This window comes from Arachis hypogaea, chromosome 16, assembly GCF_003086295.3.
Source record: "Arachis hypogaea cultivar Tifrunner chromosome 16, arahy.Tifrunner.gnm2.J5K5, whole genome shotgun sequence".
Classification (NCBI taxonomy): domain Eukaryota; kingdom Viridiplantae; phylum Streptophyta; class Magnoliopsida; order Fabales; family Fabaceae; genus Arachis; species Arachis hypogaea.
The window spans coordinates 53,109,567-53,181,655 of NC_092051.1; the positions used below are offsets into that span (position 1 = coordinate 53,109,567).

The window sequence follows — 72,089 nt, forward strand, 5'->3', positions numbered from 1 at the left end:
GGGTTTTGGTGTTTGGATATGGTGACATAAAATCCTCCCTCTACTTGGACCTATGATGATGTGTGGTATAATTAGGGACCAAGCATATCTCTCTTCATGAGTAATTAGACCAAGGAATTGGCTATTGATCAAGATCTGAGAGATTGAGTCACCAAGGGATTGGGGCTCAATCAATCATGATTGCCAAGAGGTCAATGAGTTGCATGATTGAAGAGGATATGAGCTGGATTTAATCCAAAGAGACAACATCTCCTGATCTCAATGAATTCCCATATTCTTATCTTCCACTTTCTTTATAGCTTTCTTTACATTTTGCAATTCCCATTCCCATTTACAATTAAGTCATTTAAGTTTCTGCTCTTTACTTTCTTGCCATTTCCAATTCTGCTATTTACTGCTTTCGTTTACTTTTGAGTCATTTATATTTCTGCACATTTAAAATTCTGCAATCACAATCTATTTTGCTTAGCTTGACTAATTCACCAATTGATTAAAATTGCTCAAATCTACCAATCTCTGTGGATATGATCCCACTCCATTATGGGTTATTACTTGACGATAATTTTGGTGCACTTGCCAAAAGAACGGATTCACCATTTTTATATGGGGAGTGAATTCTACTCATCAAAAACCCTAAGAGAGCTTTCTACTCTACACTACTCCTACTCTTAATACTATGAAAAACTATGTAAAACTATGCTCCAATGTGCCCCCACTTTGATAAGTGATGAAATCACCTTCATATAGCACTCCAAAACAGCATCCCAGCTATCCAAAATGGGCTAAGAGGCCTCAGAAATTGCAAAGCACGTGCATCATTAATAAAATCACGTGCTGGGACCTGTGCGGACGTACAGATGTGTGCGTCCGCACACGTCGCTGTGTGTGCTTTCCTTGTTTTATTCATGTTTTCTCCCTTGTACATGCTTTCTTTCACTTTTAGCCATCCATTCTTGCCTTCAAGGCCTGAAATCTCTCACAAACCATATCACGGCATCGAATGACATGAAAGTGGTATTAAAATTCACTAATCTAGGCATTAAAACGCATGTTTTCACCTTTAGAATCAAATTAGGGATCCAACACAAAAGTATGCTATTTGGTTGCTTAAGTGTGAGTTCATATGCTAGAATCCATTCAAATCAAGCCAAAAATACATCGAAAAATATGGACTTATCAACTCTTTATTTACCTCTTCCGGTTTACTAGTTCTACCTTCCTCTTCTTGTGATTCAAGCATTAGCTCCTCTTTCTTTCCTTGAGGATCCATGTTCTCCTCCTCTCTACACTCCTTACTTGATCCTCGACCTCCTTCAAGGGGGGTGTCTTGAGTGGTCGAGCATAGTGAAGCTAAGCGGTTCACCGCTTCGGCTATGGTAGCCATGAACTCACCTTGTGTCCTTCGGAAACCTTCTTGCTCTTGGAAGAATGCTTGAAGGTCTTGTTCTTCTTAGGGCAAGGGTTGAAAAACTTCATATTGAGGTGGAAAATGAGATTCAAAGATTAGGAGAAAGGTTGTGTAGTTGGAAGGTGTGTCATGAGGGTGGGGGTATTGAGGTGGTGTATAAGGGGTGATGGTTCATAATGTTGGTAGCAAGATGTGTAGACATTTTGATTCCATGGAGGTGTATGATATGGTACTTGAAGGGTTGGTGGTTGGAAGTTATGTATGGGGTATCCTTCATATCCTTGGGTTTGATATTCATATAGGGGAGGGCTTGGGGAAGGATTTAGCTCATTGTTGCATGGTGACGATTCCTCCTCCCTTCATCACTTCTCCCATTCCTTGATACAATCCCAACTTGAGTTTATCACACCCTACAATACAATCACAACCAAGCTCTAAGCAACAAGGGTGATATCTGATGCGCATAAACTTGTTATGCTACGATTTAGGAAATTACACGATCGGCAAAATTCCTTCCGGCAAGTGCACCGGTTATCGTCAAGTAAAAACTCACAATAGAGTGAGGTCGAATCCCACAAGGATTGGTTGAGTGAGCAATTCGGATTAGAAGTATGTTCTAGTTGAGCGGAATCAAGATTTAGATGAGAATTGCGGAATGTAAAATAGCATGAATTAAAGAGCGAGAAGCTAAATTGCTGAAATTAAAAGGGATGGGGTGATTGCATGAATTTAATTGCAGAATGTAAAGAGAAAGTGGTAAATCAGAAATGGGGAGTTCATTGGGTGTTAGGAGATATTGAGATCTCCGAATCAAAACAACTTTTATCCCTTCCTCAACCAATGCATTCATTGAATTTTGCTTGGCAATCTTATATGATTGGATCCCAATCCCTTGGCTCACCAATTCTCTCTAAAAACAAACAAATTCCTAATCCCTTGGTTTAAATGTTCATAAGAAGAGATGATGCTCGATCACTGATTATACCACACAGTTTCATGAACCACAATTTGGTAGGATTACATGTCACAATATCCATCCAAACCCCAATCCAATTCACTGTGAGAAAGCTTCTCTAGCATGAATCCTCCATTCCTTTCCCAAGGTTCCGAAGGATTCCAATTATGGGCAGTTTCTTTCCCAAGACAACTACCCAATGGAATTAGATCGAGAAGCTTTCTAACAAAATTCAAGAGAAAAGATTGAAGAAGAAGATAAAACTATTATTGATTCATTGAATTACAATAGAGCTCCCTAACCCAATGAAAGGGGTTTAGTGAGTCATAGCTCTGAATTCAATTACAAAACTAAAGGAAAATGATCCAAAGTTCTCTGTGTGTAAAAACTCCCCCTCAGGGGCTGGATTCCCCTTCAATCCCCCCCCTTCAAATGCAGAAACTAAGGCCTTTAAATAGGCTCCCTAAATTACAAAATGAAAATGAAATTCAAAGCAAATTACAATCAAATGAAAATAAACTATTCTAGATGATTCTTGTGGCCTTGATTTGGTGTTGTTGATGGGCCTTGCTTGCTTGAAGGGTAGAGTGACATAATTGATCCAAAAAGGATAATGATCCATTAAACTACACTCAAACGTTGCACCCCCCTTTCTTGAGTCGTCACTTTGTTCTCTTGTCAACCTTGCCAATTTGATGCTAAATATAGACTATTATACCTCGTTGGAAAGCTATGGATGTCAGCTTTCTAACGCAACTGGAAGCACCTCAATTGGATCTCTATAGCTCAAGTTATGCTTGATTGAAGGTGACAAGGTTGCTGGTTGGTTTGACAGCGTTTAAGCCAACGTTTAAGTCACATAAACGTGCTCGAAAATGCCAATTTTGGGAGCTCAGTTGCATTGTCCACCCCATACTTCTATACATCGTTGGAAAGCTCTGGATGTCTACTTTCCAATGCAACTGGAAGCGCATCATTTGGAGTTCTACAACTCGAGTTATACTCCATGGAAGGTGAGGAGGTCAGCTGGCTTGATTGCATGTTGGTACTATGCTCTTCTATGCACATTACGGGGCTGTTTTCTCCCTCAATTTTTAGTATCCACCATGCATGCCATATATGCTTGGAAAGCTCTAGATGTCTTCTTTCCAATGCATTTTGAATCACCTCATTTGGAGTTTTGTAGCTCAAGTTATTTATGTTTGAAGAAGGCATGGTCAAGCTGTTCCATATAACACGTTTAAGCTCCAGTTTAAGCTTAAACTGGAGCTTAAACGCTGGCACTCCCTGGAGGCACAAGCTCGAGCACGTTTAAGCTTCAGTTTAAGGTTAAACTGAAGCTTAAACGTGGAAATGGAAGAAGGCAACCCTGGAGTGTGGAACTGTCGAACACGTTTAAGCTTCAGTTTAAGGTTAAACTGAAGCTTAAACGTGGAAATGGAGGAAAGCCATCCTGGTTCATTTCTCAATTCTGGCGTTTAACTTCCAGTTTAAGGTTAAACTGGAAGTTAAACGCCACTTTCAGCTTTCATGATTTTGGTGTTTAAGCTCCAGTTTAAGCTTAAACTGGAGCTTAAACTCCACATGTGATATTCAAGCTTCCTTTATTGATTTTGTTGCTTCCTTGCCTAGCCTCTTCTTCCCTGAAATCATCCAAACAACTGCATCAAATTCTTGCTAAAATTCATGAGAATTCTTCCATTCATAGCATTCAAGGAATATAACTAAAAACTCATGGAATTTGCATCAAAATCTTCATGTTGAATGATTTAAGACAAGCATGACTATTTGGCCCAAATGATTACTTAAGGCTCAAGAAAATGCATAAAACAACTAAAAATATAAGAAAAAGGCTAGTGAAACTAGCCTAAGATGCCTTGGCATCACAACACCAAACTTAATCCTTGCTTGTCCCCAAGCAAGTTCTGAATTATTGAGAAGAAAAAATGAAACAGAAAGTAAATTCATTAGCCATATCAGTAAGTAATTGACATTGATTAATGGCGTGTTCATGCAGAAAGTTGTTGCAGCATCACTTTATTGTTTCTTAGGTAAGAATGTCACTTTTTATGTTTCCACTAAAACACTGCTATGGCCTCTTGTTATTCACATATCCTTGGCAAGTTTCTTTTCTTTGTTTTTCTTTTTCTTTGAGCTTATTTGCTCCTTGTTGCTCAGTGTCATGTGTTGCACAAGCCTTTGGCATTTTCTTTTTCTTATCAGTGCACTACACATATCCACTACAGGCATTTTAGTTCACATTTCTTCTTGAGACATTGGTACCCAGCACCTCTTTGTGTGACTAAATGTTTTGTATTTAGGTTGCTCTTGATAATGGACTTTTGGTTGATAATCCCGGGTTAGTTAACCCAAGTTACCAAGTGTTGAAACACTCCTCAGAACCTATTCATCCAAGCATATCCTTAATACATAAACACCACAGGCATTTGTCTCAGAAGTTCAAACCATTGGTGCCTAGCTTATTTTCTCAATTTTTTTGCTTTTTGGTTGCCCTTTTTCAGTGGCTTTTTCTTCTTCTTCTTCTTTCTTTTTCATGGCCAAAGACATTTATTCATCAAGATCCATAGACAGCATCCTAATTTCCACTAAAAGTGACAATTCTAACTTTATTTCTTAGTGAGCTGACTATTCAATCAAACATGCATACCACCACTTAATCTTATTTGATTTCTTACTAAATGGAATTGAGTTACTTTTGTTCAAACTTTTCTTTTATTTTTGGAAACAGAACAAGCATGGCAAGCATACATTTAAGCAAGTGAAGTTTATCCAGACACTTAGACTATCACTTATTTGGAAATTAAACAAACAGACAAACAAAAACTGCAATGACTCAAACTTAAAGCAGGGGTGCATGCAAACTTCCAATATCAGCAATTCAAAGTACAAGCAATTAAGTGACAATACAACCTTTTAGCATCTTCTTTGTTGTTCATCATCCTTCCTAGCCTTGGTGTTCTCTTTGATGATGATGTATATTCCTTCCATGAGATTGATTGTCTTCCTGCAAAGCTATTAGAAGTTGCTTGTTCCCCAAGCACTTTGAGAATTGGTTAGCATGCATGTATGTTTGTAGGCCTCTGAACTTAGATTGGTGTGTGAACACCAAACTTAGTTCCTTGCCATATGCAGCAATTTGGATCATATGCAGAAAACCTCATGTGCTTTTATTAAGAAAATAACTATGAACTAGAAATTAAACTATTGTTTAAGTAGTTTCCCTGATTGGTTGGAGCTAGTGACTAGTCATGCTGAGGTAGAAATGTGCTTTTAATGAAGTTTTTGGTGGAACACCAAACTTAGAATCTCACATTCACCCTTGAATTGTTTTGGTGTGCAACACCAAACTTAGCTCCTTGCAATACAGATAAATCTACTTAACTCTTTTATTGAAATAACTAGAAAAGAAAAACTACCTTTGGTTGGGTTGCCTCCCAACAAACGCTCGTTTACTGTCATTAGCTTGACATGCTGTTCCTGACTTTCTTCCTCTTCCTCCAGTTTGTTAAGAGGAATGACTTCAAGTGGATAAAGGAGCTAGTTAGTGCCCCTTGTTGTGAATGCCTCTTTCCAGCAAGCTTTCCCTTGTGATTGGCTTGAGTGAACTTGCTTGTTGGCTCAGGAGTTGGATTGTTCTTCGACCTTCTCTTCTTCATGGATATGGTCCTTTCTTTCTCGGTCACAATCCTCATTTTGGTGCTTGTTTCTACTGCCTTCACATCCTTGATCTCAGAACTTGGTTGTTGTTGGACAGTTGGAGTATCCTGTTCATCAAAAGCTTCCTGAATTTGTGGTTCAATGAACCCTTCCTCTTTGCAACTCTCTGTTTCATTGGAGTGTGATCTCCTTGATTGACTTTCTCCCTTTCTTGTTCTTCTGATTCCTCCCTTGGGTTTGCCATGGTATCACTAGAAGAATTGTGGGTAGGGATTTGCTTTGATAGATATCCAATTTGTGCTTCTAGCTTTTGAATGGCAGCACCTTGATTTTGTAAGTTGGATATCACTTCTTCCTTAAAGCTTTTCAAATCAGCCACATCTCTGCCCATAGTTGCAAGCATTCCTTCTATCCTGGTTAACTGATCATGAAGTGATTGGTTTGGATTGGGTTGATGAGGTTGATTATCTTGGCTGTGATATGGTGGCTGGGAGTATGTGTTTTGTGTGGGCTGATAGAGTCTTTGGTTGGAGTGTTGGTAGTGGTATGACTCTTGTGTGTAGTGGAATGAGTCTTGTGGATAGTGAAATGATTTGTATGAATTTGAGAAGGAATTTTGTGCTGAGAAATGCTCAAGTGATGAAGAATTTGGATATGTAAAACTAGGAGGTGAGGTTGGATAATTCAGAGGTGATGGCTCTTGATGAATGGGGTGTGAATAAGTGAAATCTCTTTGGTTTTGATCTTCCCAGCCACAACTTGAGTAGTGATCAAATTCACCAAAACATGGACCATTTTGTGGCTCTGGGAAGTACCCCGTTTCCTATTCCTGATACTCCCACCCACCATGAGCATAATAACATGAATCATTCTGTGGTGGTGGAGAGTTTCTCATGAATTTTGATTGACCAAAAGATGATGGATACTCCTTTCTTTTTTGCAATGTGCTCAGTCTCAAACAATACTCATCCAAAGATAGTGGAAATTCCATAGTGAGGCAATATCACAAACAGCTAGTGGTTAGTATGCTAACAAGTGAATAAGCAAAGAAAACAAATTAAAATTTGCAGAAATTAGCAGTAATAAACTGAAACAAAAACTATTAACAAAAGAAAAGAAAAATTGCTCAATCTAGTTAACTTCCAATTGGAGAATTGTCAATCGAAAACCAATCCCCGGCAACGGCGCCATAAACTTGATGCGCATAAACTTGTTATGCTACGATTTAGGAAATTGCACGATCGGCAAAATTCCTTCCGGCAAGTGCACCGGTTATCGTCAAGTAAAAACTCACAATAGAGTGAGGTCGAATCCCACAAGGATTGGTTGAGTGAGCAATTCGGATTAGAAGTATGTTCTAGTTGAGCGGAATCAAGATTTAGATGAGAATTGCGGAATGTAAAATAGCATGAATTAAAGAGCGAGAAGCTAAATTGCTGAAATTAAAAGGGATGGGGTGATTGCATGAATTTAATTGCAGAATGTAAAGAGAAAGTGGTAAATCAGAAATGGGGAGTTCATTGGGTGTTAGGAGATATTGAGATCTCCGAATCAAAACAACTTTTATCCCTTCCTCAACCAATGCATTCATTGAATTTTGCTTGGCAATCTTATATGATTGGATCCCAATCCCTTGGCTCACCAATTCTCTCTAAAAACAAACAAATTCCCAATCCCTTGGTTTAAATGTTCATAAGAAGAGATGATGCTCGATCACTGATTATACCACACAGTTTCATGAACCACAATTTGGTAGGATTACATGTCACAATATCCATCCAAACCCCAATCCAATTCACTGTGAGAAAGCTTCTCTAGCATGAATCCTCCATTCCTTTCCCAAGGTTCCGAAGGATTCCAATTATGGGCAGTTTCTTTCCCAAGACAACTACCCAATAGAATTAGATCGAGAAGCTTTCTAACAAAATTCAAGAGAAAAGATTGAAGAAGAAGATAAAACTATTATTGATTCATTGAATTACAATAGAGCTCCCTAACCCAATGAAAGGGGTCTAGTGAGTCATAGCTCTGAATTCAATTACAAAACTAAAGGAAAATGATCCAAAGTTCTCCGTGTGTCCAAACTTCCCCCTCAGGGGCTGGATTCCCCCTCAATCTCCCGTGTCTCAAATGCAGAAACTAAGGCCTTTAAATAGGCTCCCTAAATTACAAAATGAAAATGAAATTCAAAGCAAATTACAATCAAATGAAAATAAACTATTCTAGATGATTCTTGTGGCCTTGATTTGGTGTTGTTGATGGGCCTTGCTTGCTTGAAGGGTAGAGTGACATAATTGATCCAAAAAGGATAATGATCCATTAAACTACACTCAAACGTTGCACCCCCCTTTCTTGAGTCGTCACTTTGTTCTCTTGTCAACCTTGCCAATTTGATGCCAAATATAGACTATTATACCTCGTTGGAAAGCTATGGATGTCAGCTTTCTAACGCAACTGGAAGCACCTCAATTTGATCTCTATAGCTCAAGTTATGCTTGATTGAAGGTGACAAGGTTGCTGGTTGGTTTGACAGCGTTTAAGCCAACGTTTAAGTCACTTAAACGTGCTCGAAAATGCCAATTTTGGGAGCTTAGTTGCATTGTCCACCCCATACTTCTATACATCGTTGGAAAGCTCTGGATGTCTACTTTCCAATGCAACTGGAAGCGCATCATTTGGAGTTCTACAACTCGAGTTATACTCCATGGAAGGTGAGGAGGTCAGCTGGCTTGATTGCATGTTGGTACTATGCTCTTCTATGCACATTACGGGGCTGTTTTCTCCCTCAATTTTTAGTATCCACCATGCATGCCTTATATGCTTGGAAAGCTCTAGATGTCTTCTTTCCAATGCATTTTGAATCATCTCATTTGGAGTTTCGTAGCTCAAGTTATTTATGTTTGAAGAAGGCATGGTCAAGCTGTTCCATATAACACGTTTAAGCTCCAGTTTAAGCTTAAACTGGAGCTTAAACGCTGGCACTCCCTGGAGGCACAAGCTCGAGCACGTTTAAGCTTCAGTTTAAGGTTAAACTGAAGCTTAAACGTGGAAATGGAAGAAGGCAACCCTGGAGTGTGGAATTGTCGAACACGTTTAAGCTTCAGTTTAAGGTTAAACTGAAGCTTAAACGTGGAAATGGAGGAAAGCCATCCTGGTTCATTTCTCAATTCTGGCGTTTAACTTCCAGTTTAAGGTTAAACTGGAAGTTAAACGCCACTTTCAGCTTTCATGATTTTGGTGTTTAAGCTCCAGTTTAAGCTTAAACTGGAGCTTAAACTCCACATGTGATATTCAAGCTTCCTTTATTGATTTTGTTGCTTCCTTGCCTAGCCTCTTCTTCCCTGAAATCATCCAAACAACTGCATCAAATTCTTGCTAAAATTCATGAGAATTCTTCCATTCATAGCATTCAAGGAATATAACTAAAAACTCATGGAATTTGCATCAAAATCTTCATGTTGAATGATTTAAGACAAGCATGACTATTTGGCCCAAATGATTACTTAAGGCTCAAGAAAATGCATAAAACAACTAAAAATAAAAGAAAAAGGCTAGTGAAACTAGCCTAAGATGCCTTGGCATCAATATCTCATAAAAAAAGTAGAAAATAGAAGCCAAAGACATCAACAAACAAGAAAAACAAACACCTAGATATTAACAAAAATAACCAAATACCCAAAACAAAGTAAGATATTTACACTATCAACATATTTACAACAACCAAAAGATAGCACTCAATTGCATCCCCGGCAACGGCGCCAAATTTGATGAGAAGAGACTTATACCGTCGATCTAGATTTTCACAAAATAGAATTTTGTCGTTGAAAGTATAGTCTAGACCAACAAGTAATCCCTAAATCAAATATTAAATTCAAAACATATAAACCGAGAGTCTTTCAACCTCGGGTCATTCTCCCTAGGATGCAATTGAAAATGTCACGCTTTCGGTTGTGAGGAAAAGGGGGTTTTGAATTAAAGAACGAAAGATTAAAGAAACTAAGTAATCAAGGAACTAAGAAATGAGCAAAATTGTAAATTAATGTAAGTAAAGAGAAAGCAAGACCAAAACTAGTGAAAATGTTATAAATGCATGCAAAGCCTTGACATGGGAGTGAGGATCCAAGGAGTCCTATCATCGCCATAACCACAACTATGGTAATTATGATGAGTCAATCTCGCTTAGTCAACCCCAACCATCGAGGAGTAAGTCAAGAAAGCATAATTGACCGTAATCCATAAGTCTAAGCTAACTTACCAAACTAGTTGATAAAAAGCTAGCGTCAATGGAAACAAGAGTCAACTAACTACCTAAGAATTACCACTAAATGTTGGACATTATGACTCCAATATCCTAGGAACTCAAACCACAAGCCAAGGTGGGATAATCTACTAAAAACATAAAGTTGGCATTTTCACAAACACCTTGTGTGCATAAAAGTAAAATATGGAAATTTTCAAGGGAAAATAGAAAGCTATAACCAACTATGTACAAAAATCAACAATAAACATCCAAACAAACATAAAGAAAGCATGAAACATTAAATTCATCAATCAAAACTTCAAGAACACAAAATTGGAAATATAAACAAAGCACTTGAACCAAGAGGAAAGGAAAATAAAGACAATGTGATTAAAGAGGAATTAAAGAGTACTTACAAATAAAGAAGCAAAATACAAGATCAAACTTGCTATAAAATGCTACATGAAAATGAAATTGAAATCCTAAGAGAGCAATGCTACACTACTCCTCTCCTGCTCCTATGGAAGCTTCCTAATACTAATTCTACCTAATGAAAACCTAAAACTAAGACCTAATAATAACTTGTGTCTTCATATGTGTTGATTCTCCCCTCATATAGCACTTCAAATCAACATCCAAGCCTTCCAAAATGGGCCAAAAGCCTCCAAAATTCGAGAGACACGTGCTTCATTAATGAAATCACGTGCAGGGACCCGTGTGGACGCACATATGTGTGCGTCCGCACACTTGGCTGAATGTTGACCTATGCGTATGCACAGGTGCTTGTGCGCACGCACACATGGAAATTCTTTCTTGTGCGCATGCACGCTTACTTGTGCGCACGCACACTTTATTGTGTGTGCTTTTCCTTGCTTTCTTCATGTTTTCTCCCTTGTACATGCTTTCTTCCACTTTTGGCTATCCATTCTTGTCTCTAAGGCCTGAAATCACTCAGAAAACATGTCATGGTATCAAATGGAATAAAAGTGGAATTAAATTGCTTATTTAGGATCAAATTGGGGACAAAACACAAAAGTATGCTATTTCGGTGCTTAAGTGTGAGTTCATGTCCTAGAATTCATCCAAATTGAGTCAAAATATATCATCAAATATGGACTCATTAAGTATGGGACCCCAAACCTTATGATAATGTTTCTGTACAGAAACTTCCAACTTCTTTGGGTGGTGAGAGTGGCTAAAGGTTTAGCTTCGATCGATTTTGTGAAATAGTCTATTCCTACAATGAGGAACTTGACTTGCCCTGATCCCTGAGGGAAAGGTCCGAGGAAGTCGAGCCCCCACTTTGCAAATGGCCAGGGTGAAGTGATACAAATGAGTTCTTCGGGTGGTGCGGTGTGAAAGTTGGGGTGCTTCTGACATGGGGGCATGTTTTGACGAACTCTGTTGCTTCCTTTTGCAAGGTCGGCCACTAAAAACCAGCTCGAAGTACCTTTTTGGAAAGAGCTCATGCCCCGAGGTGGTTGCCACAGATGCCACTGTGGACTTCCTTAAGAACTTCCCTCGTAGCAGAGGTCGAGACTTCTAAGTTGTGGAATGCAGGGATAATCTTCCCAATATCTGACAGCCCATGGGTAAGCCCGGTTCAAGTTGTACCAAAGAAAGGAGGAATGACGGTCATCACTAATGAGAAGAATGAGTTGATCCCTACTAGAACAGTGACTGGGTGGAGGATATGCATAGACTATAGAAGATTGAATGATGCCACCAGGAAGGACCATTTCCCTCTCCCATTCATTGATCAGATGCTGGAAAGGTTGGCTGGCCATGCCTATTATTGCTTTTTGGACGGATATTCTGGGTATAATCAAATCGTGGTGGACCCCAAGGACCAAGAGAAAACTGCCTTTACATGTCCATTTGGAGTCTTTGCATATCGGAGGATGCCCTTTGGGCTCTGCAATGCCCCTGCCACATTCCAAAGGTGTAAGCTCTCCATTTTCTCTGATATGGTCAAAAAGTTTTTAGAAGTCTTCATGGATGACTTCTCTGTTTTTGGTGATAATTTCAATGCTTGCCTAAACCATTTAACCCTTGTTTTGAATCGGTGCCAAGAAACTAATTTAGTTTTGAACTGGGAGAAATGCCACTTCATGGTACCCGAAGGGATTGTTCTTGGCCATAAAGTTTCAAGAAAAGGGATAGAGGTTGATAAGGCAAAGGTTGAAATCATAGAAAAACTCCCTCCACCAATTAATGTGAAATCTGTTAGAAGTTTCTTGGGGCATGCCGGATTCTACAGAAGGTTTATCAAAGATTTTTCAAAAATAGCTAAACCTTTGAGTAATCTATTAATGCTTGATAACCCTTTTGTTTTTGATGAAAACTGCCAGCAAGCCTTTGAAACTTTAAAAAACAGACTCACAACAGCACCAATCATCACACCTCCAGATTGGGAGTTACCCTTTGAACTCATGTGTGATGCAAGTGACCTTGCAATTGGTGCTGTACTTGGGCAAAAGAAGGGAAACTTACATCATGTCATATATTATGCAAGTAAAGTGTTGAATGAGGCCCAAAGAAATTACACCACAATGGAGAAGGAGTTGCTAGCTGTAGTTTATGCTTTTGATAAGTTTAGATCATACTTGATAGGATCCAAAGTTGTGGTTTATACTGACCATGCTGCACTTAAGTATTTGATGTCAAAACAGGATGCTAAACCAAGACTTATGAGGTGGATATTACTCTTACACGAGTTTGACATTGAGGTAAGAGACAGGAAGGGCACTGAAAATCGGGTTGCTGACCATTTGTCGAGACTACCACATGAAACAATTCGACAAGCATCTCAGCCCATGAACGAAAGCTTCCCAGATGAGCACCTTTTGCAGATCCAGCAAGCACCTTGGTTTGCTGACATAGCAAACTACAAAGTGGGAAGAAAGATACCTCAAGACTTTTCTAAGCAACAAGTGAAGAAGTTAATCAATGAGGGAAAGAAATTCTTATGGGATGAACCCTTCCTGTTCAAGAAATTTTCTGATGGAGTAATTAGAAGGTGTGTCCCTGAGAGTGAAATGAGGGATATCCTGTGGCACTGCCATGGTTCAGCCTATGATGGACACTTTGGCCCAAAGAAAACAGCTGCAAAGATATTGCAGAGCGGCTTCTATTGGCCAACTATCTTCAAGGATGCCAGAGAATATGTTCACCAATGTAATGAATGCCAGAAAGCAGGAGGATTAACAAGAAGGAATGAGATGCCTCAAAACTTCATCTTGGAACTGGAATTATTTGATCTATGGGGAATTGATTTCATGGGGCCCTTTCCCCCTTCCTATTCTTTCAGATATATCTTAGTCGCAGTGGAGTATGTCTCAAAGTGGGTGGAAGCCATAGCTATGACCACCTGTGATGCACAGATTGTCCTCTAATTCCTTAAAAAGCACATTTTCACAAGATATGGAGTGCCCAAGAGTCTTGTCAGTGATGGTGGAAGTCACTTTTGCAACAAACAGATGGAGAAGCTCCTCCACAAATATGGAGTAATCCATAAAGTGGCTACACCTTACCACCCTCAGACTAATGGCCAGGCTGAACTAGCAAATAGGGAATTAAAGAAGATCCTAGAGAAAACAGTGGGAAGCACAAGAAAAGATTGGGCTAGGAAGCTAGAAGATGCATTATGGGCATATAGGACAGCTTTCAAAACTCCTATTGTCAAGTCACCCTTCCAGCTATTGTATGGCAAATCCTGCCACCTCCCTGTAGAGCTTGAACACAGAGCTTTTTGGGCCACTAAACTCCTCAACCTTGATTCCCAAGCTGCAGGAGAAAAAAGGTTGTTGCAACTAAATGAGTTAGATGAATTCAGAATAGAAGCTTATGAGAGTGCTAAGATATACAAGGAAAGAGCTAAGAGGTGGCATGACAAAAAAATCACAAAGAAGGAATTCAAGCCAGCACAGCAAGTGCTCCTGTATAATTCAAGGCTTAAGATTTTCCCTGGCAAACTGAAGTCAAAGTGGACTGGTCCATACTTGGTGACAAAGGTTTTTCCTTATGGGAGCATTGAACTGCTAGATGAAGCAATAAAGAATCAATTCACAGCAAATGGTCACAGAGCAAAGCTGTACTTGGGAGGACAATGGGATAAGGAAAAAGAGGTCCAGAACCTACAGCCTTCTTGAAAGGAATTGAAGGATGTCAAGCTAGTGACAATAAAAGAGCGCTTGTTGGGAAGCAACCCAACCTGAGGTAGTTTTCTTTTCATAGCTTTTTCAATAAAAATGTTGAATAATTGATATGTATTGCAAGGAGCTAAGTTTGGTGTTGCACACCAAAAACAACTTAAGGGAGAATGGAGGATTCTAAGTTTGGTGTTCCACCAAAACCTCATTCAAAAGCACATTCTAACCTCCTGCACATTGTTGGCTCCAAGCAATCGAACAGATTATTCAACCACTTAACTGCTTTTTAGTCTTAACTTCATAATCTTTAGCAAGGACACAAGATTTTGCCTAGAGTTAACCTGCTGCATCCAGAGAAGTGGCAAGAACTTAAGTTTGGTGTTCCCACACCAAATTAAATCCACAAGCCACACTCAATTCATGCATACTAACTGGTCATCTAAGGGCTTGAGAAGCAAGCAACTTTTGAGAATTATGCAGGGAATTCACCACCATTTGAAGACACTATGCATCATAACTCAAAAGGGCACAACAGAAGGAAGGACAAAGGAACTGCAAACCAATAGGTTGTATTTACACTTAACTCTTACTGTTGAAAAATGTTTTGACATTGTGTTTTGTTAAAGTGTTCATCTAATACAAGTAAAATCACTCTTAGAATAAGTAAGCTAGTCTATGTGTGTGCTTGTGTGTTTACTTTCACTAAACAAAAAGCATGCTTTGTCCCCTGCATTTTCAATTCAATAAAAAAAAATGTTTGAATGTGAAGTGAAATAGTTCTCTGTTAGATAGAAGTAAAATAAAAGTAAGTGGTGGTATGTATGTGATTGTATAGTAGCTCACCTTTAATGAATAAGAACACTAGGATGTCTCCTCTTAAGTAGAAAGTAGCTGCTGTCTATGAATCTCAATCAAATAAAAATCCTTGGTCAGAAAGAAAAACAAAAAAAAAAAAGAAAAAAAGAAAAAAAAGAAATAGCCAAAAAGTGGCAGAACAAAAGAAAAACAAAAAGAAACAAAGTTGGACACCAATAGCTTTAACCTTAGAATATATGCCTGTGGTGTCTTTGTATTAGGATCTGCTTGGATTATTAAGCTCTTTGGAGTGCATCAACACTTGATGACTTGGGTTAAGTAACCCGGGATCATCAGCTGAAAGTCCACTATCAAGAGCAACCTAACTACAAGGCATTTAGCAGCCCAAAGAGGTGCTGGGCATCAATGTTCTAATAAGGAATGTAAGCCAAGTGTCTATAGTGAATAATGTGTCAAGTATAAAGAAAAGGAAATGAACTTGCTACACATGACACTCAAATAAAGCTTATGAACAAAATAATAGCCAAGGATAAAGAAATAATGAGAGGTCATAGCAGTATGTACTTGAAGCTTTAAGGAGGCTTTCTAGGCTTAAGAATCAATAAGAGGTGAGTGTATGCATATCCACATAAAACCCCATGAACTACCAATAACACTCTACTAGCATGAACATCCTCTTCCATTTCATTCTTTCTTCTCAATAAATCATTTCTTGCTTGGGGACAAGCAAGCTTTAAGTTTGGTGTTGTGATGACAAGTCATCTTAGCCTAGTTTCACTAGCCTTTTTCTTTTGTTTTCAACTGAATTATGCACTTTCTTGAGCCATAAGCAAGCCAATTGGGTAGATTTTCATGTTTCCTTTGATTTAATCAACCATGTATGAATTCATGCTATTTCATGAGGTTTTATGCTATAATTGTCACATATTATGAAAGAATGAATATCTCATGATTTTGAGCATAGCTTTGATGTGTTTGGTTGATTAATGATAGGTGAAGAAAGCTTGGAGAAAGGTTGAAGCAAGAAGGAACGGTTAGGAGGAAGAGAGGACAAAAAGTTTGAGCAAAAGTTTGCCTCAAACTTTAGCTCAAACTTTTGGATTAATTGAAAATGAACCAGGAAGCAAAAAGCTGGACCAAAAGTTAGCCTCAAACTTTTTGGCTAACTTTTGGGCAAAAGCTGGAGCAAAAGTTAGCCTCAAACTTTTTGGCTAACTTTTGGCATGAAAAACACTCCCTGGATGAGCAAAAGTTTGCGCCAACATTAGCCCCTAACTTTTTGGCTAACGTTGGCGCATGAAAAACTCTCCCTGCATGAGCAAAAGTTTGCGCCAACGTTAGCCCCTAACTTTTTGGCTAACGTTGGCGCCATGAATATGCAAGGGGAGGCCAACGTTGGAGCAAAAGTTAGACCCCTAACTTTTGCCCCAACGTTGGTATCAGCAAGGAAGGGTGGCTGATGTGAAAAGTTGGAGTAAAAGTTAGCCTCCAACTTTTGCTCCAACTTTTACTCAAGCTTTCATGATTCCAACCCGGTTCAATTCGGTTCTTCTCCAAACTCCAAGAGCAATCAACCAAGGCCTCTATCAACCCAATTCCATCAAGAGCAAAAGCCCAATTGAAGGCTTGAAGACCATTTGAAGAAAGTGTATAAATAGCATAGGATTTAAGTTTTTAAGAGAGCTTCCATTTTAGTTTTTCAGAACAGTTTTCTTTTCGGTTTGCTTAGAGCTCACTTTTACATTTTCTTAGCATTGTTGTTTTAATTCAAGAGAATTGGGGAGGAGAATTGATCTCTCTTCTTCCTTGTTCTTGCCCAGCACTCTTTAATTTTCTTGCTTCGGATCTTGGGTGGAGAATTGAAGAACTTCTGTTTCAATCTCATCTTGGGATCTTGTTTAATTCACTGCTTAATTAAATTTCAGTTTCGGTTAATTGCTTCTTCATCTACTTTCTTTGCAATTTACATTTCATTTGCAATTGTTCTTGTTGGATCTAGGAAGGCATTGAGATCTAGACTTGGTTTTCTAGTCTCTTGGGTCCTGAGATCCGGATTTTCCATTTCCCATTCCCTGTTTACTGTTTTCATCCTCATTTACTTTTCTATTTTAGATCCGATTCGATCCAAGTCTTCTTCTATTTCTCTGCTTGTTGCAATTTTACGTTTCTTTGTTTAATTTCTGCAAATCCAATTCCCAATTCCCTTTTCAATTCAAGCCATTTACATTTCTTGCACTTTAAGATTCTGCAATTTACATTTCTTGTGTTCTAAGTTTCTGCCATTTAATTTCTTGCTCTTTAAGATTCAGCACTTTAAATTCCAGTTCTCTTTAATTTCATGCAAACTACCCATTCCCTTTACTTTTTATGCAATTTAAATTCTGCAAATCACAAATCTCTCAACCAAATCTTGATTCGCTTGACTAAATCAACCACTAAACTAAAATTGCTCAATCCTTCAATCCCTGTGGGATCGACCTCACTCCCGTGAGTTATTATTACTTGATGCGACCCGGTGCACTTGCCGGTTAGTTCTGGGTATTTTGGAGAAATTTGTTTTTCCACAAAAATATCCCATCAAGTTTTTGGCGCCGTTGCCGGGGATTGATTAGATTGACAATGATTAAGTGAGGTGGTGATCTAGATCTAGCATTTTTATTTTCTGTTCCTTTAATTTTCAATTAACCCACTAACTGTTTGAATTTTTGCTTAAGCTAACTAAAACTTCATTCTAGCAATAGATTGAAGTGTCACTGGTTTGTGTGTTTCTTATGTTCTGCTTGTATGTCAGGTACAAGAAGAAATACACCCATCTTTCATAAACAAGACGAAAGAACTCTTAGAAGGTTAAGAAGAGCTGAAAGAGGGAAAAATATTGTTGGAGAAGAGGAATCAGAAGAAGAATTCCAAGATATGGAGGAACATTCAACCAATCCACCAGGTGGAGCAGACAACAACAATAACAATCCACCCCAGAGGAGAGTTTTAGCTTCCTATACTTTTGCAAATCCTAGACATTGTGGAAGTAGCATCTTAACTCCAAATGTCAATGCAAACAATTTTGAACTAAAGCCACAACTCATCACTTTGGTTCAAAACAATTGCTCTTTTGGTGGAGGACCACTTGAAGATCCGAACCAACACCTATCCACCTTCTTGAGGATTTGTAACACTGTTAAAACTAATGGTTTACCTCCTGACAGCTATTGCTATTCCCATTTTCTCTCAGAGACAAGGCCACTCAATGGTTGAAATCCTTTCCAAGAGACAGCATCAACAATTGGGATGATTTGGTAACCAAGTTCCTTGCCAAATTTTACCCACCTCAAAGGATCATAAGGTTGAAGACTGAGGTACAAACATTTACACAAATGGAGGCTGAACCCATCCATGAGGCATGGGAGAGATACAAGGCCCTAATCAGGAAATGTCCTCCTGAAATGTTCATTGAGTGGGATAAGCTGCAGAATTTCTATGAGGGCTTAACATTGAAATCTCAAGAGGCTTTGGATCATTCAGCTGGAGGTTCCTTGCAACTCATGAAAACTGCAGAGGAAGCTCAAAATCTCATTGATATGGTGGCTAACAACCAATATTTCTTTGCTCATCAAAGAAACTGCCAACCATCACAAAGGAGAGGAGTAATGGAGCTAGAATGAGTGGACTCAATCTTGGCTCAAAACAAGATGATGCAGCAGCAAATTCAACAACAATTTGAGCAAATGGCCAAGAGGATTGATAGTCTCCAAGTTGCAGCAGTTAACACTAGCCAACCATCAACCACATGGGACAGAATGAAGAAACTCAAGAAGAACAACAACAAGAGCAAGTACAGTATATGCACAACCAAGGACCAAATGAAGTGTATGGTGATCCATACAATCCATCCTGGAAGAACCACCCAAACCTCAGATGGGGAGATAATCATAACCAAAACCAACAACCATGGCAGAGGAACTCAAACCAAAACAACCCAAGAAGCAACCAAAACCACAACCAGCAGCAAACTAACCAAAACCCCTACAGAAAACCTCAAAACAACTACCCCAACCCCAACCAAACTGCCTACCATCCACCACCCACATCTCATAACCCACCTCAAGTATCACCTGAAGCCCAAAGAATCACTAACTTGGAGGCCGTGATAGACAAAATATTGAAACACCAGGAAATGACAACCAAGAATCATGAAGCATCCCTGAAGAGCCTAGAGAGACAGATGGGGCAAATCTCTAAGCAGATTTCTCTTGAGAGACCCTCAAGCTCTTTGCCGAGTGACACAATTCCAAATCCTAAGGAAGAATGCAAGGTGATACAATTGAGGAGTGGGAGAACATTGATGAGCAATAATGACACTACAAAGAAGCAAGCAGAGAGCAGCAAAAGTGCAATAGAAGATGAGGAGCAAACAAAGGAAGATGAAGCCAAGAATCAAGTTGTAATGCCAAACAAGAGCACTGAGAAACTCAATGAAAAGGATAACCAGTCACACGGTTCAAAAGAAGTAACTCAGGGACAGCAGCAACTAGGAAAGAGCATCACACCTCCACTGCCATATCCCCAGAGGTTCAACAAAGAAACCAAGGACCAGCATTTTCACAAGTTCCTTGAGACTTTCAAAAAGCTGGAAATCAATATTCCTTTTGCTGAAGCACTTGAGCAAATGCCTCTGTATGCCAAGTTTTTGAAGGAGCTTATCAACAAGAAAAGAAGTTGGCTTGAGAAGGAAACCGTGTTACTCACCAAGGAATGCAGTGCTTTGATTCAAAGGGGCATTCCACCAAAACTCAAGGATCCAGGAAGCTTTGTAGTCTCATGCACCATTGGCAGAATAATTCTCAACAAAGCTCTCTGTGACTTTGGTGCCAGCATCAACTTAATGCCTCTCTCAATGATGAGAAAGCTTGCTATAGAAGAGCTTAAACCCACCAGGATGTCATTGGTCATGGCTGACAGATCAATCAAAACACCCACTGGAATTGTGGAAAATCTGTTGGTGAAGGTTGGAGAGTTTATTTTCCCAGTAGATTTTGTGATTTTGGATACTGAAGAGGAAGGAAACAATTCAATCATTTTGGGAAGGCCATTTCTAGCCACAGCAAGAGCCACTATTGATGTAGAAAAAGGAGAAATGATCTTCAGGGTCCACAATGAACAAATGGTCATAAACGTCTTCAAGTCAATGCAACACATCCTTGAGCAAAAGGATTATGTGAGAGTGGACATGATAGAGAGTTTGGTGGAAGAAATGCTGGAAGAAAGTCCTCAAGAGCAAGAAGGAAATCAAGGGGCAACAGAGGAACAAGTAGCTGAGACTTCTATTGAGCAAGATGAAAAACAAGACAAAAAGGAAGAAGTACGAAAACAAGAACTGAAACCATTACCCACCCATATCAAATATGCATTCCTTGGCACATCCGAGAGCTTCCCAATAATCATTAATTCATCCCTGACAAAGAAGGAAGAAGGAGAACTTCTTGATGTACTCAAAGCTCACAAAGATGCTTTAGGATGGACCATTGATGACCTGAAGGGAATCAGCCCTGCAGTGTGTATGCATAAGATCCTCTTGGAAGATAATTCCAAACCAGTGGTTCAACCACAAAGAAGGCTAAATCCCACAATGAAGGAAGTTGTCCAGAAGGAAGTAATGAAGTTGTGGAATGCAGGGATAATCTTCCCAATATCTGACAGCCCATGGGTAAGCCCGGTTCAAGTTGTACCAAAGAAAGGAGGAATGACGGTCATCACTAATGAGAAGAATGAGTTGATCCCTACTAGAACAGTGACTGGGTGGAGGATGTGCATAGACTATAGAAGATTGAATGATGCCACCAGGAAGGACCATTTCCCTCTCCTATTCATTGATCTGATGCTGGAAAGGTTGGCCGGCCATGCCTATTATTGCTTTTTGGACGGATATTCTGGGTATAATCAAATCGTGGTGGACCCCAAGGACCAAGAGAAAACTGCGTTTACATGTCCATTTGGAGTCTTTGCATATCGGAGGATGCCCTTTGGGCTCTACAATGCCCCTGCCACATTCCAAAGGTGTATGCTCTCCATTTTCTCTGATATGGTCAAAAAGTTTTTAGAAGTCTTCATGGATGACTTCTCTGTTTTTGGTGATAATTTCAATGCTTGCCTAAACCATTTAACCCTTGTTTTGAAACGGTGCCAAGAAACTAATTTAGTTTTGAACTGGGAGAAATGCCACTTCATGGTACCCGAAGGGATTGTTCTTGGCCATAAAGTTTCAAGAAAAGGGATAGAGGTTGATAAGGCAAAGGTTGAAATCATAGAAAAACTCCCTCCACCAATTAATGTGAAATCTGTTAGAAGTTTCTTGGGGCATGCCGGATTCTACAGAAGGTTTATCAAGGATTTTTCAAAAATAGCTAACCCTTTGAGTAATCTATTAATGCTTGATAACCCTTTTGTTTTTGATGAAAACTGCCAGCAAGCCTTTGAAACTTTAAAAAACAGACTCACAACAGCACCAATCATCACACCTCCAGATTGGGAGTTACCCTTTGAACTCATGTGTGATGCAAGTGACCTTGCAATTGGTGCTGTACTTGGGCAAAAGAAGGGAAACTTACATCATGTCATATATTATGCAAGTAAAGTGTTGAATGAGGCCCAAAGAAATTACACCATGATGCACATAAACTAGTTATGCTACGATTTAGGAAATTGCACGATCGGCAAAATTCCTTCCGGCAAGTGCACCGGTTATCGTCAAGTAAAAACTCACAATAGAGTGAGGTCGAATCCCACAAGGATTGGTTGAGTGAGCAATTCGGATTAGAAGTGTGTTCTAGTTGAGCGGAATCAAGATTGAGATGAGAATTGCGGAATGTAAAATTGGCGGGAAAAGTAAATGACAAGAAATTGAAATGGCGGAATCTTAAATTGCATGAATTAAAGAGCAGAAACTAAATTGCTGAAATTAAAAGGGAATGGGGGTGATTGCATGAATTGAGTTGCAGAATGTAAAGAGAAGATGTAATCAGAAGTGGGGGATTCATTGGGTTATAGGAGATATTGAGATCTCTGAATCAAAACATGTTTATCTCTTCCTCAAGCAATGCGTTCATTGAATTTTGCTTGGCAATCTTATATGATTGGATCCCAATCCCTTGGCTCACCAATTCTCTCTAAAAATGAACAAATTCCCAATCCCTTGGTTTAAATGTTCATAAGAAGAGATGATGCTCGATCACTGATTATACCACACAGTTTCATGAACCACAATTTGGTAGGATTACATGTCACAATATCCATCCAAACCCCAATCCAATTCACTGTGAGAAAGCTTCTCTAGCATGAATCCTCCATTCCTTTCCCAAGGTTCCGAAGGATTCCAATTATGGGTAGTTTCTTTCCCAAGACAACTACTCAATGGAATTAGATCGAGAAGCTTTCTAACAAAATTCAAGAGAAAAGATTGAAGAAGAAGATAAACTATTATTGATTCATTGAATTACAATAGAGCTCCCTAACCCAATGAAAGGGGGTTTAGTGAGTCATAGCTCTGAATTCAATTACAAAGATATGAAAACTAGCTCAAAGTGAAGGTAAAAGTCCTTCTAACTTAAATTCTATCCTATTTATACACTTTCTATATTGAGCTTCTGTTGTGCTTCTTGGGCTTTGAGGCCTCTCCCTGCTTTCCTTTTGCCTTGGGTTTATGATCCATAATCTTGATGAGGCTGTTGATCCAAATTCTGTAACATTCATTGAGCCAACTTAGTGATAATCAAATAATGACACATGACTCAATAAATTGAGATTTTAAACTCATCAATCCTTCAGGCCCAATCCCATAAACCATGATATTCAATTGGGTTTCATACCAGAGTAAGTTTAAGTTATTGTTTGTGCTCAAAAACTAACTTAAACCGCAATATTATTGGCCCAGAAACCTTTTCCAAGAGTGGCGTTTAAGTTGCAGTTTAAGCTTAAACTGCAGCTTAAACGCCAGATACTTCCAGTGAGGCCTTTTGTAGAAGCACGTTTAAGCTTCAGTTTAAGGTTAAACTGAAGCTTAAACGTGGAAATGGAAGAAGGCAGCCCTGGAGAGTAATGTAGTCGAACACGTTTAAGCTTCAGTTTAAGGTTAAACTGAAGCTTAAACGTGGATATAGGAAGGGCAGCCCTGGAGGTCGAACACGTTTAACCTCCAGTTTAAGGTTAAACTGGAGGTTAAACGTGGAAATGGAAGGAGGCATCCTGGAGGTCGAACACGTTTAACCTCCAGTTTAAGGTTAAACTGGAGGTTAAACGTGGAAGCTTAGAAGGGTAGCCCTGGAGGTGTCGAACACGTTTAAGCTCCAGTTTGAGGTCAAACTGGAGCTTAAACGTGGAAATGGAGAGAACAACCCTGGAGGAGAGAACTTGGTCGAACACGTTTAAGCTCCAGTTTGAGGTCAAACTGGAGCTTAAACGTGGAAATGGCTCCCTGGTGCTTTTCCCATTCTGGCGTTTAACCTCCAGTTTAAGGTTAAACTGGAGGTTAAACGTGGAACTCCTTCCTGGGTGGCATTTTCATTCTGGCGTTTAACCTCCAGTTTGAGGTCAAACTGGAGGTTAAACTTCAATTCCAGCATTTCTTAGCCTTCATGATTCTGGCGTTTAAGCTCCAATTTAGGCTTAAACTGGAACTTAAACTCCACATGTGATATTCAAGCTTCCTTTATTGATTTTGTTGCTTCCTTGCCTAGCCTATTCTTCCCTGAAATCATCCAAACAATTGCATCAAAGTCTTGCAAAATTTCATGAGAAATCTTCCATTCATAGCATTCAAGTAATATAACTAAAACTCATGGATATTGCATCAAAATCATATTCTTTGGATGGTTCATTGCTTTGTTATTCTTTTAACCATTCTTGGTTACTTTAAGCTCAAGAAAGTGCATAAAACCACTAAAACTAACAGAAAAATACTAGTGAAACTAGCCTAAGATGCCTTGGCATCACAACACCAAACTTAATACTTGCTTGTCCCTAAGCAAGTCCTGAGTTATTTGAGAAGAAAGTATGAAACAGAAAGCAATTACATTGGCTATATTAGCAAGCATTTGAAGTTCATCAGAAGGGTTTTATGCAGAAAGTTGCAGCATCACTTTTTCATACTTATCAGGTAAGATTATCACTTTTTCATTGCATCCATCAAACACTGCTATGGCCTCTTGTTATTCTTATGTCCTTGTCACTTTTCTCTTCTTTGTTTTTCTTTTCTTTTTCTTAGAGCTTCTTTTGCTCCTTATTTGCTTAGTGTCATGTGTTGCACAAGCCTTTGGCATTTTCTTTTTCTTATCAGTGCACTACACATATCCACTTTAGGCACTTTAGTTCACATTTCTTCTTGAGACATTGGTGCCCAGCACCTCTTTGTGTGACTAAATGTTTTGTATTTAGGTTGCTCTTGATAATGGACTTTTGGTTGATAATCCCGGGTTAGTTAACCCAAGTTACCAAGTGTTGAAACACTCCTCAGAACCTATTCATCCAAGCATATCCTTAATACATAAACACCACAGGCATTTGTCTCAGAAGTTCAAACCATTGGTACCTAGCTTATTTTCTCAATTTTTTTGCTTTTTGGTTGCCCTTTTTTCAGTGGCTTTTTCTTCTTCTTTTTCTTTCTTTTTCATGGCCAAAGACATTTATTCATCAAGATCCATAGACAGTTTTCAATTTCTACACAAAGAATGATAATTCTACACTCTAATTCCAGTGATCTGACTAAACAATCAAGCATGCATACCACCACTTAATTCTACTTGATTTGTCACTAATTTAGCCAAGTTACTTTTGTTCAAACTTTTCTTTTATTTTTGGAAACAGAACAAGCATGGCAAGCACTCGTTTAAGAAGGTGAAGTTATATCCAAACATCTAGGTATTCACTTTATTCAAAGCAATAAACAGACAAATATACTAACAACTTCCCATTCCAGAAAGATTCAACATTTACAGTCTAAACCAGAACAAGCATGCTTTTGTTTGCCCTTTTAAAAGAATTATCAAGGAATAATACCACCTTGTGAAATTTCTTGATTTCTCTTTGTTGCCAGGAAACAATTTGATTTCTCCTTCTTCTCCTAATTGTTGCTTCATGCTTTAAGATCCTTGTTTCCTTTCCTGCAAAGAGTGATGAAGTTGCTTGCTTCTCAAGCACTTGAGTGGTTAGCTCAACTATGTGTGGGTAAGTATCCGAGTTTTGGTGTGCGAACACCAAACTTAGACTCCCACTTACTTCTCTATTCTTTGAGTCCTTGAGTTCTCTTTGGAATGAAGTTGCTGCTAAGGGTTCTAAGCATTTCTGTGACTGCTTAAAATGGTTGTTCCATTCATATAATTCAAAGGTTGTTGTGTTCAGTTGATCTTTATGGTGGAACACCAAACTTAGAGTCACACATTCCCCTTTGAATTATTGATCTACGAATTCATTGTTTGGTGTGAAACACCAAACTTATTTCTTTGCAATGCACAGAAACTACTTCACCCTTTTTATTGAAACAAATAAAGAAACTACTTCACCCTTTTTATTGAAACAAATAAAAGAAACAGCAAAAGGGTATTACCTCAGGTTGGGTTGCCTCCCAACAAGCGCTTCTTTAACGTCATTAGCTTGACGGTCAGCTTCCTCAGTTGAGGTGATATTTAACCTTGTCCTTCTCCTCCACATCTCCCAAGTAATGTTTGAGTCTTTGACCATTCACAATGAAGGTTCGTTGTGACTTTTCTTCCATGATTTCTACTTGTCCATATTTGGAGACCTTGGTGACAAGGAATGGTCCAGACCACCTTGATTTTAGCTTCGCTGGAAATAGCTTCAGCCTAGAATTGTAGAGCAATACTTTTTGTCCTTCTTCAAATTTCCTTGGGGCTATGTTGCTGTCATGCTTCTTCTTTGCTCTTTCTTTGTAAATTTTGGCATTCTCATAAGCTTCAGCTCTGAATTCTTCCAACTCTTGAATTTGCAACATCCTTCTTTCTCCAGCAGCTTTGCTGTCCAAGTTCAAAAGTTTCAAGGCCCAGTATGCCTTGTGCTCCAACTCCAGTGGCAAATGGCAAGCTTTTCTGTATACTAGTTGGTAAGGAGACATTCCAATTGGTGTTTTGAAAGCTGTCCTATATGCCCAAAGAGCATCATCTAGCTTAATCGACCAGTCCTTCCTTGAAGTTCCCACAGTATTTTCCAGGATCCTTTTGAGTTCTCTGTTAGATATTTCGGCTTGCCCACTTGTTTGTGGATGGTATGGTGTGGCTACCTTGTGTTTGACTCCATATTTTAGAAGCAATGCCTCTAATGGTTTGTTGCAGAAGTGGCTTCCTCCATCACTGATGATTGCTCTTGGAACTCCAAAACGGCAAAAAATGTGTTTTCTGAGGAAGTTCATGACTACCTTATTATCATTGGTTGGAGTTGCTATTGCTTCAACCCATTTGGAGACATAGTCTACTGCCACAAGAATGTAATTATTTGAGTATGAGGAGGGAAAAGGTCCCATGAAATCTATCCCCCATACATCAAACAATTCAAGTTCCAGAATGAATTGTTGTGGCATTTCATTTCTTCTTGGCAGGTTTCCCGCTTTCTGGCATTCATGGCAGTGCTTCACTAGTTCCTTTGCATCTTTGAAGATAGTGGGCCAATAAAAACCACACTGCAACACCTTAGCTGCTGTTCTTTCTCCTGCAAAATGTCCTCCATAAGTGGAGCCATGGCAGTCCCATAAGACTTCCCTTCCTTCTTCCTCTGATATGCATCTTCTGAGTATGCCATCGGAACATTTTTTGAACAAGTATGGTTCGTCCCAGATGAAGTATTTGGCATCATTTACCAATTTCTTCCTTTGATGCTTGTTAAATTCCAACGGCCAACTCCCAGTGGCCTTGAAGTTTGCTATGTCTGCAAACCAGGGTGCTTTGTGAATTACCATGAGTTGTTCATCAGGGAAGCACTCATTTATATGTGTGCTTTGTGCTCTTCCTTCTTCACATGGTATCCTTGATAAATGGTCTGCCACCTTGTTCTCTACACCCTTCTTGTCTTTGATTTCAATGTCAAATTCCTGTAACAAAAGAACCCATCTAATAAGTCTTGGCTTGGATTCTTGTTTAGCAAGTAAGTATTTTAAAGCTGAATGATCAGTGAAGACAATGACTTTAGATCCAATGAGATAGGATCTAAATTTGTCAAATGCAAAGACTATTGCTAAGAGTTCTTTTTCAGTGGTTGTGTAATTCCTTTGGTTAGCATTCAAGACTTTACTGGCATAATAAATCACATGTACCAAATTGTCTTTCCTTTGTCCTAACACTGCCCCAATAGCAAGGTCTGATGCATCACACATCAGTTCAAAAGGTAAGTTCCAATCCGGTGGGGCAATGATAGGTGCAGAGGAAAGTTTTTGCTTCAAAAGTTCATAGGCTAGCATGCAATTTTTATCAAATACAAAGGGTGTATCAGAGACAAGCAAGTTACTCAAAGGTTTGGCTATTTTAGAAAAGTCTCTAATAAACCTTCTGTAAAACCCAGCGTGTCCCAAAAAACTCCTAATTGCCTTGACATTACTTGGTGGAGGTAGTTTTTCAATGATTTCCACCTTAGCTCTGTCCACCTCCATGCCTCTATTAGAGATTTTGTGGCCAAGGACTATTCCTTCTGTGACCATGAAATGACATTTTTCCCAGTTTAATACTAGGTTAGTCTCTTGGCACCTCTTAAGCACCAAGGCAAGGTGGTGTAGGCAGCTGGGAAAAGAATCTCCAAACACAGAAAAATCGTCCATGAAGACCTCAATAAATTTTTCAATCATGTCCGAAAAGATGGACAGCATGCATCTTTGGAAAGTGGCAGGTGCATTGCACAATCCAAAGGGCATGCGTCTATAAGCAAAAACTCCATATGGACAAACAAATGATGTTTTCTCTTGATCACTAGGATCAACTACTATTTGGTTGTAGCCTGAATATCCATCCAAGAAGCAATAGTAAGCATGTCCGGCAAGCCTTTCAAGCATCTGATCCATGAATGGGAGTGGGAAATGATCCTTTCTGGTGGCTTCATTGAGCTTCCTGTAGTCTATGCACATCCTCCACCCAGTGACGGTTCTTGTGGGTATGAGTTCGTTCTTCTCATTTGGCACCACAGTTATGCCACCTTTCTTGGGAACTACATGGATGGGACTAACCCATGGGCTATCAGAAATGGGGTAGATTACCCCTGCCTGCCATAACTTCATGACTTCCTTTTGTACCACTTCTTTCATGATGGGATTCAATCTTCTCTGAGCTTGAATGGAGGGTCTAGCATCCTCTTCTAACAAGATTTTATGCATGCATATGGATGAACTTATCCCCTTCAAATCAGCTAGGGTCCATCCAATGGCATCTTGATGAGTTTGCAGCACCTTGATCAATTCTTCTTCCTGTTCTTGGCTCAGGGCAGAGCTAATGATAACAGGGTGACTCTCATCACTACCCAAGTATGCATACTTGAGATTAGGGGGCAATGCTTTGAGCTCAGGTTTTGGTGCTTCCTTCTCTTCTTTCACTCTCTCTGGCATGCTTAGCATGGTTGTTTCAGCAGCCTTGATGTCACTATCTTCAATAACCTTGGTGAACTCCTCCCCTGCCACTTCCTTTATTGTTTCCTCAAAAGTTTCTTGTACTGCAATGTCCACTACATCAACCCTCATGCATTCCCTTAGTGATTCTGATGGATAGCTCATTGCCTTGAATACGTTAAACACCAATTTCTCATCATGTAGTCTAAGAGTGAGTTCACCCTTTTGTACATCTATGATGGCTCCAGCAGTAGCTAGGAAGGGTCTTCCCAGAATTATTGAAGCTTTGGTTTCTTCCTCCATATCTAACACCACAAAATCAGCAGGAAATATAAAATCTCCCACTTTCACCAACAAATCCTCAACTATCCCATGAGGGAATTTAAAAGTTCGATCTGCCAATTGGAGGGCCATTCTTGTGGGTTTAGCTTCCTCAATCTTCATTCTTCTCATCATTGTTAGAGACATCAAATTGATACTGGCCCCTAAGTCACACAAGGCCTTCTCCACCATGACTTCTCCTATGATGCAGGGGATTTGGAAACTGCCTGGATCCTTCAATTTCTGAGGCAATTTGTGCTGGATGATGGCACTGCATTCTTCAGTTAACAACACAGTTTCCTCGTTTCTCCAGCTTCTTTTCTTGGTCATTAATTCCTTTAAGAATTTTGCGTAGAGTGGCATTTGCTCTATTGCCTCAGCAAACGGAATGTTGATTTGAAGCTTCTTGAAAATCTCCAAGAACCTGGAGAATTGGCCATCCTTTTCACTTTTCATCAAACGTTGAGGATATGGTGCTTTAGGTGTATAAGGCTTCAAGACCTCTTTTTCTTTTTCTTTTGTTGTAGACGATATAAAAGATTGTCCTTGTTCCTTATCTCTCACAATTTCCTTTGCTTCATCCTCTGTGGTTTCCTTTGAGATCTCCTTTAGATTCTTTCCGCTTCTAAGGGTTATGGCCTTACATTCTTCCCTTGCAATAGCCTTGGCAGCATGAGAAACGCTTGTCCCAGGGTTTTGCTTAGACAAATACACAATTTGATTTTCTAGCTTCAGGATGGCAGCTCCTTGGTTTTGCAGGTTAGAATTTACTTCTTCCTTAAAAGCTTTCAATTCGGTTATGTCTTGACTCATGGTTGCAAGCATTCCTTCTATCCGGTTCAATTGATCTTGAAATTGTTGGTTCGGATTAGGTTGGATAGGTTGATTATTTTGGCCATGATATGGTGGTTGAGGGTAAGTGTTTTGTGTGGTTTGGTATGATCTTTGGTTGGAGTTTTGGTATGTGGAATTGTTATGTTGGTTGTGGTTGTAAGGTTTGTGATTTTGTGGTTGGGTTTGTTGGTTTCCCCACCCAAAGTTTGGGTGATTTTTCCATCCTGGGTTGTAAGTGTTGGAGTGTGGATCATATGATTGCCTTTGTTGGTTTCCCACATAATTGGCCTCTTCCCAATCACCTCCTTCAATGCTTACTTCCTCTTGATCTTGTGTGTGTGTTGCAGCTACTTGCTTTGTTTCTAATTGCCTGGTAAGCTCTGCTAGTTGCTTGGCAAACACCTTGTTTTGGGCTAGAATTGTATCAACATGGTTCAGCTCCATGACTCCCTTAGTGTTGTGCCTCTCTGATGCATAGTAGTACTCATTCTCAGCCACTGTCTCAATCACTTCAATGGCTTCTTCCACAGTCTTTTTCCTGTTCAATGAACCTCCTGATGAATGGTCTACAGCCTTCCTTGATTCATAAGAGAGTCCATCATAGAAAATATGCAATTGCACCCAATCATGGAACATGTCTGGTGGGCATTTCCTTGTCAAGTCCTTGAATCTCTCCCATGCCTCGTAGAGAGTTTCACCATCTTGTTGTCTAAAAGTCTGAACCTCAGATCGAAGCCTATTGACCTTTTGTGGGGGGTAGAAACGTGCCAGAAACTTGCTTTCCACCTCATCCCATGTTGTTAGACTCCCCCTTGGGAATGATTCCAGCCACTTAGCTGCTTTGTCCCTAAGTGAAAATGGGAACAAAAGTAGTTTATATGCATCTTCCTGGACTCCATTGGACTTCACAGTGTCACAAATTCTCAGGAATTTTGTGAGATGTTGGTTTGGGTCTTCATTAGCACTTCCACCAAATGAACAATGATTCTCCACAAGTGATATTAGCTGTGGTTTGAGTTCAAAATTGTTGGCCTGAATGGGTGGTTTCTGGATGCTGCTACCACAATTCCCAGAGGTTGGGTTTATGTATGAACTAAGAACCCTCCTCTCAGGAATGGCATTGTTTCCATCAGCTCTCTCATGGTTGTGAACTTCTCTATCCATGTTGAGATCTAGAGCTTCCTCAAAATTGTCCTCAGATTCTCCTTCAGATTCCTCTTCTCCCACTACTCTCTTCCCTCTTGCTTCCCTTCTCAGTCTATGAAGGGTCCTCTCTGGTTCGGTATATGGAGGAGTTGATGTCTCTCCTCTCCTACCTGTCATACAAGAACACAGCACAGGCACAAACAAGTGAAATACTCTTGGTTACTGGAAGAGTATGGTTAGAGCAATTGAGGAATTAATTCAAACAGTTAGTGAGTTAGTTGCTTGAATTTAAAGGCATAAGGAAAGAAAGCATGTAACCGAGTGCAGAAATTAAAATTCAACAAGTAACTTGAACAGAATTAACAAAGCAAGAGAAAATTGCTCAATCTAGTTAGCTTCCAATTTGAGAATTGTCAATCGAAAACCAATCCCCGGCAACGGCGCCATAAACTTGATGCACATAAACTAGTTATGCTACGATTTAGGAAATTGCACGATCGGCAAAATTCCTTCCGGCAAGTGCACCGGTTATCGTCAAGTAAAAACTCACAATAGAGTGAGGTCGAATCCCACAAGGATTGGTTGAGTGAGCAATTCGGATTAGAAGTGTGTTCTAGTTGAGCGGAATCAAGATTGAGATGAGAATTGCGGATTGTGAAATTGGCGGGAAAAGTAAATGACAAGAAATTGAAATGGCGGAATCTTAAATTGCATGAATTAAAGAGCAGAAACTAAATTGCTGAAATTAAAAGGGAATGGGGGTGATTGCATGAATTGAGTTGCAGAATGTAAAGAGAAGATGTAATCAGAATTGGGGGATTCATTGGGTTATAGGAGATATTGAGATCTCCGAATCAAAACATGTTTATCTCTTCCTCAAGCAATGCGTTCATTGAATTTTGCTTGGCAATCTTATATGATTGGATCCCAATCCCTTGGCTCACCAATTCTCTCTAAAAATGAACAAATTCCCAATCCCTTGGTTTAAATGTTCATAAGAAGAGATGATGCTCGATCACTGATTATACCACACAGTTTCATGAACCACAATTTGGTAGGATTACATGTCACAATATCCATCCAAACCCCAATCCAATTCACTGTGAGAAAGCTTCTCTAGCATGAATCCTCCATTCCTTTCCCAAGGTTCCGAAGGATTCCAATTATGGGTAGTTTTTTTCCCAAGACAACTACTCAATGGAATTAGATCGAGAAGCTTTCTAACAAAATTCAAGAGAAAAGATTGAAGAAGAAGATAAACTATTATTGATTCATTGAATTACAATAGAGCTCCCTAACCCAATGAAAGGGGGTTTAGTGAGTCATAGCTCTGAATTCAATTACAAAGATATGAAAACTAGCTCAAAGTGAAGGTAAAAGTCCTTCTAACTTAAATTCTATCCTATTTATACACTTTCTATATTGAGCTTTTGTTGTGCTTCTTGGGCTTTGAGGCCTCTCCCTGCTTTCCTTTTGCCTTGGGTTTATGATCCATAATCTTGATGAGGCTGTTGATCCAAATTCTGTAACATTCATTGAGCCAACTTAGTGATAATCAAATAATGACACATGACTCAATAAATTGAGATTTCAAACTCATCAATCCTTCAGGCCCAATCCCATAAACCATGATATTCAATTGGGTTTCATACCAGAGTAAGTTTAAGTTATTGTTTGTGCTCAAAAACTAACTTAAACCGCAATATTATTGGCCAAGAAACCTTTTCCAAGAGTGGCGTTTAAGTTGCAGTTTAAGCTTAAACTGCAGCTTAAACGCCAGATACTTCCAGTGAGGCCTTTTGTAGAAGCACGTTTAAGCTTCAGTTTAAGGTTAAACTGAAGCTTAAACGTGGAAATGGAAGAAGGCAGCCCTGGAGAGTAATGTAGTCGAACACGTTTAAGCTTCAGTTTAAGGTTAAACTGAAGCTTAAACGTGGATATAGGAAGGGCAGCCGTGGAGGTCGAACACGTTTAACCTCCAGTTTAAGGTTAAACTGGAGGTTAAACGTGGAAATGGAAGGAGGCATCCTGGAGGTCGAACACGTTTAACCTCCAGTTTAAGGTTAAACTGGAGGTTAAACGTGGAAGCTTAGAAGGGTAGCCCTGGAGGTGTCGAACACGTTTAAGCTCCAGTTTGAGGTCAAACTGGAGCTTAAACGTGGAAATGGAGAGAACAACCCTGGAGGAGAGAACTTGGTCGAACACGTTTAAGCTCCAGTTTGAGGTCAAACTGGAGCTTAAACGTGGAAATGGCTCCCTGGTGCTTTTCCCATTCTGGCGTTTAACCTCCAGTTTAAGGTTAAACTGGAGGTTAAACGTGGAACTCCTTCTTGGGTGGCATTATCATTCTGGCGTTTAACCTCCAGTTTGAGGTCAAACTGGAGGTTAAACTTCAATTCCAGCATTTCTTAGCCTTCATGATTCTGGCGTTTAAGCTCCAGTTTAGGCTTAAACTGGAACTTAAACTCCACATGTGATATTCAAGCTTCCTTTATTGATTTTGTTGCTTCCTTGCCTAGCCTCTTCTTCCCTGAAATCATCCAAACAATTGCATCAAAGTCTTGCAAAATTTCATGAGAAATCTTCCATTCATAGCATTCAAGTAATATAACTAAAACTCATGGATATTGCATCAAAATCATATTGTTTGGATGGTTCATTGCTTTGTTATTCTTTTAACCATTCTTGGTTACTTTAAGCTCAAGAAAGTGCATAAAACCACTAAAACTAACAGAAAAATACTAGTGAAACTAGCCTAAGATGCCTTGGCATCACACCACAATGGAGAAGGAGTTGCTAGCTGTAGTTTTTGCTTTTGATAAGTTTAGATCATATTTGATATGATCCAAAGTTGTGGTTTATACTGACCATGCTGCACTTAAGTATTTGATGTCAAAACAGGATGCTAAACCAAGACTTATCAGGTGGATATTACTCTTACACGAGTTTGACATTGAGGTAAGAGACAGGAAGGGCACTGAAAATCGGGTTGCTGACCATTTGTCGAGACTACCACATGAAACAATTCGACAAGCATCTCAGCCCATGAACGAAAGCTTCCCAGATGAGCACCTTTTGCAGATCCAGCAAGCACCTTGGTTTGCTGACATAGCAAACTACAAAGTGGGAAGAAAGATACCTCAAGACTTTTCTAAGCAACAAGTGAAGAAGTTAATCAATGAAGGAAAGAAATTCTTATGGGATGAACCCTTCCTGTTCAAGAAATGTTCTGATGGAGTAATTAGAAGGTGTGTCCCTGAGAGTGAAATGAGGGATATCCTGTGGCACTGCCATGGTTCAGCCTATGATGGACACTTTGGCCCAAAGAAAACAGCTGCAAAGATATTGCAGAGCGGCTTCTATTGGCCAACTATCTTCAAGGATGCCAGAGAATATGTTCACCAATGTAATGAATGCCAGAAAGCAGGAGGATTAACAAGAAGGAATGAGATGCCTCAAAACTTCATCTTGGAACTGGAATTATTTGATCTATGGGGAATTGATTTCATGGGGCCCTTTCCCCCTTCCTATTCTTTCAGATATATCTTAGTCGCAGTGGAGTATGTCTCAAAGTGGGTGGAAGCCATAGCTATGACCACCTGTGATGCACAGATTGTCCTCTAATTCCTTAAAAAGCACATTTTCACAAGATATGGAGTGCCCAAGAGTCTTGTCAGTGATGGTGGAAGTCACTTTTGCAACAAACAGATGGAGAAGCTCCTCCACAAATATGGAGTAATCCATAAAGTGGCTACACCTTACCACCCTCAGACTAATGGCCAGGCTGAACTAGCAAATAGGGAATTAAAGAAGATCCTAGAGAAAACAGTGGGAAGCACAAGAAAAGATTGGGCTAGGAAGCTAGAAGATGCATTATGGGCATATAGGACAGCTTTCAAAACTCCTATTGTCAAGTCACCCTTCCAGCTATTGTATGGCAAATCCTGCCACCTCCCTGTAGAGCTTGAACACAGAGCTTTTTGGGCCACTAAACTCCTCAACCTTGATTCCCAAGCTGCAGGAGAAAAAAGGTTGTTGCAACTAAATGAGTTAGATGAATTCAGAATAGAAGCTTATGAGAGTGCTAAGATATACAAGGAAAGAGCTAAGAGGTGGCATGACAAAAAAATCACAAAGAAGGAATTCAAGCCAGCACAGCAAGTGCTCCTGTATAATTCAAGGCTTAAGATTTTCCCTGGCAAACTGAAGTCAAAGTGGACTGGTCCATACTTGGTGACAAAGGTTTTTCCTTATGGGAGCATTGAACTGCTAGATGAAGCAATAAAGAATCAATTCACAGCAAATGGTCACAGAGCAAAGCTATACTTGGGAGGACAATGGGATAAGGAAAAAGAGGTCCAGAACCTACAGCCTTCTTGAAAGGAATTGAAGGATGTCAAGCTAGTGACAATAAAAGAGCGCTTGTTGGGAGGCAACCCAACCTGAGGTAGTTTTCTTTTCATAGCTTTTTCAATAAAAATGTTGAATAATTGATATGTATTGCAAGGAGCTAAGTTTGGTGTTGCACACCAAAAACAACTTAAGGGAGAATGGAGGATTCTAAGTTTGGTGTTCCACCAAAACCTCATTCAAAAGCACATTCTAACCCCCTGCACATTGTTGGCTCCAAGCAATCCAATTGCGTCCTGAGATCCGGATTTTCCATTTCCCATTCCCTGATTACTGTTTTCATCCTCATTTACTTTTCTGTTTTAGATCCGATTCGATCCAAGTCTTCTTCTATTTCTCTGCTTGTTGCAATTTTACGTTTCTTTGTTTAATTTCTGCAAATCCAATTCCCAATTCCCTTTTCACTTCAAGCCATTTACATTTCTTGCACTTTAAGATTCTGCAATTTACATTTCTTGCGTTCTAAGTTTCTACCATTTAATTTCTTGCTCTTTAAGATTCAGCACTTTAAATTCCAGTTCTCTTTAATTTCATGCAAACTACCCATTCCCTTTACTTTTTATGCAATTTAAATTCTGCAAATCATAAATCTCTCAACCAAATCTTGATTCGCTTGACTAAATCAACCACTAAACTAAAATTGCTCAATCCTTCAATCCCTGTGGGATCGACCTCACTCCCGTGAGTTATTATTACTTGATGCGACCCGGTGCACTTGCCGGTTAGTTCTGGGTATTTTGGAGAAATTTGTTTTTCCACAAAAATATCCCATCAAGTTTTTGGTGCCGTTGCCGGGGATTGATTAGATTGACAATGATTAAGTGAGGTGGTGATCTAGATCTAGCATTTTTATTTTCTGTTCCTTTAATTTTCAATTAACCCACTAACTGTTTGAATTTTTGCTTAAGCTAACTAAAACTTCATTCTAGCAATAGATTGAAGTGTCACTGGTTTGTGTGTTTCTTATGTTCTGCTTGTATGTCAGGTACAAGAAGAAATACACCCATCTTTCATGAACAAGACGAAAGAACTCTTAGAAGGTTAAGAAGAGCTGAAAGAGGGAAAAATATTGTTGGAGAAGAGGAATCAGAAGAAGAATTCCAAGATATGGAGGAACATTCAACCAATCCACCAGGTGGAGCAGACAACAACAATAACAATCCACCCCAGAGGAGAGTTTTAGCTTCCTATACTTTTGCAAATCCTAGACATTGTGGAAGTAGCATCTTAACTACAAATGTCAATGCAAACAATTTTGAACTAAAGCCACAACTCATCACTTTGGTTCAAAACAATTGCTCTTTTGGTGGAGGACCACTTGAAGATCCGAACCAACACCTATCCACCTTCTTGAGGATTTGTAACACTGTTAAAACTAATGGTGTACCTCCTGACAGCTACAAGCTATTGCTATTCCCATTTTCTCTCAGAGACAAGGCCACTCAATGGTTGGAATCCTTTCCAAGAGACAGCATCAACAATTGGGATGATTTGGTAACCAAGTTCCTTGCCAAATTTTACCCACCTCAAAGGATCATAAGGTTGAAGACTGAGGTACAAACATTTACACAAATGGAGGCTAAACCCATCCATGAGGCATGGGAGAGATACAAGGCCCTAATCAGGAAATGTCCTCCTGAAATGTTCATTGAGTGGGATAAGCTGCAGAATTTCTATGAGGGCTTAACATTGAAATCTCAAGAGGCTTTGGATCATTCAGTTGGAGGTTCCTTGCAACTCATGAAAACTGCAGAGGAAGCTCAAAATCTCATTGATATGGTGGCTAACAACCAATATTTCTTTGCTCATCAAAGAAACTGCCAACCATCACAAAGGAGAGGAGTAATGGAGCTAGAAGGAGTGGACTCAATCTTGGCTCAAAACAAGATGATGCAGCAGCAAATTCAACAACAATTTGAGCAAATGGCCAAGAGGATTGATAGTCTCCAAGTTACAGCAGTTAACACTAGCCAACCATCAACCACATGGGACAGAATGAAGAAACTCAAGAAGAACAACAACAAGAGCAAGTACAGTATATGCACAACCAAGGACCAAATGAAGTGTATGGTGATCCATACAATCCATCCTGGAAGAACCACCCAAACCTCAGATGGGGAGATAATCATAACCAAAACCAACAACCATGGCAGAGGAACTCAAACCAAAACAACCCAAGAAGCAACCAAAACCACAACCAGCAGCAAACTAACCAAAACCCCTACAGAAAACCTCAAAACAACTACCCCAACCCCAACCAAACTGCCTACCATCCACCACCCACATCTCATAACCCACCTCAAGTATCACCTGAAGCCCAAAGAATCACTAACTTGGAGGCCGTGATAGACAAAATATTGAAACACCAGGAAATGACAACCAAGAATCATGAAGCATCCCTGAAGAGCCTAGAGAGACAGATGGGGCAAATCTCTAAGCAGATTTCTCTTGAGAGACCCTCAAGCTCTTTGCCGAGTGACACAATTCCAAATCCTAAGGAAGAATGCAAGGTGATACAATTGAGGAGTGGGAGAACATTGATGAGCAATAATGACACTACAAAGAAGCAAGCAGAGAGCAGCAAAAGTGCAATAGAAGATGAGGAGCAAACAAAGGAAGATGAAGCCAAGAATCAAGTTGTAATGCCAAACAAGAGCACTGAGAAACTCAATGAAAAGGATAACCAGTCACACGGTTCAAAAGAAGTAACTCAGGGACAGCAGCAACTAGGAAAGAGCATCACACCTCCACTGCCATATCCCCAGAGGTTCAACAAAGAAACCAAGGACCAGCATTTTCACAAGTTCCTTGAGACTTTCAAAAAGCTGGAAATCAATATTCCTTTTGCTGAAGCACTTGAGCAAATGCCTCTGTATGCCAAGTTTTTGAAGGAGCTTATCAACAAGAAAAGAAGTTGGCTTGAGAAGGAAACCGTGTTACTCACCAAGGAATGCAGTGCTTTGATTCAAAGGGGCATTCCACCAAAACTCAAGGATCCAGGAAGCTTTGTAGTCTCATGCACCATTGGCAGAATAATTCTCAACAAAGCTCTCTGTGACTTTGGTGCCAGCATCAACTTAATGCCTCTCTCAATGATGAGAAAGCTTGCTATAGAAGAGCTTAAACCCACCAGGATGTCATTGGTCATGGCTGACAGATCAATCAAAACACCCACTGGAATTGTGGAAAATCTGTTGGTGAAGGTTGGGGAGTTTATTTTCCCAGCAGATTTTGTGATTTTGGATACTGAAGAGGAAGGAAACAATTCAACTATTTTGGGAAGGCCATTTCTAGCCACAGCAAGAGCCACTATTGATGTAGAAAAAGGAGAAATGATCTTCAGGGTCCACAATGAACAAATGGTCATAAACGTCTTCAAGTCAATGCACCACATCCCTGAGCAAGAGGATTATGTGAGAGTGGACATGATAGAGAGTTTGGTGGAAGAAATGCTGGAAGAAAGTCCTCAAGAGCAAGAAGGAAATCAAGGGGCAACAGAGGAACAAGTAGCTGAGACTTCTATTGAGCAAGATGAAAAACAAGACAAAAAGGAAGAAGTACGAAAACAAGAACTGAAACCATTACCCACCCATATCAAATATGCATTCCTTGGCACATCCGAGAGCTTCCCAATAATCATTAATTCATCCCTGACAAAGAAGGAAGAAGGAGAACTTCTTGATGTACTCAAAGCTCACAAAGATGCTTTAGGATGGACCATTGATGACCTGAAGGGAATCAGCCCTGCAGTGTGTATGCATAAGATCCTCTTGGAAGATAATTCCAAACCAGTGGTTCAACCACAAAGAAGGCTAAATCCCACAATGAAGGAAGTTGTCCAGAAGGAAGTAATGAAGTTGTGGAATACAGGGATAATCTTCCCAATATCTGACAGCCCATGGGTAAGCCCGGTTCAAGTTGTACCAAAGAAAGGAGGAATGACGGTCATCACTAATGAGAAGAATGAGTTGATCCCTACTAGAACAGTGACTGGGTGGAGGATGTGCATAGACTATAGAAGATTGAATGATGCCACTAGGAAGGACCATTTCCCTCTCCCATTCATTGATCAGATGCTGGAAAGGTTGGCCGGCCATGCCTATTATTGCTTTTTGGACGGATATTCTGGGTATAATCAAATCGTGGTGGACCCCAAGGACCAAGAGAAAACTGCCTTTACATGTCCATTTGGAGTCTTTGCATATCGGAGGATGCCCTTTGGGCTCTGCAACGCCCCTGCCACATTCCAAAGGTGTATGCTCTCCATTTTCTCTGATATGGTCGAAAAGTTTTTAGAAGTCTTCATGGATGACTTCTCTGTTTTTGGTGATAATTTCAATGCTTGCCTAAACCATTTAACCCTTGTTTTGAAACAGTGCCAAGAAACTAATTTAGTTTTGAACTGGGAGAAATGCCACTTCATGGTACCCGAAGGGATTGTTCTTGGCCATAAAGTTTCAAGAAAAGGGATAGAGGTTGATAAGGCAAAGGTTGAAATCATAGAAAAACTCCCTCCACCAATTAATGTGAAATCTGTTAGAAGTTTCTTGGGGCATGCCGGATTCTACAGAAGGTTTATCAAGGATTTTTCAAAAATAGCTAAACCTTTGAGTAATCTATTAATGCTTGATAACCTTTTTGTTTTTGATGAAAACTGCCAGCAAGCCTTTGAAACTTTAAAAAACAGACTCACAACAGCACCAATCATCACACCTCCAGATTGGGAGTTACCCTTTGAACTCATGTGTGATGCAAGTGACCTTGCAATTGGTGCTGTACTTGGGCAAAAGAAGGGAAACTTACATCATGTCATATATTATGCAAGTAAAGTGTTGAATGAGGCCCAAAGAAATTACACCACAATGGAGAAGGAGTTGCTAGCTGTAGTTTATGCTTTTGATAAGTTTAGATCATACTTGATAGGATCCAAAGTTGTGGTTTATACTGACCATGCTGCACTTAAGTATTTGATGTCAAAACAGGATGTTAAACCAAGACTTATCAGGTGGATATTACTCTTACAAGAGTTTGACATTGAGGTAACAGACAGGAAGGGCACTGAAAACCAGGTTGCTGACCATTTGTCGAGACTACCACATGAAACAATTCGACAAGCATCTCAGCCCATGAACGAAAGCTTCCTAGATGAGCACCTTTTGCAGATCCAGCAAGCACCTTGGTTTGCTGACATAGCAAACTACAAAGTGGGAAGAAAGATACCTCAAGACTTTTCTAAGCAACAAGTGAAGAAGTTAATCAATGAGGGAAAGAAATTCTTATGGGATGAACACTTCCTGTTCAAGAGATGTTCTGATGGAGTAATTAGAAGGTGTGTCCCTGAGAGTGAAATGAGGGATATCCTGTGGCACTGCCATGGTTCAGCCTATGGTGGACACTTTGGCCCAGAGAAAACAGCTGCAAAGATATTGCAGAGCGGCTTCTATTGGCCAACTATCTTCAAGGATGCCAGAGAATATGTTCACCAATGTAATGAATGCCAGAAAGCAGGAGGATTAACAAGAAGGAATGAGATGCCTCAAAACTTCTTCTTGGAACTGGAATTATTTGATCTATGGGGAATTGATTTCATGGGGCCCTTTCCCCCTTCCTATTCTTTCAGATATATCTTAGTCGCAGTGGAGTATGTCTCAAAGTGGGTGGAAGCCATAGCTACGACCACCTGTGATGCACAGATTGTCCTCCAATTCCTTAAAAAGCATATTTTCACAAGATATGGAGTGCCCAAGAGTCTTGTCAGTGATGGTGGAAGTCACTTTTGCAACAAACAGATGGAGAAGCTCCTCCACAAATATGGAGTAATCCATAAAGTGGCTACACCTTACCACCCTCAGACTAATGGCCAGGCTGAACTAGCAAATAGGGAATTAAAGAAGATCCTAGAGAAAACAGTGGGAAGCACAAGAAAAGATTGGGCTAGGAAGCTAGAAGATGCATTATGGGCATATAGGACAGCTTTCAAAACTCCTATTGGCAAGTCACCCTTCCAGCTATTGTATGGCAAATCCTGCCACCTCCCTGTAGAGCTTGAACACAGAGCTTTTTGGGCCACTAAACTCCTCAACCTTGATTCCCAAGCTGCAGGAGAAAAAAGGTTGTTGCAACTAAATGAGTTAGATGAATTCAGAATAGAAGCTTATGAGAGTGCTAAGATATACAAGGAAAGAGCTAAGAGGTGGCATGACAAAAAAATCACAAAGAAGGAATTCAAGCCAGCACAGCAAGTGCTCCTGTATAATTCAAGGCTTAAGATTTTCCCTGGCAAACTGAAGTCAAAGTGGACTGGTCCATACTTGGTGACAAAGGTTTTTCCTTATGGGAGCATTGAACTGCTAGATGAAGCAATAAAGAATCAATTCACAGCAAATGGTCACAGAGCAAAGCTGTACTTGGGAGGACAATGGGATAAGGAAAAAGAGGTCCAGAACCTACAGCCTTCTTGAAAGGAATTGAAGGATGTCAAGCTAGTGACAATAAAAGAGCGCTTGTTGGGAGGCAACCCAACCTGAGGTAGTTTTCTTTTCATAGCTTTTTCAATAAAAATGTTGAATAATTGATATGTATTGCAAGGAGCTAAGTTTGGTGTTGCACACCAAAAACAACTTAAGGGAGAATGGAGGATTCTAAGTTTGGTGTTCCACCAAAACCTCATTCAAAAGCACATTCTAACCTCCTGCACATTGTTGGCTCCAAGCAATCGAACAGATTATTCAACCACTTAACTGCTTTTTAGTCTTAACTTCATAATCTTTAGCAAGGACACAAGATTTTGCCTAGAGTTAACCTGCTGCATCCAGAGAAGTGGCAAGAACTTAAGTTTGGTGTTTCCACACCAAATTAAATCCACAAGCCACACTCAATTCATGCATACTAACTGGTCATCTAAGGGCTTGAGAAGCAAGCAACTTTTGAGAATTATGCAGGGAATTCACCACCATTTGAAGACACTATGCATCATAACTCAAAAGGGCACAACAGAAGGAAGGACAAAGGAACTGCAAACCAATAGGTTGTATTTACACTTAACTCTTACTGTTGAAAAATGTTTTGACATTGTATTTTGTTAAAGTGTTCATCTAATACAAGTAAAATCACTCATAGAATAAGTAAGCTAGTCTATGTGTGTGCTTGTGTGTTTACTTTCACTAAACAAAAAGCATGCTTTGTCCCCTGCATTTTCAATTCAATAAAAGAAATGTTTGAATGTGAAGTGAAATAGTTCTCTGCTAGATAGAAGTAAAATAAAAGTAAGTGGTGGTATGTGTGTGATTGTATAGTAGCTCACCTTTAATGAATAAGAACACTAGGATGTCTCCTCTTAAGTAGAAAGTAGCTGCTGTCTATGAATCTCAATCAAATAAAAGTCCTTGGTCAGAAAGAAAAACAAAAAAATAAAAAATAAAAAAAGAAAAAAAAGAAATAGCCAAAAAGTGGCAGAACAAAAGAAAAACAAAAAGAAACAAAGCTGGACACCAATAGCTTGAACCTTAGAATATATGCCTGTGGTGTCTTTGTATTAGGATCTGCTTGGATTATTAAGCTCTTTGGAGTGCATCAACACTTGATGACTTGGGTTAACTAACCCGGGATCATCAGCTGAAAGTCCACTATCAAGAGCAACCTAACTACAAGGCATTTAGCAGCCCAAAGAGGTGCTGGGCATCAATGTTCTAAGATGGAATGTAAGCCAAGTGTCTATAGTGAATAATGTGTCAAGTATAAAGAAAAGGAAATGAACTTGCTACACATGACACTCAAATAAAGCTTATGAACAAAATAATAGCCAAGGATAAAGAAATAATGAGAGGTCATAGCAGTATGTACTTGAAGCTTGAAGGAGGCTTTCTAGGCTTAAGAATCAATAAGAGGTGAGTGTATGCATATCCACATAAAACCACATGAACTACCAATAACACTCTACTAGCATGAACATCCTCTTCCATTTCATTCTTTCTTCTCAATAAATCATTTCTTGCTTGGGGACAAGCAAGCTTTAAGTTTGGTGTTGTGATGACAAGTCATCTTAGCCTAGTTTCACTAGCCTTTTTCTTTTGTTTTCAACTGAATTATGCACTTTCTTGAGCCATAAGCAAGCCAATTGGGTAGATTTTCATGTTTCCTTTGATTTAATCAACCATGTATAAATTCATGCTATTTCATGAGGTTTTATGTTATAATTGTCATATATTATGAAAGAATGAATATCTCATGATTTTGAGCATAGCTTTGATGTGTTTGGTTGATTAATGATAGGTGAAGAAAGCTTGGAGAAAGGTTGAAGCAAGAAGGAATGGTTAGGAGGAAGAGAGGACAAAAAGTTTGAGCAAAAGTTTGCCTCAAACTTTAGCTCAAACTTTTGGATTAATTGAAAATGAACCAGGAAGCAAAAAGCTGGACCAAAAGTTAGCCTCAAACTTTTTGGCTAACTTTTGGACAAAAGCTGGAGCAAAAGTTAGCCTCAAACTTTTTGGCTAACTTTTGGCATGAAAAACACTCCCTGGATGACCAAAAGTTTGCGCCAACGTTAGCCCCTAACTTTTTGGCTAACGTTGGCGCATGAAAAACTCTCCCTGGATGAGCAAAAGTTTGCGCCAACGTTAGCCCCTAACTTTTTTGCTAACGTTGGCGCCATGAATATGCAAGGGGAGGCCAACGTTGGAGCAAAAGTTAGACCCCTAACTTTTGTCCCAACGTTGGTATCAGCAAGTAAGGGTGGCTGATGTGAAAAGTTGGAGTAAAAGTTATCCTCCAACTTTTACTCCAACTTTTACTCAAGCTTTCATGATTCCAACCCGGTTCAATTCGGTTCTTCTCCAAACTCCAAGAGCAATCAACCAAGGCCTCTATGAACCCAATTCCATCAAGAGCAAAGGCCCAATTGAAGGCTTGAAGACCATTTGAAGAAAGTGTATAAATAGCATAGGATTTAAGTTTTTAAGAGAGCTTCCCTTTTAGTTTTTCAGAACAGTTTTCTTTTCGGTTTGCTTAGAGCTCACTTTTACATTTTCTTAGCATTGTTGTTTTAATTCAAGAGAATTGGGGAGGAGAATTGATCTCTCTTCTTCCTTGTTCTTGCCCAGCACTCTTTAATTTTCTTGCTTCGGATCTTGGGTGGAGAATTGAAGAACTTCTGTTTCAATCTCACCTTGGGATCTTGTTTAATTCACTGCTTAATTAAATTTCAGTTTCGGTTAATTGCTTCTTCATCTACTTTCTTTGCAATTTACATTTCATTTGCAATTGTTCTTGTTGGATCTAGGAAGGCATTGAGATCTAGACTTGGTTTTCTAGTCTCTTGGGTCCTGAGATCCGGATTTCCCATTTCCCATTCCCTGTTTACTATTTTCATGCTCATTTACTTTTCTGTTTTAGATCCGATTCGATCCAAGTCTACTTCTATTTCTCTGCTTGTTGCAATTTTACGTTTCCTTGTTTAATTTCTGCAAATCCAATTCCCAATTCCCTTTTCAATTCAAGCCATTTACATTTCTTGCACTTTAAGATTCTGCAATTTACATTTCTTGCGTTCTAAGTTTCTGCCATTTAATTTCTTGCTCTTTAAGATTCAGCACTTTAAATTCCAGTTCTCTTTAATTTCATGCAAACTACCCATTCCCTTTACTTTTTATGCAATTTAAATTCTGCAAATCATAAATCTCTCAACCAAATCTTGATTCGCTTGACTAAATCAACCACTAAACTAAAATTGCTCAATCCTTCAATCCCTGTGGGATCGACCTCACTCCCGTGAGTTATTATTACTTGATGTGACCCGGTGCACTTGCCGGTTAGTTCTGGGTGTTTTGGAGAAATTTGTTTTTCCACAAAAATATCCCATCACCATTTTCATCTTCTCTAACTATTGCTGAAGCTATTGCCCGACTTCCTACGGCGAGGTATAGGATTAGTTCTTCACCTTCCCCTGGGTCGGGATAGGATGGGTGGTCTCCCCAGGAATGTCTTGAAGTCTTGGAAGGCTTTTTCACATTATGGGGTCCATTCGAACATCTTTCATTTCCTTAGTGTTGCGTAGAAAGGGAGAGATCTTAATACCGATTCAGCAAGAAATCTAGACAGAGCCGCTAGTCTTCTGTTGAGTTACTGGACCTCCTTGACACAGGTCGGGCTTTTCATGCTAAGTATGGCCTGGCATTTATCCGGGTTTGCTTCAATCCCCCTTTGAGTGAGCATGAAGCCCAGGAATTTGACAGCTTCTACTGGGAAGGGGCACTTTGTGGGTTAAGTCTCATCCCATGATTTCTTATGGTGTTGAACACTTCAGTGAGGTCGGATAACAACATTTCCTCTCTTTGTGCTTTTACCAACATGTCGTCTACATAAGCCTCCATTAGCTTTCCGATGTGATTGGCAAACGCTTTGTTCATCAATTTTTAATATGTAGCCCCTGGGTTCTTGAGTCCAAAGGGCATGACTAGGTAGCAGTAATTTGCTCTTGGGGCTAGGAATGAGATTTTCTCCTGGTCGGATTGATACATCGGGATTTGTTTATATTCCGAGTAAGCGTCCATGAAGGAGAGGTACTTGTATCCTGATGAAGCGTCAACTAGTGTGTCTATATTCGGGAGTGGGTAAGGATCTTTTGGGCAGGCTTTGTTGAGGTCGGTGTAATCAGTGCACATCTGCCACTTCCCATTTGACTTTTTGACCAATACTACATTGGCTATCTGAAGAGAGGAACTTTTGCGTGGTCTAGAATTCAGAATAAATTCTCGTTGCAGGTATAGCTTCTAAACCAACAAAAGTCCTTTCTTACAAATGTTTTGGTTGCCACAAGTAACAAACCCCTTAAAAATAGATAACCGAGTATTTAAACCTCGGGTCGTCTTCTCAAGGAATTGCAGGGAGGTATGTTCTTATTATTGGTTATGAGTCTTGTAAATTAGGGGTTTTGAAAGTAAGGAACAAGTATGTTAAATGATAAGAAAAATAAAATAATAATAAATAACTATAAAATAATCTCTTGGCAAGGTATGAGAACTGGAAGTCCTATCCTAGTTATCCTTATCAATTGTGTTGAAAATTGGATTTTTCTCCCACTTTGTTAACCTCTAACTATGAAGGCAAGTTAAGTGGATGAATTAATTTTTGATTCCTCAGGTCCTAGTCTTTCCTTGGGAAAAGTTAGAGTTATTGGATCTCGAATTAATTCTTGAAGAATTCCAATTTTCAGTCAACAATCAAGTGTTACCAATTACTTAACCAGAGCCAAAAGGGAGAAAATATCTAAATTAAATTAAAAGCATTCATATAAATAGAATAAAACGATCACAAACTGAAATACCTCAAATAACATTAATTAAGAGAATAATATGTAACATGGAAGAGTTCATAAATTAAAGTAAATTGAGGAAATAATAAAAAGGAATATTGAACCTGTAATCGTAGAAGCAATCCTAAAATAAGAGAAATCCTAATCCTGATCCTAAAAGAGAGAGAGAGAACCTCTCTCCCTAGAAACTACATCTAATCCTAATAATTGTGAATATGAAATCTTGGTATGAATGGATGCATTCTCCCACTTTATAGCCTCTAATCTGTGTGTTCTGGGCTGAAAAATGGGTCAAAAACAGCCCAGAAATCGCTCTGGTACGTTCAAGTCGCGGGAAAGTGACACGGAGGCGTCGTCCATGTGTCCGCGCAGATTGCAATTCGCAGATGCGATGCGGGCGCGTCATTCACGCGTTCGCATCACTTTACTTCGGGGCAGCTATAGCAGATTATATATCATTGCGAAGCCCCGGACATTAGCTTTCCAACGCAACTAGAACCATCTCATTTGGACCTTTGTAGCTCAAGTTATAGACGTTTGAGTGCCAGGAGGTCAGGCTGGACAACTTTAGCAGTTCCTTCAGTTTCCTGTATTCCTTCCACTTTTGCATGCTTGCTTTCCATCCTCTAAGCCATTCCTGCCCTGTAATCTCTGAAAAGACTTAACACACATATCAAGGCATCTAATGGTAATAATAAAGGATTTAATAATTAGCAATTTAAAGGCCAAAGAAACATGTTTTCAATCAGAGCACAAAATCAGGAAGGAAAATGTAAACTCATGCAAATAGTATGAATAAGTGGGTAAAGAGTTGAAAAAATCCACTTAATTGAGCACAAGATAAACCATAAAATTGTGGTTTATCAACCTCCCCACACTTAAACATTAGCATGTTCTCATGCTAAGCTCAAGAGAAGCTATAAAGATGAAGAGGAATGGTAGATTAATATGAAATGCAACCTATCTATATGAATGCAACTACATGCAAAATGTTTCTACCTACTTAGTTAAAAGTAAACAAATCCTTCAAGAAGAAATATGAACTGGATTTCACTAGTTCAAACCATGAAAATGAAGTACAAATAGACTTGCAAGAAGAAAATAGCTCATGAAAGCAGGGAACAAGGAATTGAGCATCGAACCCTCACTGGTAGTGTATACACTCTAATCACTCAAGTGTTTAAGGTTTGATTCTCTCAATTCTCTACTAACCTTGCTTTCTAAGGCTTGCTTTTCTTCTACCAATCAACAAAAATTTAATGCACAGATACACATATCAAGAGGTCTTTTAAGGGTTGTAATGGGGTTAAGGTCAAGGTAGGATTGTATTTGGCCAGGTGGACTAAAATCTGAATCCTTAATTAACTTAAACTTTTCCACCTAACTTAGACAATCCATGTAATCATAATACAACATTTAACTATCCATTAACCATGTTTTCCACATATTCATGCATCCGATTTTGAATACAGTACATATGCATTTCTTTCACCATTTACTTTGGGGCATTTTGTCCCCTTTTACTTATTTGCTCTTTTTCTCATCCTTTTCTCTTTTTCTTCTTCTTTTTTTTTTCATATTATATATTTTTTCTTTTATTTTTTCAATGCATATGATTAAATTATTGAATGCATGAACATGTCCTAAACATTTCTTTCACATTTTCAGAAAATTCTAACATACTCAATTCTCAAACCAAATGTTTTCAATCCCAATTTCCCCACACTTAATTCATGAGCACTCTCACTAGTCTAAGCTAACCAAAGATTCAAATTAAGGGCATTATTGTCTTTCGCTTAGAGTTAATGATGTGCTAAAGTAAAGAACAAAGGGGTATAATAGGCTCAACATTGGTTTGCAAGGGATAATGAAGGGTTAAGGCCATATGGGTATGTAAGCTCAGTGAAACAAAGGCCTCAATCATGTAAGTGTATGCATACATCAAACCATGGAAATATAGAATTAAGGAAGACAAAGATCACAATTTTAGAGAGAAAAACACACACCAAAAATAAAATATTGGTTGGTAAAATGCAACCAATTCATAAAAGCTCAAAATCTCACACGTTTTGTGTGTTCGAGCTCTAAACCATGTTCCAGTATAATATTTCTTCAAACAAGTGTAACATGAAATGCTCTAAAAGGTTTCTTGAAAAAGAAAATATTACTTCAACCAAGTGGTAAAATATGCACAAAATCAAACAGATATGCAATCAAACATGTAAATACAACAACTAATAAGGAAAATAAAACAATGGTGTTGAAAAGAGGAAAATAGCTAACCCATGGAGATCGGTATCGACCTCCCCACACTTAAAGATTGCACCATCCTCGGTGCATGCTAAGATGTGTAAGTGGATGGGGGTTGTGGTTCCTCAGCTAGGGGTCTTTTTGTTCCTTTCCTTGCCGGTGGTTTGGTAGTAGCTTTCTCTTTACCTTTCTTGGTGGCCATCTTGAAAAGGGAAAAAGAAAGTAATTTGAATTCAAAGGGATAGAGCAAGGAAGAGGATGGGTAAGGTGGTAATCAATGCACATTAAAAGATGAATGAAGTTAACACATGGTCATGACTACATGTGAAAAAAATCATAAATGGAAATATAGAAAGTGCATATGATGACAATTAAATGCGAGGTGTTTATTGGCATGCAGGCAAAGGCATGAGTAGTATAGATCAAGCATTTAATGTCCCAGTGAGATTACCAAGCCTTTCAAACTAACAACATGTTTGTAATAACAATTATATTTAATTAATAAAATATATAAAGGTTTTGTGAAAAGCAAGCATTTAGAGTAGTAGAATAAAAGAAATCTAAAAATAGTGCACAATGCCATACGGGCTTTTCCACAAACACATAGCAAGCATGGTAAATAAGCTATTGAAAGAATTAAATTGAACATGCAAGCAACCTTTTTTAAAAAGTAATATATAATTGTCAAATAATTCCTTTAATAATCCACAAAAATATAGAAAATAATGACCCAAATAAAATTCTAACACCAATGAAAATAATGCAATGAATGAAAGTATGCAAATAAATTAAATAAAATAGAATGAAAGCGAAGAAGATGAGAAGTCAAAGAAAATAAGAAAGGAAGAAGAAAGAAATAAGAAGGAAAGATAGAAGAAATTAAGATTAGAAAAGAAAAGATAAGATAATTGGCGCTGATTTGGGTAAGTTGTACGGCGCAGGCGACGCGGCCGCGTGGTGCGTGATAAGGTTGGGTGACGCGGACGCGTGGCGCACGCGATCGCGTGACTCGATTTGTACTAGTGGCGCGAACGCAGCCTCGCGGTCGCACAACTCTCTGTTCAAAACTTAGTATTGCCAAAATCCAGGGTGACGCGGTCGCGTGGTCGACACGATCGCGTGGTCGACGCGATCGCGTGAGTGGCCATCATGGGGATATGACGCGGATGCATGAGCCATGCGACCGCGTGGTAAGGCGTGTGCGATCAGCACCAGTCCAGCACCACTCTTGCACAACTTTTGGTCGTGCACCCTTTCTTACGTCGATTTTCATGTCACGAAGCCGCGTGGGTGACGCGGTCGCGTGGGAGGCATTTTTCCCACATGACGCGGACGTTTCAGCGACGTTGCCGCGTCGCGTGAGTGCTTCTCTTTTTTTTTTTAATGCAGGAAGCAAAATGATATGGATGTTATGAGAAATTCCAGGTTCAATGAAATAAAATAAAATAAAACTCAAAAACAAACAAAACAAAATAAAATTAAAATTAAAATTGAAAAGGAACGATCATACCGTGGTGGGTTGTCTCCCACCTAGCACTTTTAGTTAAAGTCCTTAAGTTGGATATTTGGTGAGCTCCCTGTTATGGTGGCTTGTGCTTGAACTCATCCAGGAATCTCCACCAATGTTTGTGATTCCAATGGCCTCCGGGATCCCAAACTAGGCGTAGAAAGCCTTCCACCAGGTTGAAAAAAGTGACAAGGCCCCAAGAGTGTTGATTTCTAGGCTGAATTCCGGGGTCCCAGACCTTGCCTTTGCACCCGTCGTCTTGTTGATCATTATAATTCCATCCGAGTAGCAAGCAATCAGAATTCTCACTAAAGCAGCCAAACAACTTCCTAGACCCATTCAGTTGAGCTCTACACCAACCTTTGCGTTTAAACTTAAAGTTTCCAATCATAATGAACCTTGCAGGACAATTCTTACCACTGACCATCTTTCTCTTACTCTTAATGCCACAAAGAGCTCAAAGTTGACCATCCGTCTCCAGTAGCCCATATTCAAGTGGGAAGGTAAAGGTCAAGGATAAGAATTTTATCCACTTGAATGTTGTGTTGGACGGTAATGGCCTTGGGAGAGGTGTTTCTAATGAACTTGCAAGCTCCACTCCCTTGTGCTCTTCTCTATCAACTTCCACCTCTTTGCAAGCTTCTTTAATATCAACCTCTTCCTCTGGGTAGCTTTCTTCCAATTCAATCTCTTCTTCATTGCTCACCAAGGGCATGGGAGGTTGTGCTTCTTCTTCTTTAATCTATATTTCTTGATTAACCTCTTCCAAGTCTTCAACTATGATATGCCTTGGAGGTTGTACACCCTCCTTGACATCAAATGCAAACTCCTTAGAAGGGGGCTTTGTTACTTGAGGTTCAAATGGAGGTTCCATATCTCCTAAATCTTCAACCAATTCTTCTTCCTTGATGATTTTGGCTTCCTCCACTTGTTCCAGTATAAAGTCATGCTCTTTACTATCCACTGGAGTTTCTAGTATCTCCTTCATGCTACGTTCTTCATTAGATTGCTCACATGAAGCCATGGGGGTTCCCTGAATGTCCGAACGTTTGGAAGGTAATTAATTTATTGCTTGGTCCAGTTGGCAAAGGGTTGCATTAAGTTTTTCCATTGATTCCTTGAAATGCTCCGTTGATTCTTGAGGTGATGGATATGGAGATGGCAAATATTGAGGTGGTCGTTCTTGGGAGTAATTAGGTTGGAATTGGGGTGGTTCTATATATGGTTCATATGGCTCATAAGGTGGTTGGTATGGTGGATAAGGGTTAGGATCATATGAGGGTGTTTGGTGGTAAGGGGCTTGTGAGTATGGTGGTCCAAAGTCATGTTGTGGAGGGGGTTCATAATCATATGGTGGGCCTTGTTGGTAATTACAAGGGGGTCTACCATATTCATCATCTTGGTACGCTCCCTGGAATGGCTCTTGACCATAGTAATTTGGTGGAGGTTGGTTGTCACGGAAGGGTCCACCATAACTATTGTCTTGACATGCATTGTTGAATGGTCGTGGTCCATGGTATCTTGGAGGGGGTTGTTGCCTAAAGAGTTGATCAGATCCTTGTGGCTCCCTCCATCTCTGATTGTTTTGACCTTGATGCATGTTCCTGTTATAATTTCCATTCCTTGCAACAACATTGGAACCAAACTCAAAGCGACAGGGGTGAGAACTCATAATAGTAAATAAAAAATTAAAAACAAAAATAAAAACAAATTTTAAATTAAAAGGTTATTTAAATTTTGAAAATTAAATTTAATTTTGAATTTTAAAATTTGAAATTTGAAATTTGAAAATTTTTAAATTTTGAAATTTGAATTTTGAAAAAGTCAACAATATAAGATAAAAATTTGAAAAAGATTTAAATTTTGAAAAGGCTTGAAGAGCAATAACCTCTTAATTTACGAAAAAGCAAAAAATAAAAAAAATAAAAATAAAAACAAATAAACAAGCAAAAAGTAAATATTTACAATAACCAATAATAAGGCACACGTTTGCAATTCCCCGGCAATGGCGCCATTTTGAAGAGAGGAACTTTTGCGTGGTCTAGAATTCAGAATAAATTCTCGTTGCAGGTATAGCTTCTAAACCAATAAAAGTCCTTTCTTACAAACGTTTTGGTTGTCACAAGTAACAAACTCCTTAAAAATTGATAACCGAGTATTTAAATCTCCGGTCGTCTTCTCAAGGAATTGAAGGGAGGTATGTTCTTATTATTGGTTATGAGTCTTGTAAATTGGGGGTTTTGAAAGTAAGGAACAAGTATGTTAAATGATAAGAAAAATAAAATAATAATAAATAACTATAAAATAAACTCTTGGCAAGGTATGAGAACTGGAAATCCTATCCTAGTTATCCTTATCAATTGTGATGAGAATTGGATTTTTCTCCCACTTTGTTAACCTCTAACTGTGAAGGCAAGTTAAGTGGATGAATTAATTTTTGATTCCTCAGGTCCTAGTCTTTCCTTGGGAAAAGTTAGAGTTATTGGATCTCGAATTAATTCTTGAAGAATTCCAATTTTTAGTCAACAATGAGTTTGATAACTCAAGTGTTACCAATTACTTAACCAGAGCCAAAAGGGAGAAAATATCTAAATTAAATTAAAAGCATTCATATAAATAGAATAAAACGATCATAAACTGAAATACCTCAAATAACATTAATTAAGAGAATAATATGTAAAATGGAAGAGTTCATAAATTAAAGTAAATTGAGAAAATAATAAAAAGGAATATTGAACCTGTAATCGTAGAAGCAATCCTAAAATAAGAGAAATCCTAATCCTAATCCTAAGAGAGAGAGAGAGAGAGAACTTCTCTCCCTAGAAACTACATCTAAATCCTAATAATTGTGAATATGAAAGCTTGGTATGAATGGATGCATTCTCCCACTTTATAGCCTCTAATCTGTGTGTTCTAAGCTGAAAACTGGGTCAAAAACAGCCCAAAAATCGCTGGGAGCGATTTCTGGTACGTTGAGGTCGCGGTAAAGTGACGTGGAGGCGTTGTCCACGCGTCCGCGCGGATTGTAATTCGCAGATGCGATGCGGGTGTGTCATTCACGTGTTTGCGTCACTTAACTTCGGGTAAGCTATAGGAAATTATATATCGTTGTGAAGCCCCGGACGTTAGCTTTCCAACGCAACTAGAACCATCTCATTTGAACCTTTGTAGCTCAAGTTATAGTCGTTTGAGTGCCAGGAGGACAGGCTGGACAGCTTTAGCAGTTCCTTCAGTTTCCTGTATTCCTTCCACTTTTGCATGCTTTCTTTCCATCCTCTAAGCCATTCCTGCCCTGTAATCTTTGAAAACACTTAACACACATATCAAGACATATAATGGTAATAAGAAAGGATTTAATAATTAGCAATTTAAACGCCAAAGAAACATGTTTTCAATCAGAGCACAAAATCAGGAAGGAAAATGTAAACTCATGCAAATAGTATGATTAAGTGGGTAAAGAGTTGATAAAATCCACTCAATTGAGCACAAGATAAGCCATAAAATAGTGGTTTATCACTATCCATAATGGATATAGTGGGGAGGTCGGGTGCATTGTCCCCTTTTCCAACATGATACACCTCTTTAAGGTGTCTTTTGCGGGATGACTTAGAGATCCCTCCTCCTGCGAATCCTCTGTTTATCATATGAACATGTCTCTCAGGGATGTGAGGGGGACGTTCAACTAGTCCGACCTCTTCATCCCTTCTTTTCTTTTTTGGTTCATCCACTCTATTGGCTAAGAATCAATCTAGTCGCCCTTTTCGTGCCAATTTTTCTATGACATTCTTTAGGTCGTAGCATTCATTGGTAAGATGCCCATAGATTCAGTGGTATTCGCAATACTCTGTCCGACTTCTTCCTCCTTTTTGTTTAATCGGGCGAGGTGGTGGGATCTTCTCAGTGTTGCATATCTCTGGATAAACATCCACAAGAGACAACCGAAGAGGGGTGTAGTTGTGGTACTTTCTGAGTTTCTCAGTAGGTTGGTCTTTGATGAGTCCATATTTGACGATATATTTTAGCTTGAATTGAATGGATTTCATCATATAAACTCACACTTATTCACTAGAATAGCATACTTTTGTGTTCTCTCCCTAAATTGAGCCTAATTGTGAAAACATGCTATTTTGTGCATATTTTAATCACTTTTATCCCACTTTTATCCCATTCAATACCTTGATAGATTTGATGAGTGATTTCAGGTGTAATAGGTTGAAATGGCTTGATAAGAGTGGAAGGAAAGCATTGAATTGGGAGAAAACATGAAGAAATCAAAGGAGAATCACACATTGGAGTGTGCCTACGCACAACCTTCTGTATGTACGCACAAGAACTACTCAGCCATGTGTGCGTACGCACAACCTCCTGTGCGTACGGACAAGAAGAAAATCAGCGAGTGTGCATACGCACACATCTGTGCGTACGCACAAGTCCCAGCGCGTGACTCACTTAATGGAAATCGCTGGGAGCGATTTCTGGGCATCCAGAGCCCAATTTTGGGACTTTCTGAAGCTGATTCACACTATATCAAAGGGGCCCTCTTTCCATGTGAAAGGAGGGAGCAATTAGGGTTAGATTTTAGTCATGTAGTTCATTTTCTAGAGAGAGAAGCTCCCCCTTCTCTCTAGAACCTAGGGTTTTTAGTTTAATTTCCTTGTAATTGCTACCTTTAATTCTTGTTTTGATCTAGTTTCTTCTACCTTTCTTTACTTTATTGACTTAATTTTCTTGTTTATCTTGTTAATTTCTCATTTTATTTGTCTTTTATGTTTATGCACACTCTTGTTATTTTCATTTACATTTAATGCAATTTTATGTTTCATGTCATTTATTGCTTTATTGAGTTACTATCTTTATTTTCCTTGCTTAGTAGTTGTAGTATTTATTATTTCTTGTCATTTTACCACGCTTTCTTTACATGCCCACCAAGTATTTGACAAAATGCTTGGTTGGGTTTTTGCTTAGTTTTTCACACTCTTGGTAGAGAATTGGGGTGTTTGGGTGAACATGAGTGTTGGATGTCCATTCCACATTGTGTGAGGGTTGTTAATTAATTTGGTCTCCCTTGACTCTATGTGACCCACTAGTGTTGACTTAGGACTTAGGGATTGAGATTAATTATGCCTAGTTGACTTATCCTCGATGTAGGGTTAACTAATTGGAGTTAAACGCCAGAAACACGTCACAAACCAGAATTGAACGCCAGAAATACGTTACAACCTGGCGTTCAACTCCAGAAAGAGCCTCTGTATGTGTAACATTCAAGCTCAGCCCAAGCACACACCAAGTGGGCCCCGGAAGTGGATTTATGCATCAATTACTTACTTCTGTAAACCCTAGTAGCTAGTTTATTATAAATAGAACTTTTTACTATTGTATTTGACATCTTGAGACGTCTGGTTCTTAGATCATGGGGGCTGGCCATTCGGCCATGCCTGAACCTTTCGCTTATGTATTTTCAAATGGTAGAGTTTCTGCACTCCATAGATTAAGGTGTGGAGCTCTGCTGTTCCTCAAAGATTAATGCAAAGTACTACTTTTTTTCTATTCAATTCGACTTATTCCGCTTCTAAGATATTCATTCGCACTTCAACCTGAATGTGATGAACGTGACAATCATCATCATTCCCTATGAACGCGTGCCTGACAACCACTTCCGTTCTACCTTAGATTGAATGAGTATCTCTTGGATCTCTTAATCAGAATCTTCGTGGTATAAGCTAGATTGATGGCGGCATTGATGAGAGTCCAGAAAGTCTAAACCTTGTCTGTGGTATTCTGAGTAGGACTCTGGGATTGAATGACTGTGACGAACTTCAAACTCGTGAGTAATGGGCGTAGTGATAGATGCAAAAGGAGGGTGAATCCTATTCCAGTATGATCGAGAACCTCAGATGATTAGTCGTGCTGTGACAGAGCATTTGGACCATTTTCACAAGAGGATAGGATGCAGCCATTGACAAGGGTGATGCCTTCAGACGATTAGCCATGCAGTGACAGCGCATCGGACCATTTTCCAAAGAGGATAAAAAGTAGCCATTGACAACGGTGATGTCCTTACATAAAGCCAGCCATGGAAAGGAGTAAGACTGATTGGATGAAGACAGCGGGAAAGCAGAGATTCAGGGGAAGGAAAGCATCTCTATACGCTTATCTGAAATTCTCACCAATGAATTACATAAGTGTTTCTATCCTTATTTTCTATCTATTTATTATTTATGTTCGAAAACTCCATAACTGTTTTATATCCACCTGACTGAGATTTACAAGGTGACCATACCTTGCTTCATACCAACAATCTCCGTGGCATCGACCCTTACTCACGTAAGGTTTATTACTTGGACGACCCAGTGCACTTGCTGGTTAGTTGTATCGAAGTTGTGAATGAAAAACAATTTATTAAAACGTGCGTAAAGAGTTTTTGACGCCGTTGCCTGAGATCACAATTTCGTGCACCAAGTTTTTGGCGCCGTTGCTGGGGATTGTTCGAGTTTGGATAACTGACAGTTCATCTTATTGCTCAGATTAGGTAATTTTCTTTTTGTTTTATTTTCTAAAATTTTTTAAAAATATTTCAAAAATTTCTCCTTTCTTTTTCGAAAGAAATTTTAAAATAAAAATGTTTTGAAAAATATATTTTTCTTCAGAATGTTTAAGAATGAATTTTAGTGTTTCATGAAGCATGTTGAAGCCTGGCTGGCTGTAAAGCCATGTCTGATTCTTCTGGATAGGGAATGTCAGGCGTGTTATGTCTGAGTTACATACTAAAGCCTGGCTGGCTATTAAGCCATGCCTGACCCTTTGATTGGAGCTTTAGACTAAAGAGCATAAGATTCCTGGAATTCATATTAAAAATTTTGGAATCCTTATTTTTCTTTTTCAAAATGATTTTCAAAAAAATTAAAAGAAAATACAAAAAATCATAAAATCATAAAAATAAAAAAAATATTTTGTATTTCTTGTTTGATTCTTGAGTAAGATTTGAAGTTTGGTGTCAATTGCATGTTCATCTTGCATTTTTCAAAAAATTCATGCATTCATGGTGTTCTTCATGATCTTCAATTTGTTCTTGGTAAGTCTTCTTGTTTGATCTTGATGTTTTCTTGTGTTGCATCTTTTCTTGTTTTTCATGTGCATTTTTGCATTCATAGTGTCTAAACATGAAAGATTTCTAAGTTTGGTGTCTTGCATGTTTTCTTTGCATATAAAAATTTTCAAAAATAAGTCTTGATGTTCATCATGACATTCAAAGTGTTCTTGGTGTTCATCTTGACATTCATAGTGTTCTTGCATTCATCACATACTTTGATCCATAACTTTCATGCATTGTATCATTTTTCATATTTTTCTCTCTCATCATAAAAATTCAAAAATAAAAAAAAAATATCTTCTCCTTTTTCTTCTCTTAAAATTTCGAAAATTAGATTTGACTTTTTCAAAAATTTTAAAAATCTAGTTGTTTTCGTGAGTCAAATCAAATTTTCAATTTGAAAATCTTATCTTTTTCAAAATCTTTTTCAAAAATCAAATCTTTTTCAATTTTCTTAGTTATTTTCGAAAATTTTAAAAATATTTTTCAAAAATCTTTTTCTTATCTTTACCTCCTAATTTTCGAAAATAACATCATCAATTAATGTCTTGATTCAAAAATTTCAAGTTTGTTACTTACTTGTTAAGAAAGATTCAAACTTTAAGTTCTAGAATCATATCTTGTGATTTCTTGTGAATCAAGTCATTAATTGTGATTTTAAAAATCAAATCTTTTTCAAAACTAATTTCAATCATATTTTTTCAAAAATATCTTATTATCTTATCTTTTTCAAAATCATATCTTTTTCAAAAATTTGATTTTTAAAATATCTTATATAACTTCTTATCTTCTTATCTTTTTAAAAAAATTGATTTTCAAATTTGTTTCAACTAACTAACTAACTTTTTGTTTGTTTCTGATAGCACGGAAAACTTGTCTCTCAACAAATTTCCCTTCGGCAAGTGTACCGAATTGTCATCAAGTAAAACTCACAATAGAGTGAGGTCGAATCCCACAGAGATTAACGGATTAAGCAATCAATGGTTAATTGATTATCCTAGTTAGACGGTTCAGATTTGAATGATGAGCAGCAAGAATTGTAAATTGACAGAAAAGTAAAGAAAGCAATAAAGTGCAGAGAAATAAAATGGCAAGAAAAGTAAATGTAAGAACTAAAAATAAAATGAACATTGGGATCAAGAGATATTGCAATCCTCTGGAACAAGTTCATTCTCATCTCTTCCTCAAACAATGCATTCATTGATCTCCTTGGCAATCTTAATTGATCGAATTCTTGGAATTCAATCTCTCAAATCTTGATCAATAGCCAATTCCTTGGTCAATTGCTCATGAGAAGAGATGAAGTATGGTCACTGATTATACCACATGCATTTCCCAAATCAAGTGTTGTAAGGATTATAGTCACATATCCATCCACACCCAATTTAGTCCAGCATGAGAAAGCATTTCTAGCATGATCTCTTCATTCCTCTTTCAAGGTTCAGAAGAGATCCAAGTATGAATAGTTTCTTTTCCAAGATAACTACCCAATTGGATGAAGATCGAAAGCTCTCTAGTAAAATCAAGAGGAAAGAAAGAAGAAGAAGAATAAGAACTACACTTAATCCATTGAATCACAATAGAGCTCTCTAACCCAATGTAAAGAGTTAGTTGATCATTTCTCTACAAAAATAGAAAAGAAAGAAAGTGCAGAAAAGTAAAGATAAAGATAAAAACTGAAAATAAAACTTCAAAATTCATAAATGAAAAGTACAAAGAAAGAAAAGGAAAAGTGTGTGAGGGGAGGGAGTCCGAAGACCCCTCTTCAATCCCCTAATTCCCTAATTTCCAGCCTTCCGATTTGTAAAAACTAAGGCCTTTATATAGGCTCTCCTAAATTACAAAATGAAATTAAAAACAAATTACAATAAAATGAAAATTCCTATTCTAGATGCTTCTTGTGGCCTTGATTGGTTGACACTTGTGGGCTTGCTTGCTTGAGCTTTGAAGTGGACTTGAGAGAGAAGTGAGTCAAGTTGAGGTCCAGGTGCTAAAGTTAGTGCTAAAGTTAGCCACACTAACGCTACAAGTGTGGCGTTAGTGCTAAAGTTATTGTGGCTAACGTTGCACTTGCTGCCCAGTTGGTGTTTTTGGGGCTTAAAAGATGCCTCTTGTTTGTACTCTAATTTCATGCCCACTATAGAGTATTATATATCGTTGGAAACGTCTGAATGTCAGATTTCTAACGCAATTAAAATCACCTCAATTGGATCTCTGTAGCTCAGGTTATGCTCCTTTGAAGTGGACATGGTCGCTGACATAGTTGCTAGCGTTAATGGAAAACTTGAGTGCCAATAATGCTAGCGATCAGGGCTTCATTATTGCCAGTTTCCGAAGCTCAAACTTAGTGTCCACCCCATACTATTATATATTGTTGGAAAGCCCTGGGTGTCTACTTTCCAATGCCTTTGGAAGCGCATCATTTGGAGCTCTACAACTCGAGTTATACTTCTTGGAAGGTGAAGAGGTCAGTTGGCCTTAATACAGGTTGATACCATGATCATCATTGCACTTTCGGGGCAGGTTTTCTCTCTCAAATTTAGTGTCAACCATGTAGTGCCATATATGCTTGGAAAACTATGGAATCCTACTTTCCAATGCCACTGGAATCACCTCATTTGGAGTTTTGTGGCTCATGTTATGCATGTTTGAAGAAGGCATGGTCAGGCTGCCAGGTGGGACTTTTGCCTGCGTTAACTTCCATGTTAACTAAGTTAACGTGGGAGTTAACGTGGATCATTGTGGCTTGTGTTGGCTCCTTTCAATGTTAGTGACAATGTTTGGTGTCACTAACGTTGTCGACAACCTTTCTTCTTCACGTTAACTTCCACGTTAACTAGGTTAACGTGGGAGTTAACGTGGCTTCTTGGGGATAGTGTGTGTTCATCCCAACGTTAGTGACAATGTTTGGTGTCATTAACGTTGTCGACCACCTAGTTTCTTCACGTTAGCTTCCAAGTTAACTAGGTTAACGTGGGAGTTAACGTGGCTTCTTGTGACTTGGCCAACGTTAGTGAGAAAGTTGAATGACACTAACGTTGGCGTCCCCCTTTTCTTCTTAACGTTAGAGGCCACGTTAACTAAGTTAACGTGGCAACTAACGTGGCCACTTATGAGCTTGGTCCAACGTTAGTGATAATGTTAATTGTCACTAACGTTGGCTCCATTTCCTTTCTTCAAAGTTAATGCCACTAACTTTTCTCACTAACGTTGGGGCTTTCCTTCCTTTCACGTTAGTGCCCACGTTAGTGTAACTAACGTAGCCACTAACGTGGCTTCTTCTCTTCTTCTTTTGGCCTGAAATCAATCAAAAAAAGTGCATCAAAGTCTTGCTCTTAATCATGGGATCATGCTTCATCCAATTTATCATATAATTCATTCAAAATTCTCATGAAATCATGTAAAGTGCACAATATATGCTTGAATCAAGATGTAAGTGAATATCTACCCAAAACTAGCTTATTTCCTAAGAAAATGCATGAAACTACCTTAATAACAGTAAAGAAAAGGTCAGTGAAACTGGCCAAAATGCCCTGGCATCACAACACCAAACTTAAAGCTTGCTTGTCCCTAAGCAAGTACTGGAACAAAAGAATGATGAATGGAATGCCAAGAGAAATGAGTCATTCTTGTGGAAGTCATGTCCCTGGTTTTATGGTGGTTTCATGCATAGCAACTTAGGTTCATTCCTGGCTTTCAGACCTTTATCATGTCCTAAAACACTCACTTTGATTGCATCCCATGAGACTTTTATTCATTGATCCTTTTATTGTCATTTCAGGGTTTATTTGTGTTCTTTAAGCTAAGTGCTCTGTAAGGGGGCAACTTTTTAGAATAAGCTTTCAACCAACACTCCCGAACCAGTTGGTTCACGGTGCTAGGTGTTGAAGCACCCCTAAGGACTTACTTGCTCAAGTCTCTCCCCCATACATACACACCACAGGCACATAGTTTATTTATTTTCTTTTCTTGAGACCTTGGTGTCCAGCACCTCTTTGGGTTACTAAATGCTCTGTATTGAGGGTTACTCTTGATAGTGGACTTTCAGCTGATAATCTCAAGTTAGTTAACCCAAGTTACCAAGTGATAAGGCACCCCTAAGAGCTTATTCATCTAAGTAGATCCCTCACACAGGAGCACCACAGACACATGCCTCGAGATTAAAACCATTGGTGCCCAGCCTTATTGCTTACTCTTTTTCTTTTCTTTTTCAACCTTTATTGTTCTTTCCCTTTTTCTTATTAGGATCTTCTTATTTAGCTAGTCTCATGGGGTGTGTTCAAAGCATATGATTCAGGACAGATAGTTGTCTTCTCACCTTGTGGTTGAACCAACTTAGCTAACTTATGACCATACCACAAACTCAGGAACTTACTCCATAGTATGAACTCTACTCTGGTCTTTTATAAAACACTCATTCTCTTTTCATTTGATTCAAAAGGGAAAAGCATACTAGTAAGCAAAGTAAGGATGCAGTAATGACATTCAGACTAGAAAACACAGCCTTAATCAATAAAAAGTTTAAAAGATAGAATTGACATGCTTATTCACAAGGAGAAAGCACACATACATACAAAGAACATAGAAGACAATCATGCAAATTAAAGTGCTGGAAATAAGTAAGAGGAGAAAGGAACTTTACCACCTTGTATTTTATCTTCATTGTTGTTGCCCTTTTCCTCCTATTCTCCCCCTTCCCACACCAGACATAGAATGATTGCTTATACTCAAGAAATAATTAAAACAGTGGTGACGGGGTTTATGATGGATCATGAATGTCTTAAAATAAACTGAGAGTATGCATGTGTTTCAGCAAGCAAGATTAAGGATACAATAAAGACACAAGAGATACAAACAGAGACATTTTTGATTGCATTAATAAGTGGTGTTGGCATGGTACTTTGCATGAAAGTTAAGTGGCAACACCAAACTTAGTGTGCCACTGTCAATCTAGAATGTTGCAAGTACCCGATGAAGATTGAAATTCAAATTATTGCATGGCAACACCAAACTTAGAGTGCAATCATATGCCAAATTATTGAAAGTAAACTAAGCAAAGCAAGGAAATGTTACCTACGGTTGGGTTGCCTCCCAACAAGCGCTCTTTTACTGTCATTAGCTTGACATGTTGTTCATGACTTTCTTCCTCTTCTTCCAGTTTGTTAAGAGGAATGACCTCAAGAGGAAAGAGGAGCCAGTTAATGCCCCTTGTTTTGAGTGCCTCTCCCCAGCAAGCTTTTTTTTGTTGTTAGCTTGTGTAAACTTGCTTGTTGGGGTAGGGTTGGGATGGCTTTTGGTTGACCTTTTCTTCTTCATGGATATTGTCCTTCTTTTCTTGGTCACCATCCTTTTGTTAGTGTTCATGTTGATTACCTTTACCACCTTGATTTCAGGATTTGGGTATTGTATGATGGTTGGAGCATCCTCTTCATCAAGAACTTCTTGAATTGGTGGTTCAATGAACTCACCCTCTATGCAACTCTCTGTTTCCTTGGAGTGTGGACTCCCTTGATTGACTTCCTCCCTTTCTTCTACATGATGTTGCATTGAGTCTTTTGGGAGTGAGTTTGCATGTTCCTTTGTCACCACTAGTAACCTCTATGGGTATGGAGCCTTAGGCTTATATACTCTTATAACCTCCTTCTTCTTCATAGAAATCTCACTTGGTATGGGTGCCTCTTTTTCTTGTTCTTCTGATTCCTCCCTTGGGTTTGCCATGGTATCACTGAGAGAATTGTGGGTAGTGATTTGCTTTGATAGATATCCAACTTGGGCCTCAAGATTCTTAATGGCAACCCACCGGTTCTGCATAATGGTTTTTACTTCCTCTTGGAAAGTCCTTGTGTCCTTAGATTCTTCCAAGAGCATTGCCAGTAGGTTCTCTATCCTTGATAGCTTATCCTCGAGGGGAGGGTGTGCAGCTGGGGTGAAATTTGGAGGTTGAGGGTGGCTACTTTGTGAATGAAATTGGTCGTTTTGTGGTTTTATGTTCTGAGAGTGGTATGACTTTTGTGGGTAATGAATTGAGTTTTGTGGATGGTGAAATGAATTGTATGGATTTGGGATAGACTTTTGTGCTGAGGCATACTTAAATGATGAAGAATTTAGGCATGTAAAACTTGGAGGTGAGATTGTATTGATGGCTCTTGATGACTGGTGTATGAATGAGTGAAATCTCCTTGATTTTGATCTTCCCAGCCACAACTTGAGTAGTGATCAATTTCACTAAAACATGGACCATTTTGTGGCTCTGGAAAGTACCCCATTTCATGTTCTTGATACTCCCACCCACCATGAGCATAGTAAAGTGAATCATTCTGTGGTGGTGGAGAGTTTCCCATGAAATTTGATTGACTAAAATATGATGGATGCTCCTTTCTTTCCTGCAGAAAGCTCTGTCTCAAACAATAATCACCAAAAGAAATTGGAATCTCCATTGTCACAGATGAGGAAATTCCCACTGAGGCAATATCACAAAGAGTTAGTTAGCAAAAGAAAATAAAGACAAAAGAAAACTGTCTAATCTAGTAAATCAATAAACCGGTAGTTTGTTAATCACAATTAATCCCCTGCAACGGCGCCATAAACTTGATAGCACGGAAAACTTGTCTCTCAACAAATTTCCCTTCGGCAAGTGTACCGAATTGTCTTCAAGTAAAACTCACAATAGAGTGAGGTCGAATCCCACAGAGATTAACGGATTAAGCAATCAATGGTTAATTGATTATCCTACTTAGACGGTTCAGATTTGAATGATGAGCAGCAAGAATTGTAAATTGACAGACAAGTAAAGAAAGCAATAAAGTGCAGAGAAATAAAATGGCAAGAAAAGTAAATGTAAGAACTAAAAATAAAATGAACATTGGGATCAAGAGATATTGCAATCCTCCGGATCAAGTTCATTCTCATCTATTCCTCAATCAATGCATTCATTGATCTCCTTGGCAATCTTAATTGATCGAATTCCAAGATTGGAATTCAATCTCTCAAATCTTGATCGATAGCCAATTCCTTGGTCAATTGCTCATGAGAAGAGATGAAGTATGGTCACTGATTATACCACATGCATTTCCCAAATCAAGTGTTGTAAGGATTATAGTCACATATCCATCCACACCCAATTTGGTCCAGCATAAGAAAGCATTTCTAGCATGATCTCTTCATTCCTCTTTCAAGGTTCAGAAGAGATCCAAGTATGAATAGTTTCTTTTCCAAGATAACTACCCAATTGGATGAAGATCGAAAGCTCTCTAGTAAAATCAAGAGGAAAGAAAGAAGAAGAAGAATAAGAACTACACTTAATCCATTGAATCACAATAGAGCTCTCTAACCCAATGTAAAGAGTTAGTTGATCATTGCTCTACAAAAATAGAAAAGAAAGAAAGTGCAGAAAAGTAAAGATAAAGATAAAAACTGAAAATAAAACTTCAAAATTCATAAATGAAAAGTACAAAGAAAGAAAAGGAAAAGTGTGTGAGGGGAGGGAGTCCGAAGACCCCTCTTCAATCCCCTAATTCCCTAATTTCCAGCCTTCCGATTTGTAAAAACTAAGGCCTTTATATAGGCTCTCCTAAATTACAAAATGAAATTAAAAACAAATTACAATAAAATGAAAATTCCTATTCTAGATGCTTCTTGTGGCCTTGATTGGTTGACACTTGTGGGCTTGCTTGCTTGAGCTTTGAAGTGGACTTGAGAGAGAAGTGAGTCAAGTTGAGGTCCAGGTGCTAAAGTTAGTGCTAAAGTTAGCCACACTAACGCTACAAGTGTGGCGTTAGTGCTAAAGTTATTGTGGCTAACGTTGCACTTGCTGCCCAGTTGGTGTTTTTGGGGCTTAAAAGATGCCTCTTGTTTGTGCTCCAATTTCATGCCCACTATAGATTATTATATATCGTTGGAAACGTCTGAATGTCAGCTTTCTACCGCAATTGGAATCACCTCAATTGGACCTATGTAGCTCAGGTTATGCTCCTTTGAAGTGGACATGGTCGCTGACATAGTTGCTAGCGTTAATGGAAAACTTGAGTGCCAATAACGCTAGCGATCAGGGCTTCATTATTGCCAATTTCTGAAGCTTAAACTTAGTGTCCACCCCATACTATTATATATTGTTGGAAAGCCCTGGGTGTCTACTTTCCAATGCCTTTGAAAGCGCATCATTTGGAGCTCTACAACTCGAGTTATACTTCTTGGAAGGTGAAGAGGTCAGTTGGCCTTAATACAGGTTGATACCATGTTCATCATTGCACTTTCGGGGCAGGTTTTCTCTCTCAAATCTAGTGTCAACCATGTAGTGCCATATATGCTTGGAAAACTCTGGAATCCTACTTTCCAATGCCACTGGAATCACCTCATTTGTAGTTTTGTGGCTCAAGTTATGCGTGTTTGAAGAAGGCATGGTCAGGTGGGACTTTTGCCTGCGTTAACTTCCATGTTAACTAAGTTAACGTGGGAGTTAACATGGCTCATTGTGGCTTGTGTTGGCTCCTTTCAACGTTAGTGACAATGTTTGGTGTCACTAACGCTGTCGACAACCTTTCTTCTTCACGTTAACTTCCACGTTAACTAGGTTAACGTGGGAGTTAACGTGGCTTCTTGGGGATAATGTGTGTTCATCCTGATGCCAGGGCATCTTGGCCAGTTTCACTGACCTTTTCTTTACTGTTTTTAGGATAGTTTCATACATTTCTTTAGGAAATAAGATAGTTTTGGGTAAATATTCACTTATGCCTTGATTCAAGCATACATTGTGCATTTTACATAATTTCATGAGGATTTTGCATAAGTTTAGTGACAAATATTATGTTGCATTACTCATGACTTGGACTAGAGCTTTGATGCACTTTATTGCTTGATTTCAGGACCAAAAAGGAAGAAAGAAAAGGGGAGGTAACTTGCAAGATTAATGAGAAAAGTGATTGCCAATAACATTCTCAAAAAGCCATCAATGCCCACGTTAGAGAGTCACGTTAACTAAGTTAACGTGAACTCTAACGTGGAGAAGAGAAGTTGAGCCAACGTTAGTGACACTTAACATTGTCACTAACGTTGGCAATTACTCATAAGTGGCCACGTTAGAAGCCACGTTAACCTAGTTAACGTGGCCTCTAACGTTAAGGGGGGAAGAGAAGCCAACGTTAGTGACACTCAACATTGTCACTAACGTTGGCCTATGGTGCAAAGTACCACGTTAACTCCCACGTTAACTTGGTTAACGTGGGAACTAACGTAAAGGATGAAGAGTTGTCGACAACATTAGTGACACTCAACATTGTCACTAACGTTGAAGCAACCACACAACCCCCAAGAGTCACGTTAACCTCCACGTTAACTTAGTTAACGTGGAAGCTAACGATGAGGAATGAAGGATGAGCCAACGTTAGTGACACTCAACATTGTCACTAACGTTCGGATGGCTAAAGATGGCTACGTTAGAGGCCACGTTAACCTAGTTAACGTGGACTCTAACGTGAGACCCAGGGACACATTGGAACGTTAGTGACAATGTTGAGTGTCACTAACGTTCTCGAAGGTTGGCAAGGACCACGTTAGAAGCCACGTTAACCTAGTTAACGTGGGCTTTAACGTGAAACAAGAAGGGGCACACTAGAACGTTAGTGACAATGTTGAGTGTCACTAACGTTCTCGAAGGATTAACAAGGCAACGTTAAAAGCCACGTTAACCTAGTTAACGTGGGTTTTAACGTAAGGCAAAGGGGTGCATTGGAACGTTAGTGACAATGTTAAGTGTCACTAACGTTCTCGAACTTATATTCTCACTAAATATTAACACCCCTAACGTCCTGAGCTGAAGTCTCTGCCCACTTAGCACTTTCTCTCTGCAAGTAAAGCCAAGCCCAAATGAAGAAAAGAACTGCTTCAAACTCAAGATCCAAAGGCCCAAGACTTGAAGAGTAAACTAGAAGCTGAGAAGAGTAGTATATATAGGAGTAGCTTTGAATTGTAAAGAAGCACTGGGGAGGCTGGGAAAAAGAGAACTACTCTCTGTATTTTACTTTCTTTGCAAATTCTAGTTTTATGATGTATTCTCCATCTTTGTTTTCATTTTCAAGAGCTATGAACAACTAAACCCCTTTCATTGGGTTATGGAGCTCTGTTGTAATTTGATGGATCAATACTAATTTTCATTATTCTTCTTCTATCTTTCCTCTTGATTTTACTTGAAAGCTTTCGATCTTCATCCAATTGAGTAGTTATCTTGGAAGAGAAGCTATTTAAACTTGGATCTCTTTTTAACCTTGAAAGAGGAATGAAGAGATCAAGCTAGAAATGCTTTCTCATGCTGGACCAAATTGGGTTTGGATGGGTATGTGACTATAACCCTCTGAATACTTGATTTGGGAAATGCATGTGGTATAATCAGTGACCATACTTCATCTCTTCTCATGAGCAATTGACCAAGGAATTGGCTATTGATCAAGATTTGAGAGATTGAATTGCAAGAAATTGTAATTCAATCACTTAAGATTGCCAAGGAGATCAATGAGTGCATTGATTGAGGAAGAGATGAAAATGAACTTGATCTGGAGAATTGCAACATCTCCTAAGCCCAATGAACTCCCCATCTCTGATCTTACCCATTCTCTTTAATTTCTGCCATTTACTTTTATGAGCAAATCCCCCATTCCCATTTACAATTCTGCAATTTATTTTCAGTCATTTACTTCCAGTCCTTTAATTCTAGCATTTACTTTTCTGTTATTTACATTCCCGCCATTTATTTTCTGCAACTCTCAACCCAAATCCTAGATTCGCTCAACTAGAACATTCTTCTAATTAAAGTTGCTTGATCAATCAATCCCTGTGGGATTCGACCTCACTCTATTGTGAGTTTTTACTTGACGACAACTTCGGTACACTTGCCGAAGGGAGATTTGTTGAGAGACAAGTTTTCCGTGCATCAAGTTTATGGCGCCGTTGCTGGGGATTGATTGTGCATCAACAATGATTAGATTGGAAGATCACTAGATTGAGCATTTTATTTTGTGAATTTCATTTTCTGTTTAAGTGATTTACTTTTTGTTTTAGTTATACTTCTTCCCTTCTCCCTCTACTCTTTTGTTTTTTTCTTTGTTATTTTCAATTCTGTTTGCTAACCCACTAACTGTTTGATATATTGCATCACCCACAACTAACAGCAATTCTGACATAAATACTGTCTGCACCTATTTTCTCTGCTTGTACTTGTTGGTTGTATGACAGGGAGAAGAAGCGGGGCTTCAACTTCCTTTGATTCTGAACCGGAGAGAACCTTTCTTAGACTAAGGAGGGAGGCAAAAGAAAAATGAGTAGTTGGTGCTGAAGAAGAGGAGGAACAGTTTGAGGAATACTTTGAACCAAACATGGAAGAAAACATGGAAAATCATCATGAAGAAGAGACTCACAACCATGGCAGAGGAGGTGGAGCAAATCATGCTGGGGAGGATAGAAGAGTTTTGGGCTCTTACATTAATCCAAACACAGGCAATTGTGGAAGTAGCATCCAAAAGCCAACAATCCATGCCAACAACTTTGAACTTAAACTACAGCTCATCACCCTTGTTCAGAACAACTGTTCGTTTGGAGGAGGTGTTCAAGAAGACCCCAATCAACATTTGACCACCTTCCTGAGAATATGTGACACAGTGAAATCTAATGGTGTTCATCCTGACGCCTATAGATTGCTCTTATTTCCCTTCTCACTCAGAGACAAGGCAGCCAAGTGGCTGGAATCCTTCCCAAGGGAGAACTTGACAACTTGGGAGGATGTGGTGAACAAATTCTTAGCAAGATTCTACCCTCCTCAACGAATCAATAGGCTGAGAGCTGAGGTTCAAACCTTCAGGCAACAAGATGGTGAGACTCTGTATGAAGCATGGGAGAGGTTCAAAGACTTAACAAGGAGGTGTCCACCTGACATGTTCAACGAATGGGTCCAGCTGCACATTTTCTATGAAGAGCTCTCTTATGGCAGTAGACCATTCATCTGGAGGATCCTTGAACAAGAAGAAGACCATTGAGGAAGCCATAGATGTTATTGAAACAGTAGCAGAAAACGACTACTTTTATGCGTCCAAAAGAGGGAACACAAGAGGAGTGATGGAGCTAAACAATGTAGATGCTCTGTTGGCCCAAAACAAGCTCATTACCCTGTGATGCCAAGGCATCTTAGGCTAGTTTCACTAGCATTTTTCTGTTATTTTTAGTTGTTTTATGCATTTTCTTGAGCCTTAAGTAATCATTTGGGCCAAATAGTCATGCTTGTCTTAAATCATTCAAACATGAAGATTTTGATGCAAATTCCATGAGTTTTTAGTTATATTCCTTGAATGCTATGAATGAAAGATTTCTCATGAAATTTTTCAAGACTTTGATGCAGTTGTTTGGATGATTTCAGGGAAGAAGAGGCTAGGCAAGGAAGCAACAAAATCAATAAAGGAAGCTTGAATATCACATGTGGAGTTTAAGTTCCAGTTTAAGCTTAAACTGGAGCTTAAACGCCAAAACCATGAGAGCTAAGGAAATGCTGAAAGTGGCGTTTAACCTCCAGTTTAACCTTAAACTGGAAGTTAAACGCCAGAATTAGAAATGCACCACGGAGCATTTCCACGTTTAAGCTCCAGTTTAACCTTAAACTGGAGCTTAAACGTGTTCGACTATTTTTTCTCCTCCAGGGTTGCTTTCTCATTTCCACGTTTAAGCTTCAGTTTAACCTTAAACTGAAGCTTAAACGTGCTCGAGCTTGTGCCTCCAGGGAGTGCCAGCGTTTAAGCTCCAGTTTAAGCTTAAACTGGAGCTTAAACGTGTTATATGGAACAGCTTGACCATGCCTTCTTCAAACATAAATAACTTGAGCTACAAAACTCCAAATGAGGTGATTCAAAATGCATTGGAAAGAAAACATCTAGAGCTTTCCAAGCATATATGGCATGCATGGTGGATACTAAAAATTGAGGGAGAAAACAGCCCCGTAATGTGCATAAAAGAGCATAGTACCAACATGCAATCAGGCCAGCTGACCTCTTCACCTTCCATGGAGTATAACTCGAGTTGTAGAACTCCAAATGATGCGCTTCCAGTTGCATTGGAAAGTAGACATCCAGAGCTTTCCAACGATGTATAGAAGTATGGGGTGGACAATGCAACTGAGCTCCCAAAATTGGCATTTTCGAGCACGTTTAAGTGACTTAAACGTTGGCTTAAACGCTGTCAAACCAACCAGCAACCTTGTCACCTTCAATCAAGCATAACTTGAGCTATAGAGATCCAATTGAGGTGCTTCCAGTTGCGTTAGAAAGCTGACATCCAGAGCTTTCCAACGATGTATAGAGGTATGGGGTGGAAAATGCAACTGAGCTCCCAAAATTGGCATTTTCGAGCACGTTTAAGTGACTTAAACGTTGGCTTAAACGCTGTCAAACCAACCAGCAACCTTGTCACCTTCAATCAAGCATAACTTGAGCTATAGAGATCCAATTGAGGTGCTTCCAGTTGCGTTAGAAAGCTGACATCCATAGCTTTCCAACGAGGTATAATAGTCTATATTTGGCATCAAATTGGCAAGGTGGCTAAGAGAACAAAGTGACGACTCAAGAAAGGGGGGTGCAACGTTTGAGTGTAGTTTAATGGATCATTATCCTTTTTGGATCAATTATGTCACTCTACCCTTCAAGCAAGCAAGGCCCATCAACAACACCAAATCAAGGCCACAAGAATCATCTAGAATAGTTTATTTTCATTTGATTGTAATTTGCTTTGAATTTCATTTTCATTTTGTAATTTAGGGAGCCTATTTAAAGGCCTTAGTTTCTGCATTTGAGACACGGGGGATTGAGGGGGAATCCAGCCCCTGAGGGGGAAGTTTGGACACACGGAGAACTTTGGATCATTTTCTTTTAGTTTTGTAATTGAATTCAGAGCTATGACTCACTAAACCCCTTTCATTGGGTTAGGGAGCTCTATTGTAATTCAATGAATCAATAATAGTTTTATCTTCTTCTTCAATCTTTTCTCTTGAATTTTGTTAGAAAGCTTCTCGATCTAATTCCATTGGGTAGTTGTCTTGGGAAAGAAACTACCCATAATTGGAATCCTTCGGAACCTTGGGAAAGGAATGGAGGATTCATGCTAGAGAAGCTTTCTCACAGTGAATTGGATTGGGGTTTGGATGGATATTGTGACATGTAATCCTACCAAATTGTGGTTCATGAAATTGTGTGGTATAATCAGTGATCGAGCATCATCTCTTCTTATGAACATTTAAACCAATGGATTGGGAATTTGTTTGTTTTTAGAGAGAATTGGTGAGCCAAGGGATTGGGATCCAATCATATAAGATTGCCAAGCAAAATTCAATGAATGCATTGGTTGAGGAAGGGATAAAAGTTGTTTTG

The 72,089-nt window shown here is 39.0% G+C and overlaps 2 non-coding genes across 2 annotated transcripts; one reads left to right on the plus strand and one right to left on the minus strand.

The window, feature by feature from the left end:
* The first annotated feature begins 30,619 nt into the window (after positions 1-30,619).
* Positions 30,620-30,723, plus strand: LOC112760040 (small nucleolar RNA R71). The gene has a single exon (XR_003180498.1). It is a non-coding gene; the product is annotated as a small nucleolar RNA R71 (small nucleolar RNA).
* Positions 30,724-69,512: 38,789 nt separating this feature from the next.
* LOC112760220 (small nucleolar RNA R71) lies at positions 69,513-69,616 on the minus strand. Its single transcript, XR_003180671.1, has one exon. It is a non-coding gene; the product is annotated as a small nucleolar RNA R71 (small nucleolar RNA).
* Between the last annotated feature and the right edge of the window lie 2,473 nt (positions 69,617-72,089).